Below are 71,171 nucleotides of genomic sequence, written 5' to 3' on the forward strand. Positions count from 1 at the left end.
TTAAAGTGTAAATTTCAGTGGCTTGGTGTATCAAATTGGTTATTTTTAAATTATGATAAAATACACAGAATGCAAAATTTGCCATTTTGACTATTATAAGTGTGCAATTCAGTAGCATTAATTACACTCACAATGTTGTGCAAACACCATCAGTATCTATTTCCAAACTTTTTCATCACCCCAAACAATAACTCTGTAGCCATTAAGCAACACCTCCCCACTCCCTCCTCCTCCCGAGCTCTGGCAACCTAGAGTCTAGTTTCTGTCGGTATGAACTTACTTATTCTAGATATTCCATATAAGGAGAACCGTATATTATTTTTGCTTTTGTGTGTGACTTATCTCACTTAACAGTATGTCTCCAAGATTCACCCAAGATTCATAATCAGAATGCGGTTCTGATATATGTTGTGAAATACGTTTTATGACTGAATCACATGCCATTGCATGCACAGATGACACTTGTTTGTAGTTCATCCATCTGTAGACACTTGGGTTGTCGCCACCATTTTGGACTCTTGTAAACAGTGTCGCAATGAACACTGGTGTGCAAGTGCCTGTTCAGGCTCCGGCTTTCAATTCCTGTGTGCCTATTCCTAGAAGTGAAGTTCACACACGACACGGTAATGCAGTATTCACCTGCGTGGAGAAATGCCAGACTCCACAGCGCGGGAGTCGTTTCACGGTCCCACTGGCAGCAAACCCTCATAGCCCGAGTCCTGGTTGTGAAATGGCCTCTCACTGTGGTTTGACTTGAATTTCCCCTACGCCTAGGGATGCTGCGTGTCTTTTTATGTACTCATTTGCCATTCGTATGTCTTTGGGAAAATGTCTGTTCAAGTTCTTTGTCCATTTTTAATCGGGTTGTTTGCCTTTTTGCAGTTGAGTTTTAGAAGTTCTTTATAAATTCTAATTAGTAATTCCTTATCAGATATATGATTCCCAAGTATTTGTCCCATCTTTTACGTTATCGTTTCATTCCTGAGAATGTTCTTTGACGTACAGAAGTTTTAAATTTTGCTGAAGTCCAATTTACCTACTTTTGCCTTTGGCTGCTTATACTTTTGGCGTCATATCTAAGATTCTGTTGTTAAATCCAAAGTCATGAAGATTTGCCCTTATGTTTTGTTCTGAGAGTTTTATGACTTGGGCTCATATTTAGAACACGGATGCATTTTTCATCAAGTTTTGTACATGGTGTGAGGTAGGGGTCTGGCTCCACTATTTTGCATGTGGCTATGCAGTTTTCTCAGCACCGTCTTTTGAAAAGAACACTCTTTTCCCTTTGAACAGACTTGGTACTCTTTTTAAAAATTAATTGACCATAGACGTGTCTGTTTATTTCTGAACTCTCAGTTCTATTCCACTGCTCTCTGTGTCTCTCTTCATGCCAATACCGCACTACTTGCATTACTATAGCTTTGCAGTAAATTTTAAAATCTGCCAGCTGTGCTTTTCCTTTTTAAGATGGTCTTGTCTATTCAGGGAACTCCTGCAAGTCCATAGTCATATGAGGATCAGCTTTTCCATTTCTGCAAAAAGGGCCATTGGAATTTTGAGACGGATTGGATTGAGTCTGTAAATCGCTTAGGTAGTATTGACATCTTAACAATATTGAGTCTTCTCATCCATGAGTACATTTATTAAGTCCTTTAAAATTTCTTTTTAAATTATTTTTATTGAAGTATAGTCAGTTTACAATGTTGTGTCCATTTCTGGTGCACAGCGTGATGCTTCAGTCATATAGGAACACACATATATTTGTTTTCACATTCTTTTTCACAGTAGATTACTACAAGATATTGAATAGAGTTCCCTGTGCTGTACAGTATGAACTTGTTGTTTATCTATTTTATGTATGTTAGCTAGTATCTGCAAATCTAGAACTCCCAATTTATCCCTTCCCACCCCCTTCCCACCCCACCGGGTAACCATAAGTTTGCTTTCTATGTCCATGAGTCTCTTTCTGTTTTGTAAATAAGTCGATTTGTCTTTTTTTAAAATTCCACATATGAGCGATCTCATATGGTATTTTTCTTTCTCTTTCTGGCTTACTTCACTTAGAATGACGATCTCCAGGTCCATCCATGTTGCTGCAAATGGCATTATTTTATTCTTTTTATGGCTGAGTAGTTTTTTTCATTGTGTGTGTGTGTATATACACCATAGCTTCTTCAAATTTCTAACAATTATTTCTAAGCACCTTCTATGCATTTAAAAATCAGAGAGAGTATTTTCTCTAATATAGAACTTAATTCCATTTTTTGTCTCCAGGATTTTTAAGCCTCTTACTTTAGATCAGTAGTCAGTGATCATTAAAGAGCAATGTATTGTGGTGTTAACGGTAAGAAGGTTTGTCTGGCATTGGGAGAGTTAAGTGGACATTGAGCCTAAAAGCAAGTTCTCTCATTATTGAAACCAGCTCCCCTAAGTGAAAGTAAACCAATGATGTTTTAAAATTAGACTGTGTGAAAAAATCTTCAATTCTGTGTAGGTAGACAAAGGTTTTAAAACATTGATCTGGAAAGAAGGATCTGACATAGTTGACAAGTAGGTGACTTTTTCCCAAAGGGTTTACGTGGATTCCAACGTCAAAGATGGACAATCACACAGGAAACGGAGCTGAGGCACTTCGCAAACGAGCTGTGACACTGGCTAGTGAACAAAGAGAGAGGTTCTGAAGCTCATCCATGAGTCAATACAGGCACAGCCTAACAGCCAAGTGCCGGTTTTACCTGTCAGGTGGGCCCTGATGTAAAAGTCGAGTGACTCTCTGTATGTGAGGGAGGCTGTAAACAGACTCATACCCTGATTATGGGAACGTAAGTTGGTGTGACTCTTTGGAGAGTGGGTTGCAACATCCGTGAAAGTTTTCAAAGAAAATGCCCTCGGCTATTTGCCCTGTTTGGCATTCTTCCTACAGGGACGCTCACAAAGACGATGCCTAGTCAGCCGTGGAGGGACAGTCTTGTCATCACTGCCTGTGAGAGCAAAGCCAAGTCAAAGCAGAGAGACGACCTGCACATCCGTCAGGCAGGGACCACTAACGGCCATGCTATCGAGTCCAAAAAATAGTCTGCATTTTATACGATAGCAAATCATACGCATATACATTTGTATATGGTAACAAGTCATATACGTTTATGAATGTGTTTATATCTATTAATATAATATTTACGATAATAATATTTACTTGTATAATATAGTCCATAAATATCATTTATTGGGCACTTTAGTTGATCTGTGTGTAAGAAAGTAGGTGGAGATGAAAGATACATTAAGTGACAGAAAAGCAGGGGCCTAAACTACGTGAATAACGGTAAAAAGCGATCCACTGTGTACAGATTTTAAAGGCATCTACGCGCAGGCACGTGCACAGGATTCCTCTGGAAGTTTCCACAGGACTCCGCTAAGCAGCGGTCCCCTCTGAGCGGCGGGACTGGAGCTCAGGGCGGAGGGGAGTGTGTGAGAGAGACTCAGACGGCTGCTTCGGTTGCCCCCGCGCTTTCTGGAGTTTTACGATACTCACCGTGATACTTTTACTAAATGAAACTCGGTTTTAAAAAAGTCAGGACTCTCACTTGAAATGAGTACTTTTTAAACTTTTTGCCAAATGAGTGTAAGTTTGGGTTAATTAGCTCACTTCTTTATACACAAAATGTCCTAACATGATTAATCCCTTTTAGTGTAAATTATTTCAGTTATTGAAAGACACATCAGAACATGCACACACACACACACACACAGCCTTATTATTCCCTGATTATGTTTGATCTGTGGCCATAAGAAGGCCGTGTGTGTGTGTGTGTGTGTGTGCGCGGGCGTGCGCGCGCATTGCTGTGCTTATGGCTGGGGATGAGCAGGGTCAAGTCAGGCCACTGGGGACAGACTGAGGGCGCCAGGTGGGGTTACTAGCAATCCGGAGACAAGGGCTCCCAGCAGAGTCGATCTGGATTTTCCCCAACACTCCTTCCAGCCTGGTCTGTTGTGAATGTGAGGTGGTGTCTATTGTCCCCCCAGACACGTTGCCCTGGGGTTGGGCACGACCTGGGCTTTGACACAATGGAGCTGGTGCCCTTTTACACCCGCCGTCTCCCCCGCCCCCCAGCCGTCCCAAATGCCACTGCTACAGACTCATTTTTAGGTTGCTAATATTTCCAGCTGGAAATTAGCAGACAACGTGAGACGGCAAGTTTTCTTTGACCTTCAAGGATCCGTGGAGACAGAGCCGCTGCCTCACTCTGTCACCTCCCCGCAGCTGAGAGTGGGGCGCAATTCATCCTAAAAGTGAAATTGTATTTCAGCTCAGCTGCTTGTTTAAGACTTTTCCCTCTTATAATTTCCAATCTAGTTGTGATTTGGGAAAAAAATCAGATCTAGACTGTTATCCAAGAAACATCTTCAGTTAAATTTGTGGCTTAGTCAATTAACTTGAAACGAAATATGACCATAGTAAAGGGTTCAAATAGATGTGAGGTGGGTCAGATCCTGGACATGTGAGGTGCTGGTGGACGCTGACGTCCAGTCCTGACTCTAGACATGCAGGTCTGGGGGCTCAGAGCACGTCCTTTAAATTTTGACACCTCGACAAAAGCCTTTAGTAACCCGGGATCTTCCAGAATCCAAAGCTTAATCCCGTTTCCCATCCTATGTTAGGCAGTAAGGGATGTTCTCTTGGAGGACCGTGTTGCACCCACATGCCACAGACAAATGGGGAATATTTGATTTAAAGATGACCTTCACTCCCTCTCTTTCCTCCTCTCTCCTCGGCATCCTCCGTGGGGACCAGTTTCAGACCAAAGTCAACCCGACCGGGTCCTGCATCTCCCCCTGCTGAGTGGCCCAGATGCGCCTTTGCCTCGGGATTGCAGAAAACACAGTAAAATCACCCTGCCCTTTCTAGAGCCATAGGCAGCTGGCCTTGAGGGACATCAGAGAATTGAAGCACCTGAGTGACACACACCCTGGTCACAAAGGTCAAGAGTGTTCATTTTTTTTTTGGCCCGTCCGCATCCATGCACAGATGGGCTGGGAGCTGTGCTGTGGCATCACAGATCTGCTTCATGGTCTCGGCTCAGTCTCCAGGTCCTCACGGTCCCTGACCCCAGGTCCAGGGTCCACTGTGTCCTGCACAGCCTCTGACCACAGCCCCTTGCGGAATGCTGCAGCAGGTACTCAGGGACCGGGGCCAGGCGTTGGTGTTGTTCAAGCGCCCCTCAAGTGACTCAAGTGGAAGCCGGATGTGAGAGCCAGCGCCCCAAGGGGACCCTTAGCATGCCCCCGTTTCATAGAGAGCCACTCAAGCATTATTGAAAATAATAGGAGTTTGGGGAACATCTCAAACCTCCCTCAACAGAGCAAACAAGGGGTAACGTTTGTATGGTTGCACGATAGAATGTTTGGATCAGTCCAGATAAAAAATCACGTGTCAACATGGATAAATCTCTAACGGGCTCTGCTCCGTGGAAACAGGAAGTCGAAGGATGATACATACACTCCAGTGCCATCCGTGTAACACGGACACCCCGTGCCACAGCGCTGCTGCCGTGCGAGGGCGCGGAGCCGCGGGGACCAGGCGGGGTCGTGCGCAGGGCCTACCAAGGAGCGGCAGCTCTGCCCGCCACGCTTCGCTGAGGCGGCCCACGCCGTCCATGCGGCGTGTGTCTGCTTCTGCTTTAAACTGGGCGCCGAACCCCACAGCTTGTGGCCTTCCTCTTACCTCCTGAAACAGCCTGCACTCGGTCTACAGAGTGTGCGTCTTTCTGAATAAATCCACCTTCACTCAACTGTGGCTCGCTCTTGAACTCTTTCCTGCGGAAAGCCAAGGACCCACACCTGGCGGGGCGCGTCCCAGGGACTCAACCAAGACCTGGGACCCCGCCCTCCTCTCGCCCCACGTCTTCCTGTATCAGATGCACATGTATCAGAGCTCACCAGATGGTCTACTTTGAGTATGTGTGACTGTTTTTATGTCAATGGTCTCTCTAAAAAGCTATTTGTAAAAAGAGACTGCAGGAGAGGTGTGTGAGTGGCTCGGGGGAGGGGGGCAGGGGGCACATTGGTTAAAGGGAGCCTCAAAACTCAGTCCCAGCTGACCGGTTACCACGTAAGAAGGTGGGCGTAGGGTTGCCAGCGGCTCCCGTTTTTCAAGAAAACATGGAATGGAGAAAAAAGTGTATATGCCTCTTTAAAATATAACTTATTTTTCCTTCCCAAAACACTTTAGGCTGAAGAAAAGAAAAAAAGGCAGCAGGCCGATAGCTTATGCCTGCTGATACACACATGAAAGCGTATAGAATACATTGATATTACAGATACTCCTGGTCAACCAGAGAGACCGCGCGCCTGTCAGGGAAGTGACCGCCTCCCGGACAACCTGCGGGGCGGGAGATTACAGCTCAGGCCAGAGAGCAGGCAGACAGGTGCTCAGCTCCCATTCGAATCCAGCTCTGGTTCTCAGCGGCTGTGCGGCCCTGAGCGAGTCACCTAAGCTGCCTGTTTCCTTTTCCTTGCCTGTGGAACAGGAGGCTCCCCCCACCCCGGGCGCTGCTCTCGGCTCAGAAGGCCTAGACACATCTCTGACTTGCAGGCCTCCTCGCCGTGGGCTGCTTTTGCTCCGTGACCTGTGACTGTGGTTACTGCTGGTATTGTCTGTTACTGTGGCTGCCGTCCGTTCTCCCGCCAGGCCTCACCCTTCTGTGTCTCTTCGAGAAGATCCTGTGCCCCCCGTCTCTCTGCTTCAACAGGAGGCAACGTCTTCAGGTATCTGGAATCTGAGGCGTTGCGCAAAGGATGCGACGCCAAAGGAACCGCAAAGGGCCTTTCTGGGAGGTGGAAGCCCCGTTTTCAGCCGAGTCTGTCGTTGGCAAGTGCGGGCCGGGAGTGCTTTGCATTTTGGTGGTGACTTCACATTTTGAGCCACTGTGGCAGGTTAAACCCCGGCAACACACCGGCCAGCCCCTGGGACAGACTCCGTCTCAAGTCTCCTTCCCGCGGCCCGGGCTACGGCCTGCCGGCTGGCACCCCCCCGTGCGCCCCAAAATCGGCTAAGACGTTGCCAAGGGCACATCGAGCGTCTGTCCCAGCTGCCAGCACCTGTCTCCAATTTGTCGGAGTTTCCGGGGCTCCTCCCCGCCTGTGACCATGGGGTAGAGGTGGCTCCCCCCTCACCTGCCCACGGTGTTCTGTCTGGAAAGGCGCCCACCTGACTCAGGTGGGCAGGCAGGTGAGCGACACCTCTCTGTCCGTTTGTTTCTGTCGGGGTGGGGAAGGGTACAGCTCAGGGGCAGAGTGCATCCTGGACGTGCACAAGGTCCTGCGTTCAATCCCCAGCGCCTCCATTAAATAAATAAGTAAGTGGACTAATGAATAAATCTAACCCCCCCCCAAAAGAAGACAATCTGTTTCTGTCTGGGTCAGTGCTCTCCAGCAGAGCTCTCTGTGAAGCTGGAAACATCCTGCATCGGTGACCGCCAGCACGGTAGCCACCAGCCACGTGTGTCTATTGAGCCTGGAGGAACTCAATTTTCAGGCTAAGTTTACTTTAACAAATTTAAATGCAATACAAGTGGCCACGTGTGGCCAGTGACTGCAGTGCTGGTCGGCACAGGTCTAGATGTGCGTGTGCGGGCAGCTCGCAGGGAGGGGGCGCTGCGGTGTCCAGGCACAGCCAGGTTGTGCGTGGGTCTCACTCAGTAAGTCACCACTGCTGAAGGCATCCGTAGGCACCACAGATGCCCCCGTGGGTGACAGATGTCTGCCCAAGCCTTTTCCGAGTCCTCCTTACCGTCCAGAGTGAGCCCAGCCACTTTCCCAGCATCACGCGGCTCATCAAGGTGGAGGGGGGACATGCCAGTCCGGCCAGCCCTGTCTCCTCACTGGAACCCCTGCTCTCTGCCGCCCATCTGGAGAGGAGCCGGCTCGCCCTCCGTTTTCTTTTCTGGGCATCTGCCCCCCATGCAAAGCTGCCTCTCTCTCCGAGCTGGCCTCCCCTGGGGATGGCCCAGGCTTATCTAGGCATCATTTGGATGCATCTTCTGCTTCTGCGGGTCCCTTTGTCCCCTTGGAAACCGTGGCTTCCTCCAAGACAGTCCCAGCAGAGTTTTTGGAAGGGCATGTGTTCAGCTCCGCCTCGGGGGTGTCCCTGGCCCTTGGAGAGACAGCCCAGCTGTGGCAGCCAGAAGTGTCTGGAAGCATCCTTTCTTCTATTGTTGGGAAAAGCAAAAAGGGAAGGTCTGCTGGGGCTGTGGGACGACCCGAAGGACTTCTCAAAAGAGCAGATGTCCCAACCAGCCCTCTTTGGCTTGGCACCTGTCTCTCACACGGGGGGAGGCTGGTGGCACGGTGATGCCCCTGGAGCAGATGGACCCGATTCAGGGCAGGCCCGCAACTGCACCGCGTGAGTAAGTGCACTGCTGTGCGCACCGCTCAGCGGCAGAGCGACGCAGCTGCGGGCCCAGGGCTGCCTGACTGGCGGCTGGGGACTGGTCACGACAGACCCCTGCTCACATAGATTAGCTTGAAAACCACTTCTGGAGCCAAGGTTTCTTTCTCCAGACAGTTTTGGCTTTGGACTGTGTGTTAGCATCTGCCTTCGTTTCCCTGCCTGCTTGTTGACACGTCTGAATTACACGCGCGTGTTCTAGACCTGGGAGACTAAGCTGATGGGGCGAAAACGGCTAATTCCCACCGGTGCCTGCGCTCTCCTTTCTTCCTGACACAAACCTGCGTGGTGTTCAGCAGCTTCCCTCGGCATCGCACGAGACCACGTGGCTGAATTCTGGCCAGTGGGGTGGAAGCAGAGGTGACGGTCCCCGCCTGCCCGCCTATGAAGTCGGCATGTGACCCCTGCTGTTTTCTCCCACCCGCCAGGTGGGTGGGGAAAATTCCAGGCACCAAGCTAGCAGGAGCCTGGATTCCTGAGTGACTGCGTGGAGCCGAGAATCCCCTCCGACCCCACACAGGACTGCGCCGTGGGTGAGAGGTACCTGGCATGGCGCCGAGCGCGTGCAGTTTGGCGCGGTCCGTTACAGCAGCTAGCCGCCGGCAGAGAAGAGCTCATCAGACAAGCAGGGTCAATGTCAGATCAATGTTGGCTAATCTTACTTTCCCTAAACAAAGTCTCTCTACACACGACCTTAACAGCCGCCAGAGTGTTAAAGAACTGTGAACACCTCAGTGGTAAATAACAGGGAAGCAGGTGGATCCCAGCCACAGCCGAGGAGAGACGGTGTCTTCCGGGGTTTTATCCGTCTTCCGCTCAATCTCTGGCAAAAGACCAAATGCCTTTCCGTCGACATGGCTTTAGGCAAACGCCATGCAAGGATATATATATGCTCCTGGGTTTGGATGGCCTTCCCCTTTATACGAGTGTCGTTAACATCCAGATGGACAGCGTGAGGAAGAACATTTCTGCACAGCAAATGCACGCAAGTCCTAAAGCAGAGAGGGCTTGGGGTCTTCCCACGCTCACAGAGGGGCAGGCTGGACCGTAGTAGACACAGGGGAAGGGGCTCTGATGTGGGGTGGGGGGCAGGTGGACGAGGTCATGCCAAGCCTCAGAGGTCCATCTTAGGAGTTCAGATGGTTCAGCCGAAGGGCGAGGAAAAACAGTGGGTTTTAAACATGATTGACTCATGGCTACAGAATCCACGTGGCGGCCCAGGAATAGAATAGGAAAGCGTCCTGTGTGAGCGGCGCCTGGACCTGGAGCAGCTGCAGAAGCCGTACGTTGGGGAAGGTTGTTATCTTTGGGGTGGGAGGTCCTGAAGTGCTTTTAAGACGCTGAGGATGATCCCATAGAGACAGACGGTCTGAAACGAGAGAGAAGGTAAGAAAAGATGGGACTCAGGCAGCGCACTGAGGAAATGCACTCTGGGGAGAGAGGGGAGCGTTAGCTGCCCCGGGAAGGGGAAAAGAGAAGGTGTGCGCAGAAGAACTAGACACTGAGGCTCTGGGCATGCAGAGGTGAAGGAACGGGATAGTGATGGACCAAAGGGGCAGCAGGTGAGGATGGGGAAGAAATACAGAATGACAAAATAGCCAAATACAAGACCAGGAAACCTGGCTTGCTCAGATAACTCCCCAGGCGGGCACCCAGGGTTGCTGTAATAGGTTGGTGGCCCCTTCCGTCCTTTACCGTGTTGGGCATCCTGGCTCCTGCTGTGGCCCCCAGCATCCCTCTGAGTCTCTGCTGGAGAGCTGCCGGCAGGCTTCGGGAGCCACTCTGCCCGCTCCTGAGAGCTGGAAGTGCCTGAGGAATTGCTTGGATCTCTCCCCACGCCAGTCCTCACCCCACCTCCTGCCCCACGATGGGACGACTGTCAGATGCTCTGGGAGAGCTCTCTCTGGGGCTTGCCGAGTCCCACAGCCCTACTGTCCTGGTCGCACTGTTTCACCTGTCTCACAGGTAAAATGGGAAGATGGATGAGTAAATATGGATGATTGCACAACTCTAACACAGGAACAGTAAAACACTGAAGTCTAAGTTTCTGTTGGCTTCAAACTCACTAGAAAGCAATTCAGCTGTGAGCTGGTGGACAGGAAAGGATTCAGGGGTGGAAATGATTTATATGGTCTATGACACTCCGAGGTTGTCCAGGCATTATTTTAGAGCTCTTTCAGGGAAAAGACAGTCTCCTTCAGGAGGTAATTTATCACTAAATACTTTCAAAGACATGCCGAGAAACCCAGAACACGTGCGATGAGCCTGGCCTTCCTGTACCTGCCAAGCTGTAGGAGCTGTGAATGAAAAATGTCACCTGACGTATCAGTAAGCAAAGGATGCTGCAGCCATCAAGTCTGCCTCCCCCCGACAGTGAGCGGAGGGAACTCAGGGTGCAGACGAGCAGGCAGCCTGGCCTCTGCAGCCGCCCCCAAGGGTGCCCCGGAGGGGACGCAGGATGGGAAGGAACAGGACACTGGCCCTAGAGGGCTACGGTGCATGTCAAAGGAATGATTTCAATGGGCCCAGACCTTTGCAACTTCCCGTATGTAAAAAAGTGCTAAATGCCTTCATTTGAGATGCCTGGTCTTCTTTAACAGTGACCTCCTGATGTTCCCGCTTGCTGGTCTTCGCTGCAAAAATGCCTGTGTATCCTGGCTCCTCCCTCGCCCCTCGGGAGCAGTCTCTTACAGCTAGCTATCTGAGAAGCTGCCTCCCAGGCTCGAGTCCTCAGAAATTTCACCCAATAAAACATCACTCTCAACTGTTAGGCTGTGCATTTTTTTTTTTTGCAGTAGACAGAATACGATCACTTTTTTGAAGCATCCTTGCATTCACAGCACGGAGTCCCCACGCCGGGGAGCAGGTCATCACCAGGAGTCAGCAGTCACAAAATCAGGGAGCTTCACGAAAGCAGGGAGAGCCTGGCTCCAAGTCTTTCAAATGGAAAAAAAAAAGTGTCTACACAACCACCTTCTATATATTAATTGTGCCTTGCACTCCGAGAGCACAGGAGCTTGTACACCCATTTTACAGACGCGCAGGGTAGGAGCGCTTTGTCAAAGTCCAGGCAGGACTCACTGGAGCAGCTTGGGGCAGAGCAATCATCAGGTACGCACGGCGGTCGACTGCCAATGAGTCTACCTCCCTCGCTAACCTGCCACCTTCTATCTGACCTTGTAGCCCAGGACCTAATCTGAAAAGCAGGAAGCCTCACTAGGAGTCCCTGAGGGGCCGTGTCCCTGCGTGGTGTGTGCCCCTCTGTCACACAGCCCTCCTGGACGCTCCATCCACCAGACGACTCCATCCAAACACACTCACGTATGTTTAATCATGAACAGTCCTGGAGTGGATGTCTTTGGATTTATCCTATTTGCCAAGTTTAGGAAGCTTCCAGCCATTCAAATACGTTTTTCCCTCTCACTCTCTCTCCCCTCCTGGGGCTCTGATGATACCAGTGTTAGGTTTTGTCTTCATGGCTCACTGGTCCCTGAGATGGTTCTGTCTTTTTCCCTCCCCTAGTTTATTTTCTCTCTGCTTGGGTCCAAACTGTCAGACTCTGTCAAGTTCAGCAATCTCGTCTTTGTCATCCTCCTTCTCCTGAGCCCATCCTGTAAGCTGCTCTTTGTTGGCTGGAGGTTTATTTTGGTTTGGGTTTATTTTGGGATGGTAATGTAGTTCTTTCTATACTTCTCATAGGATTCTTTTTTATGGCATCTATTTTTTTGCTGACAAAATATTTCAGTTTGTTTCAAGAGAATTCAGAGTTGCTGGCTGAAGCAGTTTGATCATAGCTGCTTTGAAATCCTTACCAGATGCTCTCAACATCCGCTTCATCTCGGTGCCGGTGTCTGCTGACGGTCGTTTCTCATTCAAGCTGTGGTTTTCCTTGCTCTTGGTGTGACAGGGGATTTTCAGTTGTGTTCTCTCAACGCCAAAGAGCCACTGAGCTTTTTCCCTCAATATAACAAAAATCAAAACCCTGTGTATACTGATTGCAAATGTGTAAATGGACAGACTTTATTTTTTATCTCCACTTCACATTTCATGTGAAAGTTGACAGATAACAGTTTTGACTTTGGTTTTTTCAGGGGGAAAAAGTTGCCCTGATGGCATATGATGACATCATGTTAATTGCTTTCAGGACAGTTACATGTCAGTATTGAAATTTAACGTTTAGCTGCCATCTCGTAGGTAGAAATGAATGCTCACCAATGCACATGTGTGCATATATTTTGTATTTTGTTGCATTGCCCACTGCAACTGATAAGCTAAGGAATCCACGTGCCAGGTTTGTGCTCTGCTTGCAGAAACCACAAACTGAAAATTATAAATCATTTATACAGTCATTTGCTAATTTCACTGCCCTTTTTGGTATGTGAATGTAGGAAAGTCATAGGGCTTATAAATTCAATTGGAGTAAATTTTAAAGCCACGTATTTTATGATAAAGGGTCTTTAAGTTCAGGTGGCCAAAACACTGGCAGTATATATTTGTTGTAAAGAGAATTACTCTGAGATTTACTTTTCTGATATTGAAAGTGACTTAATAAAGCACTGTTTCCATTAACTTGGAAAAAGTAAAACCTGGCCCCGGATATTTGAGGTTTCGTGCGACTCCGTATGTCTTTAATCATCTGTTAGCAGGTCACCCTCTGTTGAGGGGCATTGCAGGGACCAGCAGCAAGTCCAGATTCCCTCCGGACCTTCTCTTCACGCATGGGTAGGAGGGGAGAAACTCAGCTCCCTCCTCACCCTGCCGACAACTTCCCTGAGAAGGCACATGGGACTGTAGCTCAGCTCCCCGTGGGATGCGGCCGACACCGGGGGAGGGGGCCACAGGGCCAGTCAGTCCCACCCCTGCCCCCACCTGTTCTGGCCCAACAGCCATGCCAGGTGGGAGGAGGATCAGGTCCCTCTGGGGGACCAGCTGGTTTGAATCCAGCCTGGGACCTGCTCCTGTAAAACCACAGGCAATTTCCTTAAAGACCCAGTGGCTCAGTTGCCTTTTCTGAAAAAGAAAAGAAGGTAACAGTATGTAACCCCGAGTTCTGTTATGAGGGTTACACGAGTTAGATGTGGCCCGTGGATCCTGGGGGCTCGTTAGATACGCGGGCTCGCAGGCCGCTCCCCAGACCTGGGGAACAATCCTCTGCATTTTGACAAGATGCCCAGAGGACTGAAGTCAGAATGCCCTGATCTAAAGCATTTACAAAGGCAAGTTTTGAAAAGCAATGATCTAGGCTAAAACAAGCACAACTGTCTTGCTTTTTTCCTGCAAAAAAAAAACGCAAGAAACCCCCAGTTTCAGATATTTCCCTCGCCTAAAGAGATGCTGGATTCAGCTGAGGATGCTGGGAAGGCTGGCCTCCAATCTAAATGCCACTCACTGGGTATTACAGAGTCCTCTGTCCCCTCCCTGCCATTCTTCCAAATGACGGCATTTTTATTAAAGGTGACATTTCTTCAAGAACCCTTTCCGTGCGGTTAAGTTTTTACTTTTTGCATTAACCTCTCATCCAGTAATGAAGAAGTACTGGAACAAAATGAGTCAGAGTTTGTCAGACCCTGGAGCACAGATTAACACAGGCACCACCGTGAAGGCGTTCACGGCAGACCTTCCGTGTGCAGGTAGACCCGGAGTGGCGCGCGGTACCCGGTTCCTCCACGATCCTTGGGTTAAAGAGCCGTCAGGCGGCGTCCTTCCTGTCTGTTACACAAAGAAATCTGCTTCACGTTAAACACTCTTGGGAAAAGTGTTTTGAATGATCATAGAAACGCTTTGCGATGTGAACAGAGAAAGGATGGCAGAGAACGCCAGCAGTTCTGTTCTTGCCTACCTGGTTCCTCTCTGCCCTTGAGCGGGGAGAGCGTGGCAGCCGGGGGATTCAGGTCAGGAAAGTTCACACTTGGTAACCCCCAGGAGCCAATGCTCTTGACTCTCTCTTTCATGATCAAATGTTTGAAAGAGTGTTGGATAAACTTCAGAGCTCACAGAGCAAGAGTCCAACAGAGCCTTGGTTTCGGGGGCTGAGGCTTTGGGACTTGGCTGGTAGATCTGTTGGTACCACACTCTGGAACCTGTTTGTGGCTTCTCATCATGAAGAATCCTGCAGAAAGGGGATCTGAGCCGCAGAACCCATAGCAAACCCAACGTCTTAGCACACGTCGGGGCGAGTGGAGGTGTACACCCAGCTTTCTCCTGCAAGCACGTGGGGAGAGCCACGCGGGGGGCATCAGACACAAGGCTGAACCCAGAACAGCCAGAGGCCACTTGCTCTATGTCCTCTGCCCCCATCTAACAGGCGACCCGCTTGTCCACAAGCCTCCCCCAGCAAACCCTCGGCAGCCCCTCAAAAGCCTGTGCTCCGGGTCCCCCCAGCACCACACCCTAATCATCCTGCAGCAATCTAGGGCCTTTGCTCTTGTTCCTTCCTTCGTGGTGTCCAGCCTTACACCGCCCGCGGCGTGGAGATCTTTCACGCGCCTCTCTGCTTTCCAGCAGACGCAGAGAGCATCGCTTCTCTTCGTGTCCTGTTCGTTTTTGCGGGAAACAAGGACACGTGTCCTGTGTCTCTGCCCCGTCACCCGCCTCTGCTACCTGCTCTCTCTCGTAGGACATAAATGTGGTATTTTAGCTTTCAGGGTCTGATTCTCCACTTGTGACACGTCGTCTACGCTGTTGTATGGCTCTCCCGGAACTGGCCCACCTTTGCAAGCACAAACAGAAAACCAGCTCCGGGCGGCACGACCAGGGATGTGAGTGGGTGGAGGCGGGAGTTTCCTCCCAGAAGTGACTGAGGAATCTCATTTCATTAGGAAGAGGAAGGAGGAAAATGCAGCTAAGCGGGCCCCTGTGTGGTCCTGCTGTCTTGCCTGTGTGCAGCTGTGCGCTTCTCAGACGGCTTTCCCCGCCATGTGCACCCGCCGCCGCCGCCACCCAGCAGCACGACGTCTGCCTCTAGGAAGGACAAGGGCTGCGGCGGTGTCTGCCCGGCATCGCGCTTTGTTATCACAGGGGCGCCAGGAGGCAGGTAGCACCCGCTCCATTGCTGACAGCAAAAGGGAGGGGGCAACGGGACAGCCAGCCGTGTCAGCCTCTCTGCAGCGCGGGGAATGCGCGCCTGGGGGAGGAGGCAGGACCAGGCAGACCAGCGAGGCAGGAGAGAGGGCTGCTGCTCCAGCCCGAGTCAGACCTGCCCTGACCTTGGGGGGGACACGCTCTTGTGGGTTTCAAACCATGCCCTGCAGAGTGGGGTAGACCTGCCACCTGTGAGGGGGCCAGGGAGGGAGGCAAAGGCTCGGGACCCGCACCCCATCTTTCCATCCAAGCTGCTCGGCCCCTGTTTCACACATTGGACCTCTGCATGTGTCGTCATCTAAAACAAAGTTTCACTCGGTTGTTAAGCTATATTCAATGTCTTGTAGCAGCCTATAATGAAAAGAAGATGAAAAGGAATGTTTGTCGGTGGGTGACTGACATGTTGTGCTGTGCGCCAGAAACTGACGCAACGTCATAACCTGATGACACCTCAATTGAAAAAAAAGGAAAAAGAATTTAAGGCGTCTGGCCTGCAAGATAAACTCCAAAATCCCCGCCGAGCGTGCTGGGTGCCTGGGACCTGACCCTTCTCCTCCGTCCGGTCCTCTCGGTCCCACGCCTCCCCGTGGGCTGGTCCTCTCTCCCCAGCCCGGTGAGCTCCCCCTGCGAGGCTCTCTCTCCTGTAGGACGAGGTGCCACCTTCGTCCTCTGCCGTCCCGGCTTTGTGGCCTCCTCACCACGGTCACCCTGGCTTTGCAGGCTTCACCGTGCCATGAGGGCTCTTGGCTGTCTGGAGCACGCGCCTTCTGAATTCCCGCTCCCGGTATGTCCCAGGCTCTGGAGCAAAGCGACAGCCGATAGACGGCCACGTGTGGACGTGCAGACCTTTGCAGGGAGGGGTAGAGGCGCTCCCAAGGGAGGAGGTGGGCCTTCTGTTAGGAAACAGCAGAAATGGCCAAAACCTGCCTGTTCAGGACCAGGGCTCGGAAAAGAGGATGCCACCCTCCACAGGCTCGGGGTGACCTGCCGGTTTAATCTCACCTATGTTTTAACATTACTGCTTAACATAGTTGATTTATTCCCAAAAGGAGCTAAGATCATAGTGAGGAGCTTTCTGTCCATCATGATTTTAAAAGATGCAATACATAATATGCATTTGTAATTTTTTATCATTTGTTGTCTGAACGACTAATACCCAGATAACAGAAAGTGTTGTAAGAAGGGGTATCAGTTGGTGTCAGAAGCCAAATATTTTGAATACAGATCAAGAATTATAAAATAAACACTTGAAAATGTCCTTTGCTGAGTCTGTGAATGTCGTATTCCCAAAAGATGACCTGAAACACTCCAAAAAATGGAAAAGGTGAACTTCAGTTGCCTCTGAGGGGAAAAGTGGGGGGCGGGGGGCAAATTAAGGCCCACCGCCAGCCTGCCGGGTCTGACGCGCTGGGACGTGTGGGGAGGACAAAGCACGTGTGCATCCGGAGGGGATGCAGAGCCCTGGGCCCTGGCACCCAGGGGACGCCCTGGGGGTCAGGCCCCGACCCCCCACAGGTGAGGAAAGACGAAGTGCCCACCCCTCCCCGAGGGAAGAACACAGCCTGAGCCCCAGATGCCAAAGGGCGTCTCACCAGCTCACCCCGAGGGCCGGCAGTCAGGGAGGAAGCCCCGACCCTCCCAGCCTTCCCTCTGCAGCAAGTGCCCCCCGCAGCTGATCAGCAGGGAAAGCCGGACACTCAGTTTCGTCTGAAAAGACACCAGCACCGACTTGCGCGCCTCTCTCCGCGTGTGACGCTCAGGATGGAGCAGGGACAGGTGTGTGTGTGTCTGGGAGCAGACAAGCTGTCACAGAAGGTAAGGAGTTTCTTCCTGTCTCTCTTCAGTCGTCCAGCACCGAGGGGCCGCCTACTGCATGCCGGGCACTGTGACGAGCGCTGAGGACACGCTACTGACCAAGCCCCACCGCGTCCTGCCCCCCGGGGCTTACAGCCATTGCCGGGAAACAGCAATTCGCCAAGGGATTTATGCAAGCAAATGTGAAGCTGCATGGAAGACACGGGCCAGGAACAGGAGGAACAGCCTTTCTGAATTACCTGCGGTGGGCCAGCAGGGGTGCGCTCAGGTGGTTGGTGGCGAAAGGTGTGCCAACAACCAATGTGGCAGCCGGAATGTCCAGCCAGGCTGCAGGGCCATGGATGGTGGATACAGGGGTTCCCCCAGATCACCTGGGGAGAGTGAAAATGAGGCCACCCCCTGCCCGCACCCCCAGAAACCCTGATGTGGGGGGTGTGGGTGAGGCAGAGGCTCCCCAGATGATTGCAACGTGCAGCCAAGTTTGGGAAGCACCGCACTGGCTGGAGGAAGGGCATGAACACTGGGGTGGGCGAGGAGGAGGTGCAGGGCCTTGGGGAGCACGCACAGAGGGCCCCCTGTCCTCTCACTGGGGGCAGGGGGAGGGGACAGGATCTGAGCAGCAAAGTCCGCGCGACTGCAGCCCCGTCACCAGCAGGGGCACCAAGGACGTCCAGCTAGGTGGGGGCAGGGCCACGCCCCCCCAAGGGAGGATCCCCAGCTGCGACCACTTCCCTTTCCACTCCAGGCCCAGCGCTCTCGGCTGCGGACAGGAGTACACGAGAAAGTCCTGGGATTCCTCAGAGGACGGGGATGTTTGTTTTGCAAAGGAGGGTGGCCTGATTCAGGAGGTCATGGGGTGTGGACATAGGGGAATTCTACTGTTCAGTCCAGCAGGCGGCTGAAACTACGAAATGCCAGGAGCATTTATAGGGCCCTCCAGGCAGCTGCTGTCCTGTTTGGTCGCCCATTAGTCTCACTGGCCTCTTCTGACCGCTCCTGACTTGGCCTCTGGGCTCCTCCCCGCCACACACACGCTGAAGTCGACAGCCAGGCAGGCAAACAGTGGGCTCCTCCCAGAACAGCTGGGTTTTACTCCTACTGCTCAGAAATGTCTGCTGCATCCACATTGTCAAGAGGAAGATCCTGCCCCCCGATCTGCAGGACTTTCTGCAAAAAAGTCTGGCGGCTGAGCCTGGGAAAGGCTGGTTGCCCCCCACCCCCTGATGTTCCCGTCCCTCCTCCTTCCCAGCTTCCGTCTGCCCACAGCCAGCCCGACCGCCCTCCCCACTCTCAGAACCACCTGCCCGCATCCTCTGAGCGCTGCCACCGCCCACCAGTCTGCTGTCTTTCCTTCCTTTCCTGTCATCCCTCCCCGTGGCATCACTGGCTTCTGGACGTCCGCGCACCGTGGCTTGGTGTTTGCTGTCATCCCCTCCAAGGAGCGTGGGGATTTCCTACGTGATCAGCCGTATCCTGTTTTGTGTTTTCTCTAGCTTGCTGCCGGATGTGCCTCCTCCTTTCTCTGCGGTCAAATGCCTGTCTTGATTGTTCCTTTATTTTGAAGTTTCTGGCTTCTGAACCCCTGGGTTTGCTAGAAAGCTGACCTCCAGAGGGCTGGGGGAGGGGGACGATCACAGTATCTCAAATGTATCTGGCTTCTTTCTCTTAGAAGCTCACGTGCATTCCGTGCGTGTGATCTCATTAGCCTCCCAGATCTCTGCAAACCAGGAAAGTGACAGGTGTTTACAGGGAGGGCACCAGCCTTAAGGAATTTCTGCTCAATCATAGGGTGAGTCACAAGGACTTAAATAGAAAATGCTCGAGTTGCAGCTTGGTTCTTTTTCCACTCAGTTGATTGGCAGTTACAGCTTAAAAAAAAAAAAGAAAGAAAAGTAAACAACAATTGGATGCTTACACCACCCAGATAAGCAAGTTTTAAATTCGCTGGTGGCTCACCCACTGGGACCAGATGAAACCAGCATTCTCTTTGCTTGGCATAACAGGTTCCCCGTGTGGTAGCTGCCTCCTCCATCACAGGTCCACCCACTTTTACAAGGCCCCTCACCCTCCCTTGAACGGCATGTGATTCTCAAGTCTTGTTGCGGTACCTAGATGTGCTGCCCGGGGCTCAAGAGCGTGACAAAGCTCAGCCCACATGCTCAGTGTGACTTTTCTCTTCCAGGCTCGTTCTCCTTTGCTCCTTCTGTCTCTGTCTGTGAGCCCCAGAAAGTCATGATTATTTTGTTTGATTCTAATTCCTTCTTCCCATGGCTTTAGCTCCGAAGCTGAGAGCAGAAGACAACGCCTTTTTGTCTATAGTTCCAGCGTGAGTAGTTTTCAACTACAGCTGTGCGTCAGAGTCTTTACACACTTAAAGCCACCGTGATTTCTGAGTCAGGAGTTTGGAAAGAGAGGGTCTCTTGTGGGGTCAGGGTCCGACGTCATCTGAGGCTAACTGGGCTGGCCATTTGTGAAGGCTCATCCCACGGCTGGCAGGTGGTGGTGGCTGTTGGGGGACAGCTGAGCTGAGCTGTCAACTAAAGGGTGTCATGGCCTCTCTGACATGGTGGTCTTGGCAAATCAAACTTCCTGCATGGATCCTGGCTTCCTGTAGAGCTAGGGTCCCCAGAGAACCAGGCAGAAGGAGGCATGGCTTTGCTGGCCTCATACTGGAAGTCACATAACATTACTGCTACCATATTCTATTGGTCACAGGTGAGTCATGAGTTTAGCCCAGATCAAGGGAATTAGACTCAACCTCTGGACAGGGGAGTGTCAAGTTCACTTTGCAGAAGAGCACATGGGATGGGAGATACGGTTGCAGCCTTCTGCAGAAAACACAGCCTATGACAAGTGGCATGGCACCTGTGCTCAGGAGCCCTCCACAGATAATACTGAACAGCCAGATAATAGAAGCAAAAGCAAAAACAATCAAAAGGGACCTAATTAGACTTATAAGCTTTGGCATAAGCAAAATAAAAAGAAAACCTATGGAATGGGAGAAAATATTTGCAGAAGGTGAGACTGACAAGGGCTTAATTTCCAGAATATGTAAACAGCCCATGCAACATAATAATAAAAAAACAAACATCCAATCCAACACCGGGCAGAAGACCAAAACAAGGAACTCTCCAGAAAGACCTACAAATGGTCAACAGGAAGACATACACATGGCCAACAGGCACATGAAAAAATGCTCAATATCGCTAATTATCAGAGAAATGCAAATCAAAACTACCATGAGGTATCACCTCACACCAGCCAGAATGGCCATCATTCAAAAGTCCACAAACGAAAAATGCTGGAAAGGCTGTGGAGAAAAGGGAGCCCTCCTGCACTGCTGGTGGGGATGTACTTTGGTGCAGCCACTGTGGGAAACAGTATGGAGATTCCTCAAAAAACTAAAAATAGACTCCCCCTATGATCCAGCAATCCCATTCCTGGGCATATATCCAGAGGGAACTCTAATTTGAAAACATACATTCACCCCAATGTTCATAGCAGCACTATATACAACAGCCAAGACATGGAAACAGCCTAAATGTCCATCAACAGATGACTTTAGGATAAAGAAGATGTGGTATATTTATACAATGGAATACTACTCAGCCATAAAAAATCATAAAATAATGCCATTTGCAGCAACATAGCTGGACCTGGAGATTGTCATTCTAAGTGAAGTAACCCAGAAAGAGAAAGAAAAATACCATATGATATCACTCACATGTGGAATCTTTTAAAAAATACAAAAGGGAAATATAGCCACTATTTTATTACAATAAATATAAATGGAGTATAACCTTGAAAAATTGTGAATCACTATATTGTACACCTGTTACTTACATAATATTTTACATCAACTATACTTCAATTAAAAAATAAAAATTTCCATTTATCTCTAAGAAAATGAAAAGACAAATGGACCTACTTACAAAGCAGAAACAGACTCACAGACACAGAAAACAAATTTATGGTTACCAGGGGAAAAAATTAGGTGGGAAGAGATAAACTGAGATTTGTAGATATTAACTACTATCTATAAAGTAAATAAACAACAAATTTCTTCTGTAGAGCACAGGGAACTATATTCAATGTCTTTAGTCACCTACAACAAAAAAGAATATGAAAACGAACATATGTATGTATGCGCATGGCTGACCCGTTATGCTGTGCACCAGAAACTGACACAGCGTTGTAACCTAATGATACTTCAATTAAAAAAAAGAATTAAAAAAAATTCAGCAGCCACAAATGAAGCTGCTGTGCCCCCTTGGCACTCAGAATGGCATAACTGTGGTCACAGCAGTTGCAGAAGTCCACGGGACAGCGTTTCTCAGTGTTGCTCCTTGAACCTCCATCAGTTGCCCCAGGATGCTTATTAAAAAGGAAGATTTCAGAGCCCCCGCCCAACTGGCATCTCTGAGGACAGCGCCAAATGTGTGTGCTTTAAGCAAAGCCCCGCCCCAGGACAACTCTGAAGTGCTGTGCAGGAAGTTGGAGAAAAGAATCTGTAAGGGGCTCTAGTAATTACCCTGCATAAAGCGTTCCTCCGGAGCTCGGTGATTGAGAACAACAGCCATGTGTCCCCTCCCTGTGCCTGTGGCTCAGGATTCAGGGCTCGGCTTTGCGGGGTGTCTCTGACTCAGGGTCTCACACAGGTCGTAGTCAGGGTGTCGGCTGGGCCGCAGTGACCTCCAGGCTTGCTTTGGGAAGGACCAGCTTCTGAGATCACTCACGTGGCTGCTGGCAGGTCCAGTTGGCAAGCCGTGAAGACAGAGAGCACGCGCAAGATGTAAATCACTGACTTTTGTAACCTCATCTCGGAAGTGGCATCTCAACACTTCTGCCATGTTCTCCTTGTTAGAAGCAAGCCGGAGGTCCTGCCCACCACCCAGGGAAGGGGCTACGCGCAAGTGCGGAAACCAGAGGGTGAGGATCACTGGGCGAGCCTAGAGGCTGCCTGTCACAGGTGGCAGAAGTGGGGATTGAGTGCAGACCGGCAGGGAGCTGGTTGCTGGAAACTAGAGAGATGAGCAAGTAGCGCATTGCCGATGGGTTCTGATAACAAAGCACGAAGCATCTCAGAGACGGCCCCATCCGGGACACTCCTGTAGCTTCAGGTTACAGGAAGGGGTGAAGCTTTGCGTGGGCTAGAGGAGAGAGAACAAAAAGGTGGAGCCTCATTCATTTTATCAGCACTGCTTCCCAGATCATGAGTGGGGAGATCATTAAAATGGAAACATTGGGGTGACTTGTTAGAAATATGACGCAGCAGCTCCTTTGCCAGAAGTTCATCATACACTAAAATGTGTGCTCCAAGTCCTCCACCCTCCACATTCTAAAATAGAGCCCATGAGGAATTTGCTATTATGGGACAGGAGAGTTAAAATGAAGCCAATTTCGAGTTCAACCTGACCTCCTAACCTAGCACTATGAACACAAATGGCTGGAGAGAGACAGAGGGAGAGCAAAGAGAAATGTCTCTTTCCAGCCTTCCCAGCTTTGTTTTGTGACGTTCAATGCAATTCTCAACTTTTTCTCAACATCATGAAAACTATGATTATAATCCCCCACTGGAGAGAGAAGCAGCTCACACGTTTATTTATTCAAACTTTCTGCAGAAGAGGATGGAGAAACACAGAGGGAGAGAAAAATGCATGCATGCAAAAAAAAAAAAAAAGCCCAAATAATCTAATTTGGAAGACAGACTGGAGACAGGGTTGGCCCTGCATGCTCTGGACCACACAGAGCACATGTAGCTCTCAGTGTGAATTCAGGTAACACACACCTTGCACCAGGAATCTGCTCGCCATGGAGGTCACAGACCCAACACGGATCTGTGCTGACAGTAATAAAGTTCCACTTGACCTGCTCCCCCCGCAGAGCACGGAGCCAGAGCACAGCCTGGCTGGTACCTGCAGGCCACCTCCTTCCAAAGCTCATTCAAGAGAAGAAACTGCTCCGTGACAGCCCCCTTGCCAAGAGACGAGCCAGAAGCCGGAGCTCATCCTGGTGCTTCACATATGGATCCTCCTCAAAACTGGACCCCTTGGTCCTCCAGCCTCTGCACCTTGACCTCAGAAAGAGCCAGTAGGAAATACAAGGCATGGCATGGACCTCAGCGACCTTCCTAAACTAACTGATCATTCAGAGTGTCCAACCTTCATCAGGAAGGTAGACCCCTCCCCTCAATCTGCAGCCCCCACGATGCTCCCACCTCACTGAAAGATCTAGCCCAGATCGCAGGCTTCTCCAGCACTCTCAATCGAGATTCAGTATTAGGGTCATGCAGGCTCCCGAGTGCAGTCTCAGGACGTGCCTCGCTCGCAGCAGGCAGCCACCCCGAATGGACACAGCCGCACGCCGCCTTCCCTCGCCCCAGGTCGGGAGCAGCCTCTGTGGCAGATGTCAGAGGAGCAGAGAACGGCCCGGGCCCAGCTTCCTGGTTTTCCCTCTGAGGAGCAGGCACGCTCCTGGCTCCCTGCCCCTCTGCTGCCCTCCTCTGCCCTCCGAATCCAGGCCACCCGCTTTCGTAAGAGCCCGGAGGGGTCTTTCCGTGCCTTGGTCTGTTTCGTGCTAAACTGCACTCAAGTTCCCTTTGTCCTTTTCGTCACAGGACTTGACTTCCTCCAAATCAAGGACCGAAGGTCATTTCAGTTTTAGGCTGATGAAAAATTAGTGCCATACACGTTTATCCAACAAGCCACAAGCGAGGTTCAGGAGTAAAAGTTCCCTCCTCTGTGAGACCGGGCCACGTGAGATGATCGCTCGGCTCGGGGATGTGTCAGTTGACACCGGGGGCCTTTCTGTTGGCTTCAGAGGACCCGGTGTGGTCTCCAACGCCCGGGGACGGCCAGAGCGCCCGTTTCTCTCCTGCCCCACGTTCCCAGCACACACGTGCTCCAGGCAGGACCACTGTCGCCCTGGCACGGGTCTCCACGAGGCAGGAATGAAACAGAACAGGTTTCCACACATCTTAGGGGCCCGTCCCGTGTTCTGTTTCATCTCCAGTAAAGAACGAAGACACCTTAAAGCGCCTGAGCCACTCCAGAGACAAGTAGAGGGAAGCAAGGTGAACTGGGAGCCGGAGTGAGAATGTCTGCATTGACCTCGCTGTGACTGTTACTTTGAGGATCAAATGAGGCCACTGGGTGGACTTGCCAGGGAATGCAAAGCACCACGCAAATGCAAGTGAGTGTGGAAACACTGGCTGGGTTTCGAAAGAGCTGGGCTTGTTCCTGGATCTGTCGCGTCATGTGATCTTGGGCAAGCGAGGCACCGCCTCTAGGACCCCCAGCTTCCTCAACACATGGTTCTTCCGGCTGTGCGATGCCCACCACGCTGGCCTCGCGGGAGCGGGCTCTCCATGCGTCTCAGCTTTGGCACTTGGCTCTGAACTGCCCTCCACTTCCCAGCTGCAGATTTCACACAAGAAAAGGGTACTCAACAGAGGCCCCCTTGGGGTGCAAGAAAGCAAGCCGGGGGTGGGAGCAGGTGCAGCGTCCTCGACCATCTTTGCAAAGGTCACGAGAGGAGGCAATGTCAAAGAAAGGGTCCATTGAAAGAGTTGCTGCTACTGATCATTATGGGTCCTTTGGGGGCGAAGCAGGCTTTGAAAGCAGGGCGTCTGACCAGGCTTCCTGTTAATGCACGTTTCGCTCCAACCTGGCAGGTCTCTTGCCTGCTACAGCTCATTTCTCACTCTCCTGGGGAGCTGACAACTCTCAAAGCCAGGGCTCCCTGCCAGGAGTGATCACACACGGTCCATATTTATTTCAGCGAGAGATGGAGAAGGTGAAACACCCTCCTCCCACCGATTCCGACCACAGTGACCGGCACCTAAAGAATGAAGTCCTTGCGGCCAAGGGGGTCCAGTGGGGCATCGTGGCCAAAAGCGCAGCTGGGCCCAGGCATCCCCAGAGCCGACGGTGGACCCAGGAGGGCCGGGCAGGGATGACTCCACGATACGCAAGTTCAGGTTCATGGGTCCTAAAACCCTAGCTATGGTGACTTGGTGACGTGACCTTGAATCTGAGGTTTGAAAGGTGACACTCCTGTGATACCTCACAGAACAACACCTCCTCGTGTTCGCACCCCTCGGCCTCTCCCCTCCTTCCCTCCCTTCAGACGCTGCCTGTTTCTTGTGTGCTCTGGGCGTCAGGGCTCCCCTGCAATGTGGACAGCGGCCGGAACGAAAGACCGTGGGCATCTGAGTTGAGAGTGGAAACAGCCCAGCGCAGGGAGATGAGCTGGCAGGGGGTGTGATGCAACAGGCAATGCAGAGCGAAGCATTCGCACTTGACCCAGAACTTCTCCGGGGGTGGGGGTGGGGGCAGGTGACGTGGAGGAGGGTGCCTCGGGCAGAAGGACGCATTTCCGTGGATTTTTCAAGGTCTCACCCATCCGCCTTTCCCTGGGAATGATCGATTCTGCGTCTGTGTGTATAAAATGGAGCTCTGTGACTGCAGAAGGAGCGTCCATCACCAGCCACAAGCGTGTCTCACAACAGCCTCCCCCGCCCTCGGAGAAGATCGTGGAGGCGGCCGCGCCCGAAGCCCGTCAGCTCGCTGCACCGGGTAAGAGCGGAGCTGTTCGTTCTGATCTTACGGGAAAAGGACCTCCTTTCATCACACGTTTTAAAAAATAGTTCTCTGTACTTGGCCACTAGTCAGCAACCAGAAAGGGAGCTTTAATCTCAGACAGGAGGGTCCTATGCCCACCAGAGCCTTTTTATAGCTTGACAGTAACAAACAAAGGAAAACAAAGCGGCAAGGCTCATCAGTTACGCTGAGAGCAAACGGCCCCCGAGCCGGCACGAGGGGGAGCGTTTGCGGTCAGTGACCCGAGCTGCTGGTAAGAGGGAGAAATTTTGTAGCAGCACGTGCTGAGCTCAGCCCAGCTCAGCCCTCCCACCTGCTTTGAGGACAGTCTGGCCAGAGAGCGAACCCTCGTGCTCCGTGGGCTCCGTCTCCGGTGCTCAGTCGTGCTGGTTCTGCACCTTTTATAAAAGCCTGTTGTCTATGGCCTGACATAGACAGAGAGCCCATTCTCAAGGCTCTGCCCTGTAAGGGTGTAGCACTTCCCCAGTCATATAAAGACAAAAAGTTACAGCACAGAGACTAGCACTTGTTGCTGGAGGTTCACGGGGACACCATGACCCGACCCACGGGGACGGCTGCAAGAGCAAAGGACTCTGACACCAAGAATTGCGCAACAGCCAAACACACCCCCTTCCTTTTTCTAGTATAAAAGGAGCCTGAATTCTGACTTGGGTAAGATGGTCTCTAGGACATTAGTCCCCCATCTTCTCGGTCTGCTGGCTTTCCAAATAAAGCCATTGTTCCTTGCCCCAACACCGTACCTCCCAATTTACTGGCCTGTCGTGCGGCGAGCGGAACGAGTTTGGACTCGGTAACACTATGACTCCCGCTATTGATAGCAGAGTGGCTGGTTGTACGGAGTGATGATAACAAGGCTGCTCACCACTGCCCCGGAGCCGTGTCTGCTTAGGGAGAAGACGCCACTCCTTCCCTTGTTCCCAGTCGGTCTGGCCCACACGAGTCCTTGACCAAGACGAAGGTGGTGCAGGATGCCGTCGGGCATCCAATTCGCCCGAGCAGCACTTCAGGACAGCTCTGAGGCCAGCCCCCACCTCGGCACGGGGCCGATCACGCCACTGCCCTGGCCGCCTCCTGCTCCCAAACCAGAAAGTTGGACGCGCGCTCAATACCCACCCAGCAGAAGGATCGCCACCTCTCAGTGGATGAAATCAGCCCCATGTGAAGAGAAGGGAATTAGCGCGATGGGCTTGGATGAACTGGAACTGACTTCCTAGTCACGTTACTAGGTGAGCCAGTTCGGAGCCCTAATGGGAAAGGAGAGCGAGGAAACGGAGGTCAGGGAGCAAACTAAGGGCCTCCTCCATCTGAGCAGGAGACGCAACGTGCGTCGGAAAGGACCTGAGAAGTGTCCGTGTTGGATGGTTGGAGGGTGAGCCTGTGGGAAGGTTACGGTGCAGCCGGAGGGCAGGAGGACGAGCCGGGGAAGGGGTCACGGAGGCTGAGCGTGGAGCAGGTCGCGCTCGTTTGTGCAGGATGCTGCCGACAGGCCAGGCGACAGCGACGACGTGGAGGCCGTCGGGCCCCTCAGCCAGGGCTGCCGTGATGGCCTGGTAAGGGCGGAGCTGGATTAGAGAGGCCGAGGAGTGACGGGGAGGCAAAAATAGAGACAGAAACTCCGGGTGACTCTTGTGAGAATCCCCTGTAAATGCAACGTGGGAGGCCAGACCGCGCCTGCGGAGGATAGCATTTCCGCTCGTGTTTTTGTTCTGCAAGGGGAACTTGGCCTGGCTTACGCTTCACTGCAAGACTCCATCTGACAGAGCGAACGGAACAGGGACCCAGGGCGCTTGGAGGTGTTCGGCGGGGTGGAGCTGGGACCGGTTCTGGGAGGGAGCGGGCAGCTCTTCACGCGCTAACGTGGGACGGAGGGGACGCCGTGAAGCTTGCACAGGGATGTGCACTGGGCGTTGAGGGGAAGAAGGATTTACTATCTGGCGGCTTCTGTTTTTCTCTTTGAAGGGGGATATGCGTAATCAGCTGAGACCGGACACTGTTGGGTTCTGTCCTAAAGCTCCCAATAAATGCCGTTCACATTTCCCGCCATGAGCGCTGAGTCATCTAAGAAAGTCAGAGGACTCAGCATTTGGAGGCCAAAGCATCACAGGGATTGCTGATAAAGCTGACTCTGAGGAAGTGATGTAGGCCAGCCGTCCAGTGGGCCCACTCATTCTCAGCCCAGTAATTAGTTGACTTAAAGAGACAGTGTCGTGCTGGCCAGGGCAGACACACACCAAGACAGCGGACGCAGACAGGACGACCTGCAGTCACCAAAACGGACAGAGCAACCTCAGCAAATGACACAAACAGAAGAAAATCTCGGCCCCAACAAACTCTGAGATGGTTCTGAATTTGTTAATTAAATGATCTCCAAGATGACCCTGTGCCCAAGACAGAACATTTACTCTTGGACCTATTTTTCTTATACCCATTACGTTCACTTCCATCATTCCATACAGTTCAGCAGGGGTCCTTAATAAGATAAAACAGAAAACTTAACTGCCCAAATAATTTGAAAAAACTCTAGAGACGTCCCAAATTAAGGAAACATCTTTCTCCCATTGTCAAGTCCCCAAGGAGAAATTAAACCCTCTGGAAACTTCAAATCCAAAGACCAAAGGAAGTGAAGACCAAAAGCAAATTATCTCACCCTTGAAAGTTAAAAGTCTGAAGACACGAGCGCCCCCCTCAGTCCTCACTCGGCTTAGTATCAGCACCATGTCTCCTCGGCGCTGGGACAGCACTGGGCCTTCTGCGACCTGGGCCGTCTTTGGCAGGAATTGACGCAGAAGCTCCAAGACCTCAGAGTTTGAATCTCCCTAGTGCCAAACCTATGAGGTGGCTCTGCTGTTAAAGAGGACAAGAGGGAATGAGATGTACAAGATGATCAAGGACCTGGAGTCACACACCCCACACTCAGTAGTTCACCCAGCTGGCACCCCCCAGGCATGAAGATGGGGAGAAAGAGGACAGTGCCCCTCTCTTGCTCCCCCTCACCCCCGTTTTCCCCTGCTCGATCTCTGGGCATCCTGGGGCAGGTCCTGCACACGGACAGGCTGTCTGTGCGGAGCAGTGTGAGGCTGGGGTCTCTGCATTGTCGCAGATGACCTGCCTCACGCCTCGGCCTGGCTGCATGCGGAGTCAAGACAGGTACACTCCCCCGAAGCTGTCTCCGCCCTCCCACAAAGGAGACCGACAGTTTGGCATCTTTATCAGCCCTACTCAGTGGCTGCGCGTCGTGGATGATGCTTGATGGGGAAGCTGGCAGGTCATTCAGAGGAGCCATAGAGAAATGGCTCCCATCTTGCTCCTTCTAGGAGTGCTCAATCCCAGGAGAAGGAGCAGGGGAGCCCTTTCTCAGATGTGCTCTTTGAGTATCTTCCAAGAGTCAGCACACTGAACAGTGGCAGTGAGTGACACGGAGGTGAAGCGGGCCCAGTCTCAAACATCAGGCCCCCGTTCACCATCTGTGGGGCCGGGGACCACCCATGCTCTCCACGCCCTATTCTCTTCCCTGTGTCAGGGGAAGGGGGGCATTAACTCTGCAGAGTGATGAAAGTTTTGTGACAATTCAGTGAAATGAACAAGGTCTTCTGTGCACACGGATCATCCTGCTGCAGCTCCCTGTTCACGTACATGTGGTCTCTGCCCCCCCGGCTCTCAGCAGAGCTCTCCTCCCTGGTCACTCCAGCTATAAATTCTGAGCCCATGGTCACTCCAGCTGTAAATTCTCTAAGCAGCCTGGGAATTCTCCACACCCTGAGCCCACTGACCCCAGGACCACACGGAACTGACCACGTCTCCTGTAGACTCCTCGGGACCGACAGATTCTGTGCAGCGCCTTTGCAGGGCTGGATAGAGCGGCAAACAGGACAACCACTGTGACACTGTGGTTTCCAGCAAGGAATATATGCTCTTGTCTTCATCTCTGTTTCTGGCACAGAGCTTCTAGAACTCTTGGAATTTCCTAAGTGATGAAAGCATAGAAATGTCTTCTGTGTTACGTTAACGAGGTCATGTTTTGGACCGCAGCTCGGGGCTGGGACCATTCACCAGAAGAACCTGGTAAGAGGGCTGGGACTTTCAGTTCCACCCCTTGACCTCTGACCTCTGGGGAAGGGAGAGGGGCTGGAGGTCGGATCAACTGCCAATGGCCAATGGCTTAAACAATCACCCCATAAAACCCCAGAAGGAGCAGGTTTGGAGAGCTTCTGGGCTGGTGAACACATGGAGATTTGGGGAGTGCGGTGCCCTCAGAGGGAACACGGATGCTCCCTCGCCCTTTTCCCATTCCCCACCCTACCCCCTCTTCCCTCTGGTCATCCTTGAGTTGCATTCTTTTATAATAAAATCAGTAATCTAGTAAGTAGAATCTTTCCATGAGTAATTCTTGCAAATTAATTAAGCTCAAGGAGAGAGTGGTGGGAACCTCTGATTCATCGCCAGCCAATTAGAAGCCCAGGTGACAACATGGACTTACAATGGGTGTCTCAAGTTGGGGGGAGGGTTCGCTCATGGGGGATCAAGTTCTAAACCTGTGGGATCTGAGGCTGTCTCTGGGCAGACAGCGTCAGAACGGAGCTGAGCTGGAGGACAGCCGGCTGGTGTCGGAGAACTGCTTGGCGGTGCGATGGACCCACACCCACAGGGCAGAATGGGCTAGAGACTCTGCGCCACCATCCTGGGTTCATGTGACGGTGGAGGAGACAATGAATGATCAGAGGTACAGTTCAAGAGCAGGGAATAGTAAGAGCAAAGACATCCATGCCTCTGAGGACATGGCATTTGAGAGAACCTTCCAGAACGCTGAGGGAAGGGTATTCCCGCCTGAGAGCTGGGACACAAATGAGTCCATGATTAGATGAGGAGCAGGGAGGTGGGCATTCCTGAGACAGTGGTCAGTGGCTGAAGAATGAATCAGCCGGGCCAGACTTAAGACCTGGGATTTTATTTTAAGTGTGAGAGGGAACAGGGATGCCTTCAAGAAAGGAGAGGCCCCTTGGGCTATGGGGGTGGTGGTGGTGGTGGACGTGAACTCAGGAGGCGGGGAGGAGCTGCTGCAGGGGTGGGGGGGTCAGGAGAAAGATGTGATGCTAGGGTGAGCTGGGTCGTGCAGCAGTGACAGTCCCAATACCTCGACGGCAGAGCCAACAAGGTTTATTTGCCGTCTACACTGCATCTGTTGGGGTCAGGAGGGCACCGCCCTGTGTCCTCTGTTCTCTAGGACACAGTTGACAGCAGCTGGGATTTGGAACGTGCTCAGCGACCAAGTGAGGGGACCACTGCCCTTCCACTCCCAGGGCGCTGCCCGCAGTCGATGGCCCACCACCCGGAGGGGCAGGAGGAGCCCGGGAGCAGAACCAGATCCATGAAACCCCGTTCAGCCCGAGTCAGTGCTGACGCCAGAAGTGGGGAGAGCTGAGGTCTGCCGCGAAGGTGGTGGTGACAGGATCTTGCTGGAGCCTAGAGTCAAGCCCTGGACTCCTGGGCATAGGCGTGGGTGTCCGGGGTAGGGGGAGCCGCGCAGCCCCCCAGCCAGGCACCCCGCGCCTCGCATGCGGCCCCCCAGCCAGGCACCCCCCGCCTCGCATGCGGCCCCCCAGCCAGGCACCCCCCGCCTCGCATGCGGCCCCCCAGCCAGGCACCCCCCGCCTCGCATGCGGCCAGCACTGAGATGCACGAGGCGCGACTGCCGTGGGACGCGCGCTGCCTCCGGCATCACACGCTGGGAAAGGCGTCCTGGCGGCGCGGGGCGGGCGGGGGCCTCTGCGCATGCTCGTCCCCATCCACATGCGCCCCCTTCCGGCCTCGCGCAGGACCACGGCCACCTGGGCAGCTTCCCTGCGCTCCCTGGAGGAGCCCCTGACATGTGCCGCGGACACTCGGCTCTTCGGAGGCTTCAACCTGCCTAACAGTTTCCCTCTGAGGTCCCTCTTTGTACGCTGTCGTCAAATGATGCCCGGCCGTTCCGAGCCGCAGACCCCGCCCTCGCTGGATTCCCTGAGGACGCCTGCGGGCTGGGCGGCCAGAGGAGGAGACCCGGCCCGAGGACCCTGGCTTTCAGAAAGATGGTGACCTCCTGCGCCTGCTGGGAACCCGGCGGCCAGCGCGTCTGCGCGTCCGGCTCCGAGGCCTGAACCCGTGACCTGCGGATCCGGCTCCACAAGGGCCTCTCCTGTAAACACGCGGGGGCGGGGGCGGGGCTGGCCTCCCGGCTGGGGCAGGTCACCCCGCGGCCCCCACGGACCGTGTTCCGGCAGCTGTCGCCGCGCCGACAGCACGCGGGGGGGGCGGGGGGTCTGCGGGGACGGCTCAGAGTCGGCCTTTGGAAAAACGTGTTTGTTGCCGCTCTGTGTGTGTGTGTGTGTGTGTGTGTGTGTACGCATGCGAGGAGGGTGGGAGGAGGGGCGTGGCCTGATGACTTGTCACAAACTGGACGCACCTGTGAAACCAGCGCCAGATAAAGAAACGCAGCGCTCAGCGCCCCGCTTGCCCCTCCAGGCACCGGGCCCAGAACAGCCGCGCCCCGGACTCCCACCCGCGCGGATCAGCTTGGCCTGCTTTGTGCTTTATGTAAACAGACTCACACAGTATGTGCTCTTTCCCGGCTGGCTTCCAAGAACAAACTTCCAGTGCAATCCACGCCGTTCCCTTCTTAAAGCAGCGCACGTCCGGATTCGGGGGTGTCCGCAGGCGGGGCCTTGCTGCCCGGGTGTTCGGACCCAGGGGGCATGACCCGTAGCCCCCCAGTTGCATTCCCTCGCACCACTGCTGTTCCAAGACCCTCGGACTCTGCGGGAGTTGGAACCCAGAGAGAGAGAGAGAGTGAATGTAAAAGGACACTGCCCAGCCCCCATCACTCCCCTGTACCCCGCGGTTAGAGCAACCCGGAACCCCAAACAAAAAGATTCCCCTCTTTGCCTCCCTCCTTCCAGCCCAATCCAGGCCCCCCGTGCACTCAACGGGTCACACACTGGTTGTTCTGCCCCCGTCCCTCCGCACTTCCCTCCACCTCCCTCCAGCCCAGGTGGCCTCCCTCCTGGCGCAGCTGCCGGAAGCCCTACACACAGGCTGCCCCGCTCCAGGCTCGTCCACCCCTAGTCCGTCCTCCGCAGTGTGCCCGGGTGGATGTTTTAAGACTAAAATCTTAACTGTGCGCCGAGACCATTAAGTACTGTGAGAGTTCCCTCAGCCCTTAGTGGTGACCTCACTCACCGTCTTTAAGTGACTTAAAGGCGTCATCAAGGCTTCTGTGTACTTCCCCTGCCTCTTCCTCCCGGAGACCCCACCCTGCTCCGTGCTCAGCCACACTGGACTCTTTGGCCCTCACCTCGATGCCCTGGAGAGGCGTTTCCTCTGCCCAGCCACAGCCTCCCCTCCCTCAGCTCCTCCCTGGAAAGCTCTCTGGCCACCGCACCTGGCTCTGCATCCCAGGGTCCCCGAGCCCTACGCTCGTTGTGTGGGGTGAAACCTGCTAGTCCCGCGGACTGGCTGCCCTGGCAGCCCACACACTCTGTGAGGGCGGAGCTAGGCGCTGGGGTTCACTGCCTTTTCCTCCAAGAAATCTCCCAATGTCTGTGAGACAGGAAAGAAAACGAATTAACTGAATGAATAAATGCATAAATGAATGAATGAATGAATGAATGAACTACAACAACCCACAGTGGCAGGTCAGTGCCACTCTGTGCCCAGCCCAATCACACCTCACCCCACAGGCCCTCTGCCTGGAGAAAGACCCCATAATCTGCACCTAATTGCACCGAACATTATCAGAGTAAAATCAGGACCTTAGTCACAGAAAAACGAGGAGCCTTGACAGAGCTGATGATTTCCGAGAGGCAGAGAGGCCCCGGGCGATGATAACTGGACCGAGGTTTGTTTCATGATGGGCAGCTGGCTACGCAGTGTCTGTGGTCCCCTTCCCCGGCACCGGCACCACCGGCAGAGGCAGAAGGTAATCACACAGGATGCTGTCAGGGATCGGAAGTGGGTATAAAAATGTCTCCCCTGGGGGCAGCTGCCCCTGTACGGTGCCCCAGGTAAGGCATGAGTCCCAGAAAGGCTTCAGGGGAGAAACGGGGGAGAAAGCAGGCCTGCCTACAGTCACATGCCTGTGGCCCACCATCAATGTCCTCTTCCTAGGACTTCGTCTGATTTTCTCCAATTTTCTCCACTTTTAAGAAGCAGGACTTGCAACCAGAGGTGGTGGTACCAGCTTTTTTGGCCTCAAGGAGAAGCAGTGACTATTTCAGCAAATGAATTAACATCATCGTGCATGTTGCAGAGTCACAAGAGAATTCAGGGCTGACCTGTCTCGGAGGGAGCATTGCAGAAGATGCGCGGGGAGGGCTGAGCAGTGACTTATGGGCCAGTGCTGGCCTCCTCCCTTCGTCACCCCCTGCTCAGTTTGACCCCTGCCGGCCTCCAAGACCTGGGTGGGATGAGTCAATCGCTTTTGTAGACAACAATCGTGGAGGCTTTGCCTGTGATCAAAGCGCCTCTGACTCCCCAGCACAACAAATCACCAGGCGATCCGAAGCCTGGGGTTTATGGCGATCCCTGATCCCCTTTCCCCGGGCACTCCTCAATAAGCGGCGAGGCCCCCAGCCCCGTGCCCCCTGCCCCAGCCTCCTGCACAAACACTCCACAGCTGGTTCTGCCTTTCCTGGGAACCCTCGCCCCGCGTGTGACAAAGCCGGGAAATGCTCCACCGGGTCTAGCCTGTGTCGCTGGGGCACATTGCTCTCTTGGCTTGGGTTTGCATATGGAAGAACAATTTTTGGAGCCTTTGAGTCTTGGCCCTGTGACCCTCCAGTGTGGTGGTCACGCTGATATTGATGACCCCAGACGCGTCTATGCGGCCCAGCGGGGGCCCACTGGGGAAGAGCACGCACACTTTGGCCTCAATCTCTCCAGGGGCGGCCCCAACAGACACTCCGGAGCAGCAGGCCACGTGGTGCAGGGGTCAGGGGCAACTTCAGGGAGGTCGCAATTCTTTTTATTTAATAAAAATTTTAAAAAAAATTTATTGAAATATAGTCATTTACACTCTTGTGCCAGTTTCTAGTGTACAGCATCGTGATTCAGTTATACACATATATTCCTTTTCATTTTCTTTCTCATTACAGGCTATTACAAGACACTGAATATAATTCCCTGTGCCAAACAGTAGAAACTTGTTGTTTTATTATATAAAAACTATTTTATACACAGTAGTTAGTGTCTGCAAATCTCGAAATCCCATTTTATCCCTCCCCGACCGCGTTTCCCTCTGGTAACCACAAGTCTATTTTCTATGTCTGTGAGTCTGTTTCTGTTTTGTTAATAAGTTCATTTGTGTCCTTTTTTTTTTTTTTTTTAGATTCCACATGTAAGTGATCTCATGTGGTATTTTTCCTTTTCTTTCTGGCTTACTTCACTTAGAATGACAGTCTCCAGGTCCATCTATGTTGCTGCAAATGGCATTAGTGTGTTTTTTTTATAGCTGAGTGGAATACATGGGACTTCTGGGAGGCTGTAATTCTAACTTTCACCTCTGTTCACTGTGCAAGCAGGAACCCCCACTTGAGGACCAGGCAGGGAGGCCGCACGGCCATCTAGGGGAGACTGGTGCCAGGCCCTGCCCCCTACACCGAGCGCCGTGATGCTGCCCTGCTCTGTGCTCAGCTTGATCAGGCTGCAGGCTTCTGTTCCTGACTGCTCTTCCCCACGGGGTTCGGAGGCGAGCTGGCCACAAGCAGACCTTCACCTGAGACCTGGGAAGCCAAGGGCCACACACATCCCCGGTGGACAGACAGAGACGGTGCTTGCCCTCCTTGGCTCTGTGTCCAGCATCCCAGGGCTGCCACCAGACCTCCACCGCCCCACCATGGTAGCTTCACGGAGGCAGCTGCCACCGCTGTCTCCCCACCAGCACACTTCTGTGGACACGCCCGGAGTTCTCTGCAGGCTTAGAGTGGCCCCCCAGGCCGGCAGCTGGAGGAGTCTAACTGGTGATCTCCCAACTGTCCATCTTGCCAGTTTCTTCCCCATTGTGAGTCCAGAGCCCATCAGCGTCCTTCGTGCATGGTCACGTGGTTCCTTCTCCAGAGTGCGCTCCGGGATCTGCGCGAATGCTTTGTGCGTGGTTCTTTCTTCCACAGCGTGAGCTCCAGGCACCGTAGCATCCTTCGAGCACAGTGCCTTTTTCCACAGCGTGGGCTCCAGTTCTGTAAGCTCCCTTCAAGCATGGTTTCCTTCTCCCTCGTGTGCGGTCCAAGTCCCATAAGCAACCTCTGTGCGTGGTTTGCTTGGAGCTTGGCCTCCATAGCCCACCCTGGTGAAGCTGGTCCTCACCCGTCCCTGGAGTTGGACGCGTGGGGACTCTGGGGGCTTGTCCGGATGATCTGGAATCCATCCTGCAGGATGGGCACCCTCCACCACCTTTGCCTGCTCACTCTGCTCCACTTCTCCCAAAGCTTCCTTCCAAAACCTCAGGCTCTTCACAGCAGTGCTTCCCGGGTCCTGGGCTTCTCTGGGCCAGGTACTTGTATGGCCCACCCTCCCACGTGGCCAAGTCTCTGCTCAAACACAGCTGACTAGAGCTGGACCAGAGCTATCGTCTCTTCACCAAGGCTGCAGGTCAGGGGCGGTCCGGGGCGGCACAGGGCTGCCCATAGCACTGTCAGCCGGGAGGCCCGGGGACTCGAACCCGCCCACAGGCAGTGCCCACGCCCTCTGCCAGCTCCCTTCCTGGGCCCCTGGGCCCCTGGCCCCGACCCCACCTGCTGGAGCCACCAGCCTCCACAGCTCCTTGAAGCCTTTAAGAATGTTTTACGTTACTATTTTTGTTCTTCAAAATAGGCTTGAATTTGGGAACGTTGGGTGTTCCAAGGGCCTGCGGGCTTACTTCAGTGCAGGGCGCCAGTCTACATGCAGGCGCTCCGACAGGGCGTTCAAGGAAGCTGTCCCCTTCCCTGAGTGTCGTTCTAAGGCTCTTAGCCTTCCTGTCACAACCCGCAGAGTCACCCAGGGGAGAAGGAAGTCTGTCCCCTGTTAGCTGTGTCTGAAAAGGAGGAGAGGTGGCCCGGGCCCAGGATCCCCGAGCCCGGAAGGCGGCAGAACACAGAAGCGGCGTGAGGGCACCCACGGCTGATGGAAGAGGTGGCGGGTTTCCTCCCTGCGCCCCTCGCCTGGTTGGCGGCAGTGACTGCTGTGGATTCCTCCGTCCTGGGCGCGAGTCTCCGGTCTTGGTACCCCAACCACCAGGCATCAGCGTTCGTTCACCTTCCATCTCCTCTTTCTCCCCAGAGAGGTCCCCATGTGCACCCCTGTTCCTAAGGTGAGTCCGGGGGCAGCAGCTGGGGGGCCAGCGGCTGGAGGCTCAGTGCTCCTGCACATGTCCCTCTGCCGCCACTGGCATCGTGACTCCTCTGATGGGAAGGGAGTCGGAGGACGTCATGACTGCGAATTCCAAAGGGAGGACTCCTCGAGAGCCATCCCGGGAAGCCCCAAAGGTGAGCAAAGTGTGGGATGCTCACTTGCAAATGCGCAAACGAGGAGGCGAGGGGGAAAAGTGGTGAAAGCAGGACACTCTCAACAGATACAGAGAATAATGGTCAGCTGCCTGCTAGCCCCAGGGCTGGGCTTTCCAGCGGCCGGCTATCTACTTCCAATTAAGCTGCTCCGTGGAGCAGGGCAGCTTTATCAGAACCGACGGGGAACCGGTGCTTCCTTTCTCCCCCCCCGACAAGGGCTCCCTGACCTTCTGAGCTGCCCACCCCTGCAGGGAGCAGCCGGCTCGTCAGTCCCCTCGGGGGTGAGCGAGGCCAGGCATTGGGACTGTGAGCATCCTGTCACGAAAGCATTTTCGAAGGAAGGGTGACAGATGGGGCGCACGGCCCCGAGGAATGAGAAGGACTTCCTCCCCGCTCTGGCAGCACGAATACAAAACTCTGTCGGCCTGGCTCGCTCATCAACAGTCAACACAAAACCCTGCCAGAAACTGTGCGTTTTTCTAAGCCTCGGGGAGCTGTGTGTACCCGTGCTTTTACTTGCCTTTCTGCCATAAAATTCGGTTTCTATTTTTAGCAAAGTACATTCACGTAATGAAATCAAAGAGTTCTAAGTAGCGTATATTTTTTAAGTGTTGGACCCAGTGCTCAGACCTCTACCAAGTCTTAGAGGAAGTTGTTTTCAACTTGTGAAGACTTCTTCTGATATTTATTCCTGCATTTCCATATAACATACAATCCTGCTGTTTCTTGATTAATCAATATTCCTGAGCATTGTATTAACTATCAAGGAAGGTGAGAGGTCATTCTGTCCATCGTACCCCTTTCCCACCTCCCCGCGTCCCCCCGCCCACCAGACAGAGCGTGTTACTCACACAGGGACATACTGACCCCCATGCATGGAGCGACCATGTTTCCACTCTCACACAACTTTTATGGGGTTTTTTCCCAGAAGTTAAAAATTGCCTTATGGTTTCACTTGCTCAATGTTCCATGTACTTCTTGATAAAAAAAATTTTTAAAGTTTTAACAAATGTGTTAAATACCTCAAGACTTTACCATGTATTCCAAGTGCTTTTTTTTTCTCTTAGAGACTTTGAAGCCTTCCCCACTGCTCTCCTGTGCCGGGTCCTCTGTTTCCAGAACTCCATCTCATCCAGTTTTACTCCTTATTTGACTGAAATGTATTATATATACAGTAGTTGTCACACACACACACAAAGAGTTCAGAGGAAAGATAGATGGATAGCTAGCTAGATGATAGAGGAACAGACTACATAGATAGATAAGTAGATGTTAGGTAGATAGATAGATAGACAGATAGAAAGAAGATAGATAGATAATGGCTGGCTGGCTGGCTGCCTGGCTCAATGGATAGATGGATGATTGCATGGATTGGTAGACAGATGGATTGTTAGATGTATGAATGGATAAATGGGTGGATGGATGGATGGATAAATGGGTGGATAAATGGATGGATGGATGGATGGATGGATAAATGGATGGATGGATGGATGGATAGACATTGGATAATTAGATGGATGGATGGATGGATGGATAAATGGGTGGATGGATGGATGGATGGATAGATGAATGGATAATGGACAGATGGATGATGGATAAGTGGGTGGATGGATGGATAAATGGATGGATGGATGGATGGATGGATGGATAGACATTGGATAATTAGATGGATGGATGGATGGATGGATGGATGGATAAATGGATGGATGGATGGATGAATAAATGGATGGATAAGACTGATCAATCAATTGATCAGTAGATGACAGAAGGATGTGCAGATAGATGTATCTTACTTTCATGTCTAAAGTATCTATATTCAACCTTCCCTCTTGACCAATAGTAATTCTTTTTTCATAGCATAATGTTCTTTACCTGTGAATGCAATCCCATCTTTGATCTCTAAGAACATTAACTCTTATTTTTCAGTTCTCTTCTAGCTTCCTAGTAATTGTTGCTTCTGCATATTTATTTTCTGGTTTTTCTCCTCTGAGTCTCAGTCTTCCATGTAAACACTTTCTCTCCAGTGTCTGTGATCCTTGACTGTCCTTGACTTGGATGTCTTAAAGTGCTGGATTCAATTCATGCAGAGGGGAGCTGGGGAGGACCAGGAGACCTCCTGCTCACTCAGTGAGGGGTGCCTCTTCACACCCCCTCATCACCACCCCTGTATTCAGGGAAGGAATATATCACTTACAAAACCCTCAGACCCCTTGCACCATGCCAAGTAGCCCCCCAGCCTCCTTGTCCTGGACACCCCACCCTGTCTCCCCTGACGGGGCCCTCCCTGCACCCCACTGCCCTCCGCAGGGACAATCACGGGCTGGTGTTCCTTCCAGCACCGGCTCTCCCCACGCGGCCCCTCCCCCAGACCCTCCCTGGGTCTTGCTCCTTCCTGTGTCCGTGGCTGTGTTCTCACCACCCGTCCCACCCAGACCCCAAGCCCCAGGAGAACAGGGCTGTGCCCACCTTCTCACCATCCCCCCCACCCCCCGCCACCTTGCAGGACTCGGAAGAGCTCCCGGGCATCACAGACGCCAGAAGTGCGGGGAGTGACAACTGGCCAGAAAAAGAGCCTGACAGGCTCCCCCGTTCTCCATCTGCCCAGGAAGGAGCCCATCCTGGGGGGGGAGACTCGCAGGCTCTGCCACAGGAATTGCTTTGACGGTCGGGGTCGGGGAAGCTGCGATGAAACAGTGGGCAGATTGCAGGTGCGGGAGGCGCGGGGTATGTGCTAGGGGAGGGTTGGGTGTGTGTGTGCGCGTGTAAGGGGGAGGGTAAACGTGGGGGTAAATGGGGTGAAAGCTGGGGGCAGTGACCCCCAGTGTGGTTCCCTGGGGTCTCCCAGGGACTCAGTCATGGAAGAATTCATCAGAAATTCAAGGAGGCCGCACCTCCCCCAAAACCTGCACGGCACAGGCCAGCCTCGCCCTGATGTCGGGTGAGCTCTGGCCCTGCAAACCTTTCCATCCTCCACTGCCAGCCGGACTTGGGGTCACCCACCACAGCCAGAGGCCGAGCACGCAGGCTTTGCCTGAAGCGAGGGGCCTGAGGGGATAAACAGCGCGGCCAGCTGCCCGATCTGCACTCAAAGCCCATCCCGTCAGGAGGGGAACAAGCCAGGAACATGCAGACACTAAAGCATCCTCGGGCCCCTGCTGGAACTGCATCCCGCATCCTGCAGACTGGCTTTGCGGAACGGTCTGGAGAGCGGCCACTTGGACTAATCACAAGAGAATGCAGCCACCTAGTGTGTCGGCCACACGTTACTCATTTATTTTACTAAGCTGTCAGTAAAATATAATGCCGCTTACGTGGAGCGCTGCCTTGATGGTGACTGAATCCTGTGTTCCCCTCCTGTGGTGCTTAAAGTGCGTTATTATGAATGTCCCGCCCGAGGCCTGGCAACAGTTCCTGGACACATGAGACGGCAACGAGTTAAATTAAAGTACCAATTTGCAAAGCAGGCTTTAAAGCGAAGTTAAATCCTTGCAGAGAAAATACTGCTTGGATGTTGCCCCCTTTTGAAGCCCAATTCTCGAGGAAGAAATATTAATTTTTCCATTTTAAAGGCAGAATCCAAAACAAAAAGGAAGAAGGGAGAGTTTCCACACTTGAAAGCTTTTGCATCTGATCAGAAATAAATATATGTCTGCACCTCCCGCTTCACCTGAAGCACCTTTTTTGAAAAGAGTGTGAAGGGATGCGCAGAGGGCGCAGCTCTGAGGGACCCGCCCTCTCACCTGTGCGCGTGGCTGTGACCCTGGGCCCTGCCCGATCGATCGGGCAGACTCAGCCCGGCTTGCAGGGTCTGTCAGTCGTCCCGAGGTGCCCCTCCCCGCGGCATTCCTTTTGGTGATGGGCCTCTGTCGACACTCTGAAGGGAACGGGAGATCCGAGGACAAGGGCTGCAAAGGAGGAGACAGGCGTGCTCAGACCTCGGGTGTGGCTTCTCAGAGGGAGTCAGACGCGTCCCCGCAGCCCTCCGCCTGTGAAACAGGCAGCGCCCCCTGCGCGCCGGCCCTGCCTTCCGCAGCCGTGACCTCGGATGCCCACGGGGCCCGCGTTTCCACAGGCCAGGCTCGGCGCTGAAGACACGCTGTCCTTCCGTTTCCCTCCTGCTCTGGAAGGACGGGGCACGCTCCATCCCCGGGCGAGGCGGCGCCGGCCCTCACAGGTAGGGCCCGTCCCTGGGGCAGCGCGGCCGCCCGCGGGGACGGCTTCGGGGCTGCAGCCCGGGTTCGCGCTCGCTGCTCGTCTCTCGCCAGCTCATGAAAGATGTTTCTTGAATGAACGTTGGGACCGTGGAAGTTCAAACAGGAGCTCTAAGCCCCTCTGTCCCAGTGACACTTCCCACCGTTCCGGAATTCTGCTCGGACGCCAGGACGAAATACCGCAAACAGCAGGGCTGAAGTCACAGAAATTTACTTCTCATGGTTCTGGAGGCTGGAGGTCCCAGACCAAGGCGTCCCCGGGGCCGGTGACAGCGCTCCTCCCGGCTTGCAGACAGGCCGCCTTCTGGCTGTGTGCTCACGTGGCGGAGGGCGAGCTTTGATGTCCTTCCTGTTCCTGAAGGTCGCCAGTCCTAGCGAATGGGGACCCCCGCCCTCAGGACCTCATGAAAGTCTTGTCTTCGGGTACAGCCACACTGGACATTCAGCTTCGACATGTGAAGCAGAGGGACACGCCCAGTCCATCGCCGTGGTCCGTGACCTGCTCCACTTGACACCATCAACTGCACCCCTCTCTCCACGCGCCCCCGTGGGCTTGTCAGGCCGCACTCTCCCCAGTCCTTCCTGCCTCTCCAGCCGCTCCTCCGTTTCCTTGCTGGGGGCTGGCCGTCCGACCTGCCCTCCATCCCCAGCTGTCTCCTCGTCCCACTCTCCCTCCACCTCATCCTCACGCGCGGCTTCACTGACGGCTGCTCCCCGGCGCCAGGAGGAAAGGATGAGCTTGGAGCCAGAAACGGCGGCGCGAATCCCAGATCTGCCAGTTTCCAACTCCGCGGTCCTGGCACGTCACACCCCGACCCCCAGTGCCTGTGCCAGTGAGGTGGTAGCTTATCCCCCCCATCATGCCTGTAAGTGTATATGGTTTACTTCTGCATACTTTTGAACTTGCAAAAAGACGGTGTTACCGAGCACACGCTCTCCTGGGACACCGCAGGGCTGGAGTAGATGGATGGGGCGTCCTTTCAGGAATGGGATTGGAGGGGAAGGATGTGCACTGAAGTAGGTGGGCGGGGAGGCAGGGTCCCCGTGAGAGCCAGGGAGAGTGGGAGGTGAGGGGCCGAAGTGGGCTGGGCTGGATTTCCACTAACTGGAAGCCGCAAGACCCTAAGGGAGGCGTGGAACAACCATGTTTGTACTTTAGGAGCTCCCCTCTGCACCCCAGCTTCCGTATGGGGCGTAGGCTTGGTGGGGGAGGGGTGCAGGAGGAGGCCCTCCCTCCCTCCTCAGCAGAACCCTGGCCCTGACCCCCCACTTGCTGCTGGCCGAGCTCCTCCCATGTGCGGGCCACACACTCACATTGGTCAGCTGTCCCAGTCCCCTTGGGAAGCCCTCATCTTAAGCACAGACCTCCTCCTCTCCCCACTTTAAAGCCGGGGGGGGCTGAGTCTGAGAGCTGGTCTGTCTCTAGCCCACAACCATACCTGGCACGCGGGGGTCTAGGAACTGGTTTAAAAGCTTGACCTCTGAACCTCCCTTGAATGCGTGTGTCTGGGAAAGGGGGGCAGACTTACGAGATACAAGGGGCTGACACAGATGCGGACCTGCAGCTGATAAAGAAGGGAGAGGAGGGGTCCCTCAGGCCTCATGCGGCTGACAGTGATTCATCAGGAGGGAAGGGGGTGGTCAAAGAACAAAAAGATGAATTTGAGGGGCCTGAGAACTTCATTAAAGTATCTTTCAAGGGACAGAAATATTGTTTTAGACTCTTCAAAATAAGAATTTGGACCTGGGACCTGTGCCCTCGGTCGCCTCCCCCTCCCCCATCACTCCGCCGTGCTTGGATGCAGGCCCTGCGGGGGGTGCTGGACTCCTCACGGGCGTCACCTCACTGAACCCCACAGTTAGATGTTACCCCCATTCCTTCATTCATGCCACAATGTGTGTTGGCCTCCCGCCACGTGCCAGGCAGCTCGGTGGCGGTCGGTGAGGCAGGCGGGACCAGAACTCCGGGCTGTCACAGGTGTGAGGGTCCTGCTGTGAAATTACAGGCTTCACTGTGGGGTCACCTCTAAAGACCGGTGTGTCACTGTAGACCACGTGACAGCTATTTATTCTCACTTAAAAAACTGAATTATTGACCACCATGTTTTTTCTAAGCCTAAAATAGTGGAGAACGGTGCAGGCTTCCCACCTCCACATGTTACCCTTAGAGGAGAACACAAAACCCCTGCTCTGGCCAAGTCACCTTTGAAGATGGGAGCAGGTCCCGCGGCGGGGCGCAGGCCCACTGTCCTACGACCTGGGAGAGTGGACGTGGCGGGGCCGCTGGGAGCCCCTCCCTTGGCTCAGGCCACTTGGGAGAGGGTGCAGGGGGACTCAGACCTGAATTCACGCTATCACCAAACTCCACCCTTCTACAGAATAAAAGAAAAAACTTGAAAGAAGGAATTTGCCCATGATGTGAGAACCTCGCCTAGGTTGATAATTCTGCCACTTTTTCTTCCTTATTTAGAAAGAAACAAAACACTTTCCCCTCAAAAGTTCATGAACTTTCCAAAGAGCCTTAGAACAGGAACCTGTTCCGTTAATTATTTTATTTGTGCAAAGCCTGGAAGAATTTAGCAGCGGAAGGAGCAGCCACACCCAGTGACTTGGTGCTACGGAAAGAAAATTCAAAAGGAATGAGGTCACACCCTGATTTGGCTGTGCTGCAGAGAACGGCCATCTAGGTGTCCGCCGCCCACCGCCTTTGTGAGCTGCATTGTCCTCGTGTAGATCACGAGGATGCTACCGAGAAACTGCGGCACTGGATGCCTGGATCCCAGCGTAAACACGGACACAGCCCTCGGGCGCTGCAAGCTAAGATCAAAAAAGAAACGGTGGGAGAGCCTTCCTAAACACAACAGGGAACCCAGGCGCCATGAAGGAGGAAAATCGAGAATTTGTGTCATTTAAAATTCTAATAGTTAAAATAATCTAGCATTTTAATAATTTTTACACCTCCCCCCCCCCAAAAAAAACACAACAAAGAAAATATTTTTTTAAAAGCTGGACTGAAAACTCGTCTTGCACACTGAGCAGAGGGCTGGTGGTGTAATCACTCACTCCTACAATCAATAAGAAAACTGGGCAAGGGCGAGCAGTCTGCAGAGTCACAGAAGGGATGCAAATGATCCGTTAACTACATTAACCATCGCCGGCCAGGATCATTCACCTTGCAGTGCCCATGGATGTTCATATTGAAACAGTAAGGAGCCCTCATTTTTCGTTAATCGAATTGTCAAAATATTTCAGTGCTGTAACCACCTACGTTGGTGAGAGTGTGGATCTGAGAGGCTGTGTCCTGGCTCAAGTCCTCAGAAATGTCCACTGAATAAAATGAAACTCTCCACGTTTAGATTATGCGTGTATTTTCGGTCGACAATGACATGAGTGAGGAGATCAATTATTGCAGCTTCCCAGGCAAATTGGCAAAATTTGCTAAAATCCTCTGCCCCAGCATTCCTACTCCTGGAAAGGCTTTTTAGGAATAAAAGTGGCTGTTTCGTAGATGGTCACCACTGTGACGGAGGGCCCATCACGACCGCGGCAAATCCCTCCACGTTTCCCCCAGACTGCACCCTGTCCCTTCCAACATGGAGTTTCCTTCAGGGGATTTGCTGGGTGTTATGCCGACGTGCTGGATTCAGATGATCCATTATGGCCAGTAAGAAGTGGGGTGGCGGCAGGGGACTCGACTGGGATTTCAGAAATGATTCTGACTGTAGAACCAGAGGAAGCCAACTCAGCCCCTCCGGGGAGGTGGCCTCAGGCTCTTCGGCAGCCATGTGACCACTGACGGCTACAGAATGAAGGAATGTGGTGGCAAGATGGGCTAAATTGAGACCATTCTGGTATAATTACACAGGAACACAGGGGAAATTGGAAAAGAAGCAAGAAAAATTCTCGCCAAACAACGAACGAACATGACAACAAACCCTGTAGCACACAAGATTAAGAAACAGCCAAACAGCCCAGCTGCCCTGGAACCCCCGCCTTCCATGAGCACGGGTCCTTTCGGGAGGTGGGAAGTCAGGGCAGGGCAGTGGTCCTCCTCTCTCAGGGACACAGGGACGGGCTCCGGCAAGGACACGGAGCCCATGGCAGGGCGGTCATGTCTTCCTCTGTTTTCCATCTGGTAGCTCCAAGAGGGGGGAGTTGGCCCCTCTGTCCTTGCTCCCTGGTGCCCTCAGCAACCTGCCGGGGAGCCCTCCTGACTCCCAGCCGTGACTCTCTCTCCCTTCCCAGCAGAATGTAAAGTGAGAGTCAGTGAGCTGAGAAGAGTCCTTGTTTCCAGAGCTGGACAAGGCAAAGGTAAAATATAAGAGCAAGAACAAACAGAGTTCCCCAAGTGACCCGCAACAGGAAGAGGTGTTAGATGGACAGAAGAGGAGCAAACACCAGGAAGGGGGCTGTGGCCTGCTGTGACCTGTCACCTGTGACCTGGCTGTTGCTGATCCAAGCAAGTCACAGGGGAGGTGGGGCCGTGTGCCCAGGGGGAGGTCTGCCGCAGTGGCCGGTGCTCGCAGGTGTGTGGGTGAAGCTTCCTAAAGGGCACAGGTTACCTGGGCACATGTGACTTGGAGAACTCCCGCCGGGCACCACGGTCCACTGATGGTCACAGCCCCGAGGGAGGAATGACCGAGCGTTCTGTGGTTGTGGGCTGCGAGGTCCAGTCCATAGCAGCAGACGGAAGTGGTGAGAAGCAGCTTCAGTTTGTGTCAAAGCAATAATCTCGAGCAACTGCAGAGTCGGTCTCTTCCCTCTGGGTCCTGTCCAGTCTGCCCCTCCCCACTTCCCCAGGGGGCAAGCCGACTCAAGGAAAGGCTTCCCCATCACTTAGCTAACACTTACTTTAATTTCCCCTACCCGCCACGGCTCTTGGGGAAACGGTGAGGAAAACATCCACAGAGCAGCAGGAAGGGTTTTTCTCTGGAGCCCACTCTGGGCTACCTGGGTGTCAACCAAGGGTGACAGGGCTGCCAGCTCGGCTCAGGCCAACCCTCCACTCTCACAGTTCTCCCCCGGAGCCCCCCACCCAGAGCACCAGCATCCAGCTCAGCTTCACGTTGGGAAACAACGTCAGAGTCAACATTCACTGTTCGTTTATCAAGAATGTTTGCCAGTGTTTCCAAGGACGTGTCTTTCTACCATCAGACTGAAAGTCCCAGGCAGACACTGAAATGGATGAGACAGATGTGCTTGAACTGACTAGAAAGATATTCAAGGTCCGTTGTTTTTGACAAAAGAGGTTTGTAAGGCACCGCGGGTAGTGCCATTTCATTTGAGGACAGACAGACAGACAGATGATAGGCGGATGGACTGATAAATAAGTGATAGACTGATGATGATGATAGATGATCAGTCAGTCAATCAACAGTCTTTAATGTGCGGGAAAAAAAGATGCGGAAGGAAAACGTATCATGCTTTTCATGGCAGGCAGCTGGTAAGACATTGGTTCTGGAGTGAAACATCTCTTATTTTAATCACTTCCATATACTTTATATTTTTTTCTACTGTATTTGCTATCACAGCTTTTAAAAGCAGTAAATACTGGTTGTCAAAAATTCAAAAGGTACAGACGATTATAAAGTGAAAGATTAAATTCTCCTTTCCACCTAGGTGCCAGCACCCTTAACATTTCCTTGTGTGTCTTTTGTAAAACACACAGCACGCAGCCCTTACATACACACATCCTTTATAAACTGTAGCACTTGCTTATATATGATCCATGCTGTTCGACTTTCTATTTTCATTAATAATATAATAATATATCTTAAGTATTTTCCAAATCAACACAAAAAGATCTACACATCTCCTTTTTGAAGTTGCTAATAGTTCATTTTATTTAATCATTCCTTTACACATGGACATTTTGACGGTTTGCAGAATCTACTTTTTCAAAAATTTACTGGAAGAACATCTCCACACTTAAACATATGGTTTCAGGAGGAGAAGGATTTGTACCAGTCAAATAGATTTCAAATGTATTTTAACTCACAGAATCTGCAAGATTGAAGTATAATGTGTTCTTAATCAAAACTACAATGAGCTATCACCTCACACCAGTCAGAATGGCCATCATTCAAAAGTCTACAAATGACAAATGCTGGAGAGGCTGTGAAGAAAAGGGAACCCTCCTGCACTGCTGATGGGAATGCAGTTTGGTGCAGCCACTGTGGAAAACAGTATGGAGATTCCTCAAAAGACTAGGAATAGACTTACCGTATGACCCAGGAATCCCGCTCCTGGGTATATATCCAGAAGGAACCCTACTTCAAAATGACACCTGCACCCCAGTGTTCACAGCAGCACTATTTACAATAGCCAAGACATGGAAACAGCCTAAATGTCCATCCACAGATGACTGAATAAAAAAGATGTGGTATATTTATACAATGGAATACTACTCAGCCATAAAAAAGACAACATAATGCCATTTGCAGCAACATGGGTGTTCCTGGAGAATGTCAATCTAAGTGAAGTAAGCCAGAAAGAGAAAGAAAAATACCATATGAGGCCATTCATATGTGGACGAAAGAAAGAAAGAAAGAAAGAAAGAAAGAAAGAAAGAAAGAAAGAAAGAAAGAAAGAAAAGAAAGAAAGAAAGAAAGAAAGAAAGAAAGAAAGAAAGAAAGAAAGAAAGAAAGGAAGGAAGGAAGGAAGGAAGGAAGGAAGGAAGGAAGGAAGGAAGGAAGGAAGGAAGAAAGAAAGAAAGAAGGAAAGAAGGAAGAAAGAAAAGAAGGAAGGAAGGAAGGAAGGAAGGAAGGAAGGAAGGAAGGAAGGAAGGAAGGAAGGAAGGAACATAAAGACAACAGAGAAACAGACTCATAGACATAGAATACAAACTTGTGGTTGCCAAAGGGGACAGGAAGTGGGAAGGGAAAGACTGGGAGTTCAAAATTTGTAGATCCTGACAGGCACATGTAGAATAGATAAACAAGATTATACTGTGTAGCACAGGGAAATATATACAAGATCTTGTGATAGCTCACAGCAAAAAAGAATGTGACAATGAATATATGTATGTTCATGTATAACTGAAAAATTGTGCTCTACATTGGAAATTGACACAACATTGTAAACTGACTATAACTCAATAAAAAAGTATATATGTATAAATAAAAAATTTTTTTCAAAGTAGAATGCATTCTTAAATTTGATAGCTATTGAAGAATGCTCTTCCGAAAATGTTACACTGAATTACATCCCACCCATATCGCGTCACATGTCTTTGATTTCCGGTTATTTAGATTTAAATGTAGATCTGTGTCTCTTTAGATATTCAATGGCTAAATGCACTTCTTTTTCAGTGATATCTTCACACCCTAAAAGAAAATCTGGGTGAGATATAATTCAGTATTGTCCAATGTCCAAGCATGCCTGTGTGTGTCTGACAGTTTCCTCAAGTTTTACAGATAGTGTTACTCTTGTTTGGGGTCACATTTATAATTTTAAATAATCTACTTCAAACTCTTTCCTGATTTGTAAAATGTAAGTGGACAGGCTCTCACCAAAGGACTTCAGTGCCTTCTGCAGGTCACCTGGGTGCTTGGGGTGACACACAGTGAAAGAGAGCCACAGGTGTCCCTTTTTCTTGGGTGGGTCCCAGTTGGCTCTTAGGGGTCCCTGAGTTTCCCTTCACGGGTTCTGGTGTGTCTTCTTCTCCATCCAACCATGTTTGAAGCTATTCTTTCAAAAGACCTGCAGTGACTTCAGGCCAGCCACTGGCCTGAGGCACAGAGGTGACATGGAAACACAGGCTTCTTTCTCGTGGTCCCTGTCTCATTTTCTGGGCCCTCCTAGATTGTTGTTATTTCCCCAGCATCTCCTACAACTGTGTAAGGTCCAGTGCCCCCCAACCACCCACTACCCGCCCACACACACACACACACAGTCTCGCTCCTTGTTCTGTAACACTCCATGCAGTTCCTGCTTCCCTGATCAAACCTAACTAATAGAGATTATCTATTATCGATCACAAAACGTATTCCATTAAATCACAAAGCTCTGCCTATCCTCTCTCTCATGTGTCTTCCCACTCATGTTGTGAACAGAGGACACGCTCATATTTACAACAGCCATAGAAACCCCAATTTCCTTCGTCACTGTGCTGTGAAGTTGGGTGACTCCACACTTCGAGGGCCCCCCTGATGCCTCCCAAAGGGATGAGCGAGTGGGGAGGGATGAGTCACCCTCCTGTGCTCTCTCTGCATCCTTTCCGGCTCCCCCTCTCCTCCCACCACTGCTCTCAGTGGGAAGCCGCCCTTTGCCTCCCCTCCTGCTCCTCCACGTCACCTGGGACCAGACAAGAGCTCTTCATCCCCGGATAGGCAGGAAAAACATAAAAGTCAGCCCTGCTCTAAAGAGGATCTGGCCCAGGTGCTGATAGAACAGCCTGATTCTTTCTGGGCAACACCAGTTTCTACTCTATGCTCATGTTTCTTTCTGTCCTTTATTTTTCAGCCTATAAACATTGAGTGAGGAAGTAAAAGTGAAAAAGGAAGGGTGAGCAGAGGGAGAGAGAGCCATATCAGAGTGATTGCGGGTCAGCGATCCTCAGTCACATGCCACCCTCCCCTGCAGACCTCAGCCTGTTTCCAAGGCAGTTCTCTCAGGGTGTCAGTTTCCTCGAATTGTAACTTTGGTCACATGACCTTGATATTCACGTAGCACCATATCCCTCCCAGGTAGGAAATGGCACCACATCTCATAAAGTATGTAAGGGATCAGGGCCAGCATGGGGCACCCCAGGATGGGGCAGGGGGAGGTGGGGGTGGGGGAGAACCAATTCTGAGTTTCTGCTTCCTAAGCTTCGTGAAGGACAAGGACCCCATTAGGTAGTATTTTATGGAGAAATGTTTCACAACGTAGGGAAACACACGCTGTATATTAAGTTTTCAAAACACAACAAAAGTATTATATTACAAAAATTGTAAGTAAAGGGCACAACGTGTATGTGATTTTAAGACTTCAGATGTTCCTCTTCATTATTTCTGGGTAGTCAGATTTGAGTCGTATTTTTCTTCTTTGGATTTTCCAAATATTTTATGATAACTAGGTATTATTTCTACGATTAGAAAAAGTAGTAAGTGCTCCTTTGTAACAGAGAGAGAGAAATGTTTCACTTGGTTAAAATAAGACCTCACCCTAGCTTGGGCTCAGTACCACGGTCATGTACCATTCCCAAAAGTGCCAGAGCTCAGCCCGCTCAAAGGCAGACCCACGCTGCTCCCCCGAACTTGGCCCTCTCTGGTCCATTTCTGTTTCAGTGATTGGCCTTCTACCTACTGAGTTAAACCAAACCGCCATCCTCTCCCTAAGGCCCTCAGCCAACGCAGCATCACCCTGAGAGCGGACATCCTCAAGTCTCTCTCAACTCAACCCTCGTCTCTGCTCACCTCCAGCCAGCACATTCCTCCACCGCCTGCTCCAAGTCCAACCCACATCATTCCTGTATCCTCGGCCACTTCAAGAGCTTAAGATCTGCTTTCTCGACTTTCCTGTGCTCAGTTTCACCCCCAAACCACGCCGAGGCCAGTACTGACAGCCCTTCTGCCCCGTTTATCCATTTCTAACAGGCATGTCGATCCTAACACCATTGAAACTCTGGGTTTCCACCCACTAAATCTGTTACTTCCTGGCTTCCACCGTCTTAGGAAGTAATAACATCGTTCAGTGAGCTCGTCCCCAAACCCTGGAGGCGTCCGTCGCATTCATCGGTGGAACATCTCATCAACCACAGCTCCAACATGTACCTTGAAATCTTCCATTTCTTTCCCCTACGTTGCTACAACCAGAGCCCCAGCCAACCTCATCTCTTGTGTATAGCACAGCAACCACCTCCTAACTGCTCGCCCTCCTTTTGTCCTTCACCCTGCAATCTATCATCTAACCCAGAGAGATCGTAAAATCAAGGCCGAACAAAAACCTGGTTGGATCCGTCTGGTGGATTTACACTGCACGTGGAAACAAGGTGGATGGACGCCTCCTGCACAGCTCATGGCTGCCCACGTCTTAGGGCTCATCTCTTACGCAGCCTCCGGCTCACCAGGTTCCTAACACACTGGCCCCTTTTATTGCTCAAAGAGACCTAGGGTGATCCCAGCCCGGGAACTTGGTGTTTGCTCTTTCCACTGCCGGGAACGTTTCCGTCTGGCTTCTTTATGGCCTGTCCCTCCTTATCTTGCAGAGCTCGGAGCACAGATGACTTTCCAAGAGAGGTTTTCCTGGCTACCAGTATAGACGAAGTAACCAGCAACTTCGATCCTGTCTTCTTCGAACTCAGAAACCCAACTTCAGTCTTGTTTTATTGCCTGCTTTGCATTTATCTGAAACAGCCATCTTTACTGATGGCTGCTGCTGTTACTTATCAACCTCCCTGCACTAGAAGGTAAACCCCATTGTCTACCTTTTTTTTTTTTAACTGCTGTTTCCCAGTGTCTAAGAAAGTGCCTGTGACTGTTAACTTTTTGTTGAATGGATGCATGAATGAACCTCCAGGACTTTGTCATGGTTTTTACATCAGTATATCTCACGGTCTCTGCGTGATTATTAAGTCCCTGCCATAATCTTAGATGTCATGGTTCAGACTTAAACTGACTTCAGGTAAGGTGATCACCTGGCCAAGTCTGCTGGAAATGAAGCTGCGCCACTGCCGTGGGAGCGTGCGGAGGCGCTAAGAGCGTGGTGGTACCCCAGGAACACGGGCTCAGGCTTCCGGAGAGCACCCGAGCTGGGGAGTCCCTGCTCCGAGGGGCCTGGGGACGCCGCTGGCCGCTCCCTGGCATCCATGGCAGGTGCTGCGGGAAGCGAGCAGCTGCTACAGGGTCGATCAGGATGCAGAGGAAAGGCCTCCCTTTCTGCCAGCGTGCCTCTGTCCTGATCTGGGGCAGACTCCGTCCCTCAGAGAAGACAAGGTCAAAGGCATTCAGAAGGAGGAGGGGAAGTATAGGCAAGTAGGTGTCAGGACAGAACTGCGTTGCTTCTTTTCTGTCTGATCCATCTTCATGCTCCGATCACCAGCGTGTTCGTGTTGGCGTTGGCTCTGTGCACCCAGCAAACGGCCCTGGGCTCCCCCAGGCTCTGCTTGGACAAGCTGTGTGTGACCGGAGCTCAGGGAAGCTGACCTGCCCTGTCCTGTCTGTCCTCAGGGAGCAGCCCGTAGAGAGGCACCCTTGGCGGCAATGACCGCTGCTCGGCTGCAGCAGACCGGGCCCCCGTGACCAGTCACGATTCAAACAGCCCAGACGAGCAAAGCCTGTTTGTCCTAATCATCATTCTCCTCCAATGTCTTACCGTACAGTTTGGAGCCCCAGGCGTCCTGGGCTCTCTCTGTGTCCGTCTCTGAGGGACAGCGAGGGGTAACGACTGTGAAAAACTGTGAGAAAGTCCAGGGGATTTAGAAGGCGGCAGGGCCTGGTCTGTGAGAACAGAACATCCATGGCAGAGAACCAGGCACTCAGGTCAGAGTCTAATCTGGGTGACAGATTTGCCCCGCGGTCCAGCGTGAGCCAGACCTTGCCTCACTGTGAGTCACGTGAATAGCTCTACTTGCACACCGCTGGGGGGTGGGAGCTAACATGGAGGCAGCACCCGACGCTGTGGAGTGAAGGGCTTACGGCGTTAAGTACAGGTACATCAGATGGCCCATGGGGACCACAGGGAAGGCATTAAGAGGGAGCAAAAAGGTGAAAATCTTAGTGAAAAGGAAAAAAAATCTATAGTAGAAACATTATGGGGATATTTAACACTATCAGAGACAAAGAAAAATCTCCCAAACATTCAGTGAGTAAGGGTAGATAATTTCAAAGGAAGAAAAACAGAATCTGAGTGTCATCAGTCTTTTCACAATAACACAGAGAATAAGAAGACCAGAGAGTGACACTCAGATAACTGAAGAAAAAACTTCAAAACTAGAATTCTACGTTCAGCTGCGTTACAGTTAAATGAAGAGTGAAGCCAGGAGGACACAAGGTGATAAAGTAACACTGAGTAAAAAGCAATGAAATTGTTGTTTTCTGATTAAAAAAAAAGATTACCTCTAATATTCCGAAACTAAAATTGAGAGACACTTGATGCACTCCGGAGCGTTCCTGTGGCTGCAGGAGGCTGCGCTGGTCGCTGGCCGTCCGCCTGGCCTCACTTCCATCTCACGGGGACACAGGGCAGCAGCCCACTCTCCAGCAGAAGCCTCTGTAGGGAGTGGTGAATCACAGTGCCTTAACCTACAAATAAAGAGGGAAAAAAACGAGACTGTCACTTCCACTGCATCCTCTTTTTTAAACCATGAGCATGCATTACTTTGGTAAAAATAGACGAGAGAAGAAACGGAGACTGGTAAATGCACACAAGCTTATGCAAAGCTGCTCACGGTCTCAGGACGAGCTTCTGCCTCGGCTTCCCCTCTGCTCTCAGGCCCCCCCCCATCACATGTTCTTTTTCTTTTTGAACTGAAGTATAATCAGTTTACGATACATCCATTTCTGGTGCACAGCGCAATGCTTCAGTCATCCACACACACACATACATGCCTTTTCATATTCTTTCTCGTGATAGATGACTACAAGGCATTGAAGACAGTCCCCTGTGCTGCGAAGTAGGACCTTGTGTTTATCTATTTTATATACAGCAGTTAGTATCTGCACATCTTAAACTCCCAATTTATCCCTTCCCACCCTTTTTCTTCCCTGGTAACCATAAGTTTTTTTCCTATGTCTGGAAGTCTGTTTCTCTTTTGTAAATAAGTTCATTTATGTTTTTTTTTTAGATCCCAGATATAAGTAATATCATATGGTATTTTTCTTTCTCTTTCTAGCTTACTTCACTTAGAATGACAATCTCCAGGTCCATCCATGTTTCTATAAATGGCATTACTTTATTCTTTTTTATGGCTGAGTAGTATTCCATTATATAAATATACCACATCTTCTACATCCAGTCAGCTGTTGATGGACATTTAGGCTGTTTCCATGTCTTGGCTATTGAAAACAGTGCTGCTGTGAACATTGGGGTGCAGGTGTCTTTTTGAATTAGAGTTCCTTCTGGATACATGTCCAGCCACCTCCCTGGGATCAAGATTCAGGCATCACCCGCTCTTCCCAGACTGCTCCTTCCACTGGGCATTTCCAGTCTGGTCCCCAACGCTGTTTCCTCTCCGAGATTTCTGTCAGGGAGAGAAAGGCTAAGATGCTGAGTGGTATCTAACCCCGCAACGCCGCCTCTTTCCCGGTGCTGCTCATTCTCCTGGGCTCAAAGGATGGGCTCACTCCAGAGAAGGGAGCCAGGTGGCCAGGGTCAGGGGGTTGGGGGGCAGACCAGCTGTGGACTTGAGAGAAGGAACTAGCTTTCCCCTCCCAGCTGACAGGGTGCTGGACAGACAGTCCTGCTGTGGAGCCTGGGAGTGTGGGTGCATCTGCCCGGGGATGGGGGGCCCTTGCTGAAGCCAAGCTGCCTGGGAACCCCATGGTGTTTCCCAGGAAAATGCAACCATTGTTCCTATACAAGGCCCGCCTCTGTCCCTGGCCAGGCCTGTCTGTGGAAAGTTATTTCCACAAAACCCTGAAGGAAAAGGCTGCAAAAATGTGCTCCGGCTTAGTCTCCCGGTGCAAAGCTCTCAGCCGAGCAGTGAGGCACGCTTAGCATGGCGGCTAAAGGGCCTCAGGGGGACCACCGGACAGGCCGGCACAAGCTGCCCGCGGCATTCTGGCCCTCGGCTCTCCAGCCATGCCTTGCCCCAGACCCACCCGCAGCCTTGGCCGCCACTGTCCCCTGACCTTACTTTTCCCCAAGAGCCGGACGATCATCATCCAACCTTTGGGTCCCGGGCGTGCCCTCCCCAACCGCAGGCTTCTCCAAATATTTCCAAGGCCCTTGAGTCTCCACTCAGCCCCTTGTCCCCAGCCCTCCCTCCCGCCGACTGGACAGACCACAGCCTCCACCAAGCCTCCGGAGAGGCCGGAACCGTGCCTGCCTCCGGCTGGCCAGCCAGGCGTGGGTGAGAGGCTTGGGGCAACGCTTCTCGGCCGCGGCCAGGCCTGCAGGCTCCCTCCGCTCCCCCTCCCCATCCCCGCGGGCCCCCAGCCAAGCGGAGCCCTGGGAGACCCAACGCTGAACCTCGCCTGCTGCCACGAGGAGTCAAAGAAATCAAACTGTTATGGAGTCCCACGAATAATGTTTACTTAAAATGCTAAATCTTACATTAGGAAAGTTTGCACTTCAGCTTGGAGTGAGACATTCTAACAGCATTTGGGCAAGGGCCTTGGTGTTCGGCGGTCACTCCCTCCCCTCACAGCCACCAAGGCCGCTGTTCACTGTGTAGGTCATGCCCCGAACAGGTCTTCCACCGTGACTGTGAACGCCACTCCCCAATACATGGGTGCAGCAGCAAGCTGGGGGGCCCACAGGCCCCCAGACGCCCAGGCACAGAATGACCCTGGAGCCATGTGGCCTGGGGGCCTCGGGACGTGTGACATCACCCAGGTGGTACCAGTTTGCAGGCAATCAAGGGTGGCCCACTTATCCTGCCCCATCCCATGGTCAGCTGGGAGGGGCACTCGTGCCATCCCGCCGGGACAGCGCCAGCAGCCTGTTCTGGGCCTACGTGGGGGTCAGGCGTCCGGGAGGCCCACACTGTGGCTGGCAGGTCTCCTCGTCGCCTGGCGAGCAGCGGGCCCCCGGGTCTGGGCTCAGTAGGGCCCTTGGGTGTTGGCATGGGGCCTCTTGATTCTCTGCTTGTGAGAGCAGCTTGTAAGGATGGTCCTCAAACCTCATAAGCCTGGAAGCGCGGATGGGCGTATTTGTCCTCGAACAGGCCGCGCCGCTCTCATGAACGAATGCCTGGGTGGGAACCCGCACAGCAGGAACCTCAGCGGCCGGCTGTTTGCTTTTCTAACGGCTCCAGAGTTTGGGCAATCGGATCCTCTGATGCCAAGACCCAGCTCCGCGCTCCGTCCGCGGGACGCGGCTGCCGCAGCCGATGACCGAGGCTCTCACCCAGCCCAGGGCGTCCGTTCCCTGAGACAGCGGCGCCAGCAAAACTTGCGAGTGTTTTGTTTTGTCCGGTGGTTTTAATGCATTAACCTCGTGGAGGCTGGGAGGGGTATTTTCCTCTCGGCATCCTCTCCACCAACTTTCTCTCTAAGTTGCTTCTCCTCACTACGCGTGCGTCACTCCCCCAGAAGGAGCTGAGAAGTCGGCTGGGCAGCTGCACATCCAGGGCCCCACTGGTGATGAGCACCCGTCCCTTCCTCCGCCTGCCCGTTTGGAGCTGCCTACACTGGGGACAGGGCGGGTCTGCTGGTCTGTTGGGGCTGCCATGACAATGTCGCAGGCTGGGTGACTTAAACAGCACCCACCTATTTGGTCACAGTCCTGGAGGCTGGAGGTCCAACATCAAGGTGTGGGTTAGCAGGGCTGGTTCCTTCTGAGGCCTCCCTCCCCGGCTTGTAGATGGCCATCTCCTCCCTCTGTCCTTGTGCGGTCTTGCCCCAAGCCTGTCTGTGCCCTAATCCCTTCTTCTCACAAGGACACCAGTCACACTGGATTTGGGTCCGTCCCAGTGGCCTCATTTTACTTTAATCACTACTTTAAGGGCCCTGTCTCCCAGTATGATCACATGCTGAGGTGCTGGGGCTCAGGACGTCAACGTATGAATCCAGGGGGACGCATCCCAGCCCATAACAGAGGGTGTCTTCCAGAGCACACCCTGCTGGCCTGACCCCTCCCGCGAGGGGACGAGGTGACAAGGGCTGGGGCGGGATGCTCTAAAATCAGCTCAAAAATGGGTACATCTTGCAAAGGCATTAAGGGAAAAGGAACTTGGCAGAACTTGACCCTAGAGAGTCTTTTTCTTTCTTTTGAAAAGTAACAATAAACTTTAATAAGTAAAAATGACAGAATATTAAAAAGTAGACATAGATAATTAGAAAGTACACAAAGGATGATAAAATACACCAAGATATATCTGTGTTCAAAATACTGATTATTGGCCTAAATTGTCACCTAAATTAGAGGTTAATTTGATGAAAATGTTAATATATGTTATAAAGAAATACTCTTAAAAACATAAGAGTACAGGAAGTTTAAATAAGAGAAAATGAGAATGGATATATCTGGAAAATACCACAAAAATAAATCTGGTCTTTCTCTCTGAATAATTTATATTTTATGTAATAATAAACACCAAATTTAGGATGGTGATCAGGTCAAGTGGCAAAGAAGAGTAACGTAATCACGAGGTTTTTGCAGGGCTCTCCAGCTGATTGCCAATGTTTTAATTTCAACTTTGAGCAAAGATCTCACTTTATAATACAAGGAATACAAACTATGAAGGGTCACTACCAATCTTTTACCTGATTGGCAAAGAACAACATGTTAATGGCTTACTGCTTTGCTCTCCCATACATTACTGGTTACAGTAAAATCTGGCATCATTCTTATTAATGATGCAAAATCTACAAAAGTTAAAAACACACATGCATTTATGTCAGATATCTGATGCCATCATAGCTGTGTAACAAATAGCCCCAAACTCAACGGTTGAACACATTGGCTTTGAACTCTCCCAAAACCATGAATCAGTGACTTAGGTAGGTTAGTTGACTCCAGTGAGTCTTTTGTCATCTCATCCACTAGAGCAGAGATCAACAGACTTCTACCCGGGCCGCATCCCAGGGACCAGCTGGCCACCTGATTTTGTGGAAGAATCTGTCCTGGGGTGTGGCCACCCTGCTGCATGAGAATGCCTTTGTAGGACTGAGTAGCTAAAACAGAGACCACACGGCCCCAAAGCCTGAAATGTTTATGGAACACATGTGCCAGCCCCACACCAGAGGTCAGCTCCCTCCAGCAGGGATTCTTGTCTTCTGCTCAGAGCTGTGTCCCCAGCACGGACAACTCTGCCTGGCACCCAGGAGGGCTCAAACAATACTTGATGGATGAGTGAGTGAGCCTGTGCTCAAGGATCTGCAGGTGGTGAAGTCAAGCCCTTGAAATGCCCTTGAATGATCCAATGAAACGCAGGAGGCTAATGTTCATCCCTTGTGCCCAGCCAGACCACAGCAAGGATGTCGGGAAGGGCCTGGCCATTTCCTCCTTTTCCCAGGTGCCCTGCCGGGACTTTGTCCACAGGCTCTGTTGCTGAAACTCTCTGTCCCATTCGGTACAGAGGACCCACCACCTCCACGATCATCAGCACTGTCCACTGCCTTTCCGGCCTCTGAAACCCAGTGATGTTGGCTGAGCTCTATATGTTCTAAGACTCCATTTAGAACCCAAATCAAAGTGTGAAAGGTGTTGGCCAAGTCATCGACTTGATCAAGCACTTGCAGCAAGGGGCCTGATCGGCCATCTTCCCACTGAGGAGTAAGACCCACCCCCTGCTTTGTCCCAGTCTCACAGTGTCCCTAGGACTTGTCATCACCCCGAAGAAAACCAGGGTCTGGGAGACACAGTGCTCTTCCCTCCCTGACCCACAGCTGTCATCAGTTTTGAGTGGTCCTGACCCTCCCTGACCCCAAGTGGGCTCAGAGTTCCTAACGATGCCCATCCACTTCTAGGGAGCATCAGACACCCCACTGCAACCCCGGCAGCCTCCCCACATGCCCATCCCCTGGCACAGATGTGCACTGCACGTGCATTCCCAGGGAGAGTCCCGGTCACCCCGTAATTCCCCAGGGTGCAACTGCAAAATAGCCTCTGATGTGCTGTGGTTCCAGGAGCCTTCAAGTACACTCGCAAGAGACACGAAGAGGAGGGAGTGGGCAGAAGGAGTGGTTCTCCTGGCTGGTGTCCACAGTCAGCCTCCTGGAAGTGGGACATGGCGGTGGTCCAGACGGGCTTCCCATCACTTCACTACAAGTTCCTGCAGAAGTGAGGCTGCAAGCAGGCCTGCCAACGTCAGAGACCTGAATGGGAACACCGGTTCTCATTCTTCCCAGGCAAGGAACCACCGGAAAGCCTCACTGCCCACGTTTGTAAGAAGAACTCAATAATACCGCCTTCATAGGCCTTCTGAGAGAATTAGAGCAATAAACCATGTAAGCACTTAGCACGGGTGCCTGGCACGTAGGATCAATCGATACCAAGCATACGTGAAACCTGGAGAACAGGACGAGAGGGGCAGACAGGCAAAAGCACTGGACAGTAAAGGGACGGGAAAGCAGTGTGTTTTCTAAGTGTCCTGGGAGTATTTTTTTTTAAATTCTTGCAAGACAAAGTAGAAGCAAAGAGTTGAGTTTTGTTCCCCAGGCTGACGCTCACACACACAGAAATATGCATACACCTCCGGGGGTGGACGATCATTCCCATGGTAACAGGATGCAGACAACATTCTTGTGGAGATGCGTTCTACCTCTGCCATAACGTCCGTCCGCCACACACATCCAAGAGATCAACCTAAGAAATGTGTTCTGTCTCAACTGCTCCGAGTGACCCCGTCTTAGCTTAGAGAACCACGCAGCAAGCTTATTTTAAGCCACTTGATGATGAGAGGGACCAAATGTTCCTGCCAAGAGTGCCAGGAGTGTGCTGGGGCATATCTAACGCATTCCTCAGATACCTGTGTTTCTGCCCAGCTCCCTCCCAGGTAAAACACCTCGTCTTCGGAGACTAAGCCATGACCGCATAGTTAAGTTTAGCCCGAATGTGTGAATGCAAAGTGCTTCTATTATTAAGCTATCGCAAGAGAGAGAAATATTTCTCCGGTGACATCTAGCAGCTCCTGGCATCCAGGGACTCCTTTCCCAAAATCCTCTCCAAATAGGGAACTAGCAGCCCTCTAACCCTGAACCAAGGGGACCCCGAAGAATTTGTGGATTTGAAAATATTCAGCGCATACTCGAAATGCCTTCTGCCTTCGGTATTCAGGAGGAGCCGTGCACTCTGAAATGTGATGCTCTCATGACCGCGGAAAGCAGAAGTGCCAGCTGCACTGAGCTCCCTCTCAGGCTCCCGGCCGCCTGTGCTTTTGGAAACAGCAGGAACATTTCCCATCAACTCGTGGATTCTCAGGACACTTACATTTTCAGTTTTGGCTTTTAAAATAAACATGATTCCATCTCAGAAACTCTCACTCATTGGGGAACACGGGATATATTTCTTTCCCAGGAAGTCATATTTTATTTTATTTTTTTAACAAAAGAAACTTTATTATAAAGATTTCAAAACTAGTCAAAACACAGACAATTTTATAATTATGTACCAGGTCTCATCACCCATGCTTAACAAAAATGGGTGTTTTGTCATAGTTGCTACAGATACATTATTTATTTTAAAAGAAATAGCTAAACCTCATGAACATTCTTTCACTCTCTCACCTTCCAGGAAGTCTTATTTTAACATTTGAAAAGTAATGAATGGCTTGAAAATGTAGAGAAAGTTAAACAGTATAAACCCTGGCATTTACCGAGTGCTAACTATGTTCTGGGCATCAGGCTTGGATTTTTTTATTTGATCTCACCACAGCTCAGTGACAGAAGGACGATTATCATTCATTTTTCACTTATTCCTTCAAAAACAACAAACATTTCTTGAGCATCTACTGTGTCCCGGGCATCGTTCGCTGCTAGGCAGACGGCAGGGACCCAGGCAATGTCTCTGCCCAGATGGAGCTGATGATCTAACGACAGAGACAGAACCACAGCAAAAATCACAGCGCTATAAAATCACATCGGGCCATGCTGAGTATCTTAAAGAAAAGTGAGGCAGGCTTAATGGTCCAGATGAAGAGAGCGGGATCAGGAGTGACGTCTAAGAGGAGCTGACATCTGGGCACCAGTCTGAGTGGAGGGAGCGGGTGGCCAGTGGAAACTGGAGGAAAAGCCCTTCATGCATAGGAAACAGAGCAAGAGGGTCCCCGGGGGTGGAGGGCAGGGAGCAAGGGGGCAGGGCTATTGGCATCAGAGAGGCGGGCAGGGCCTGAGCATAGCACCTCGTGGGGATGCGTGACACCCTGGGTTCAAAGTTGGATGGGAAACGAAGGCTTTAGTGTCTTCTAATATCTCCTGTCCTGCCATATTTCACATTTTTCAAAAATGCTAACCACACTTCTCTAAATCGATTTCACAGCCCATTGGTGCAGGCAGAAGCACACAATTTGAAAGCCACACTCTGGTGGGGACCCCCTGGTTCTGAATTATCCTTACCAAAATACAGACATTGAAAAAGACACCTAGTCTCACAAGGGAAAAAAAAATTTAACCACATATGGTGGTGGCTGTTACTAGTTTTATTGTGATGATCATTTCACACTGTATACATATACCGAATCATTGTTATATGCCTGAAACTAATACCATATTATATGTCATGTATTTCTCAATGTAAAAAGCAACCCCCCCCAAAAAAAGGGAAAAAAAGAGATTTGGCAATTTTGATTGTACCACTTACAGGATCAGAAGAATGAACTGCAAAGAGGTTTTGTAAATGGAATCAAATAACAACTTGTCTGCGTGTTACCTTTCACGTGTGTGACCTTATAACTAAGGGAGCAGAAATGTCCATGAAGGGTGAAGTAGGGCTGCCCGGTTCCCCAGGAAGCCGGGAGCTGCCAGGTCGCCAGCCCTGACCCCGCAGGCAGCTGACGGCGGGACCGCCGCCACCCGGGCTCCAGCCCACGTGCAGGGCCGGGCACGCGCTGGCACTGGCAGCAGGCCGGAGGAATTCGGAGCCGCCCTCCCCGATGGCGAAGCGGCCCCCTGGAGCCCTGCATCTCCAATTCTGGTTGGGTTCGTGGCAGTCTCCTTATCTCCAGCTGGCATTCCTGTCTGTGCCTTCTAATCGCAGAATTCCTGCATATGAGCAGCGCGTGAGAAGTCACGTCCTGGGTCCCCACACCGCTGTGAGGGCAGTGCCTCAGCCCCCAGAGCCGCCAGACAGACGGCGTCTCCAGGCGGGTCACAGCACCCATCGAGACCCAGGTCCGGTGTCTTGCCACCCTCTTGTCAAATCTTTTCTAGAAACAGTAGCTGGTTCTGCCATTTCCCCACAAGTGCATTCCTCCTTCTGAGAGCAGGCGGTCACAGCCCCCACCCTCCCTCTTCCGAAACAACAGGGTCCTCACTCCGCCTCACCGTAACATGCAGGGCTCGGGTTTAGGCCCCAAAGACCTGCAGGTTCCAGCGCCCAGGCTCACCTGGACCCGTAGAGCCCCCAGCAGGCCCTCAAGGGGCCTGGGACCTGAGGTGTCGGCTTCTGGCTGTCATCGAGCATCCCTCCTTGTCCGGGCAGGGGCGGTGGCGGTGGGGGGAGCAGTGCTGGGGAGAGCCAGGAGCTCTGCTGCTGCTGGCAGGACAGTCTCTTCTCCAGATTCCTCAGCCGTTACTGCATCCGGCTGCGGCCAGGCAGCCCTGGGAACACACTGTCCACTCCAGTGCTCCCAGACGCCACTTCCACCCTCAGCCTTTATCCACCCTCGCTGTTACACCTCCTGCGGGTGTAGACCCGCTTCCTCAGTCAGCCGGTGCCTGGAACACAGCGGGGTTCCGGGCTGCTGCCCCGCTCGGCCCCCCGTGAGAGTCTGTGTCTTGCTAATTCACGAGGAACCGGATGTCCTGGCTGTGTCTTGGCCCCTCCAGACCCCCCGCCTCTGCACCCGGCTGCCAGGAGGAGTCGGGGCGCTGTTCCCACCGCGGCTGTGGCCCCGCTCTGTCACACTGTCCCTGCAGCCCCACCGCAGCCTCTCTGTGTGTGAGGACGCAGAGACAACAAAATAAAGTGCAACACGCCATCAGCGAAGATCCCGAGTGAAGGGGCAGGAGCTCACGCTGCCCACCCGTCCCCGGGGCGGGAGGAGCCCGCCCGCAGCGCACGGGGCCGTGGGGGAGGCTGTCCTCTTCGTCCACAGGGCTTTGCACCTGCTTTCTGTGGGTGGCGGGTTCCGGGCCTCCAGGGTGATTTTTAAGAAATTTGGGGGGATCTTTCTCTGCTTAGGAAGTTGACCCATTGTAGTTACTCAGCCATGAGGAGCTTCTCAGCGGGAGACCAAGGTGTCCATGTGACACAGGTGGTTGAACCGAATCTCCAAGGGTCTGTGTGCATATATATTACAAATGGGGGGTGCACAGCCGCGGGGCCAATGGTGTCCCTTGGTGTGCTTTTTTAACACCTACACGCACGTATGCACATGAAATGCAGGGCAGAGTCTACGAGATGCCCTATCTCCTCTCGTGTTCGAATGAAACCTCCCTGTGAGCCTGTGCGGAGGTGTGTGTGCGCGTGTTTGTGTTGGTGAAAACATTACGAAGCCTCTTTTCTGAACACACTGCATCAGGCAGGCGGTCCTTGGGTTAGAAAAAGCAAATTCAAGAGCTGGAGCTACAGAAGTGCTTCCTTTTCCATCCTCAGAAGAGTCTCCGTTATCCGTCCGAGACAGAACCTTCTGGCAGGCACAGACCGGGCCCCCTACCTTGCGTCCCTGTCACTCTTGTGACAGCTGCCCTCACCGACCTCTTCGGTCCCTCCCTTCAAACCCTCGGCTTTATCTCCTCATGGTCAAGAATGTGGAATGTTGATCAAAACTTCAAAAAACGTTCTACTGGAAGACAGATTACTACCTCTCTCCAGATGGTACCTTGGTCTCATACTTGAAACTCTCTCTTCTGCCCCCGCCACAGCACCGGCATAAACTGTCCACATAAATTGTAGTGTGTCTGTGTGCGGATGACTGAAACGTTGTGCTGAACCCCGGTAACTGGCACGTTGTAACTGACTATACTTCAATTAAAAAATAAATAAACTATATACACAGACGCATGGTTACATGTGTACAAGCCCCCCCTACACACACACACACCACAAGCCCATCTCAGGGTACAAACGCCTGCAATGTGTCCAGTGCCTGAATGCCTGAGCAATCTGGACCCTTCCCAGACAAACCGGTTTCTGAACACGTCTCTGACTGCCCACGTCCTTATGAAAAAAAGGGGGAGATTTGGTCCCAGAGACAGACGTGCCCAGAGGGAAGACGGTGAGAAGACGTAGTTCGGAGGTGGCCCCGTGACGGGGGTGATGTGCCCACAGGCCAAGGAGCACCGAGCTTGGCCGGCAGCCCCAGAAGCTGGGAGAGGCCAGGAAGGATTTTCCCGCAGAAGCATCAGAGGGAGCGCGGCCCTGCTGACACCTTGATTCATGGTGTCGGGCCTCCTGAACGGGGCAAGGACCCGCATCTGCTGCTTTGGGCCGCTCTGTTTGTGGAGCGTGTTACACCAGCCCGAGGCCAGCCCACGTGCGTGGGCCCTTCTGCCTTCTCTCCGGCTCTGCTCTGCGCCACAACGGCGGTTCTGGAAGGTGGACCAGCCCCATCAACACCGCCTGGGACTCTCTGTTCGCAAAACGACATGCAGGTCTCACCCAAACCGGCTAAACTGGAAATCGGGTGGCTGGGACCAGGATGTGTCTTTTAATCTTTTAAGCAAGTTTCTGGGGATTCTGACGCCTGCCCCCTCTGGCGCATCCCTGGGGGAGGACGAATGTCAAAGTACAGGGCACCTGCGGGCCAGAGGATGGGCCACGAGGGGGCCAGCATCCCCAGGCAGCCTTGGTGGGCTGTTGGCAAACACGTGGTGGGAGGTCTCAAGGTGGGTGTGTGCACGCCCCCACGGCGTGTCTTTGGACCCCGAAAGCTGGGGGACCCCAGGATTGCAGAACTCCTGTGCTCCGCCTTGTGAGCACTGGAGAATGATCACTGCCCACGGCTGCTTTGCAGGGAAGACGAAGCGGCTTTGCAGCCAAGGATCGTCCTCGCTCTTCCCGGATGGTCCCCAAAGTTGCGACAGCCCCAGGAGCACACCGGGGCAGGCATTGCATCAGCTGGCTCCCAGGCCCCGTGCCTCTGCACCCGCTGTCCCTCCACTGGGCTACTGACTCACCCTGTACAACCGCGCTCCCATGCCGCCCCCCAGCCCTCTCCACTGTCTACGCCCACTGCCCTGGGTCCTCACTCGGACAGCCTCCAACACGTGGCCCTTAACTGGCCATTGACACCCCGGCCTCCTGCCCAGACCGTGACCCTCCCGCCTTCCCCCAGCTGTGTTCCTCTCAGAGCCCCGGTCCCCTCCCGAATCGCAGCTTCTGCTCCATGGACGGTTGACTCACTGGACACTCAGGGCAGCTGTCGGTCCGAATGCGCAGCCGAAAGGGAAAATAGTTCTCCTTCTTGGACTCCGGGGCCGGCCTTTCCACAGTGGTTAACTCTCCAAACACTTCCTCAGGCCCTGGGTCCGCATCTGCTGCAGGGGCACGAGCGCGGGGATGCTGTTCCCTTCCGGTCCGTCCTTCCGACAGCCACCACTTAGCTTCTTTTCCCTCCTTCGGTTCTCTGGGGCGTGACACACACCCGCCCCCGTGGGACGCAGGACACAGTCTGTAGTGACCTCAGGATGCAAAGAGGCCGAGAGTCCTGCTCCACACAGCGACGGCGGGGCCGCAGCCGCCCAGGCAGCGCGGTGCTGTGTCTCCGTGTCCCGCGCAAGGGCGCCTGAAACCTGCCGGGCGGAGCTGCGAAGCAACCCTGATGCTCACACCGCCTCATGGGTCCCCTCCCTGTGCAAACCGATTCCCCGGCTGCAGACACTGCGGGCGTGTGGGGCACTTGGCAGAGGTCACGTGCTAGAACTCCAGAGCAGGAGACAAGGGGCTGCAGGCCTCAGCTCAGTGTTTCCAGGTGTGGCCCTAGTGAAGGTCTTTGAAGTCTGGGGAACACAGGGTTAAGTAAAGTGAACACCTTTCTTCACTGCAGGATGGCTGGGAACACTGATGCAGGAAGGGGCGGCCCGGGCTGGCTGCCCAGAGCTGTTTGAGCAGGTACCCACCTTCGCAGAGAGCCCTGCCTGGGTTAACGTCCCCAGACCGCCCCCCTCCCCAGACAACTGCGGACCCAGTCTCACCCCTCCGCTCTCTTCACATAACCGCTTTCTCAAGACGTAATTCACATACCATTCAACTCACCTTCACAAAGTGTGCCATGCTGTGGTTTCCAGTACATTCACAGGGACGCGAAGCCCCCTTTTAGAACATTTTAGAATTTTCTTAGAAGTTTTCATTGCCCGTACCTCTTAGCCATCATTCTTAATGCCCCCAGCCACCCCCCACCCACCTCCCAGCCCCAGGCAACCATGACTCTGCCTCCTGCTTTTGTGGGATTCCCTACCCTGCACATTCCCGTAAGCAGAATTGCGTGATGGGCATCCCTGTGTGCCTGGCTTCTGGCGCTCGGCACGGTGCTTTCAGGTTCCTTCCGTGTGGCAGCCTGCGTCAGCGCTTCGCGGCTAAATGCCTCTGCCCTTTCTACTGTGTGCATAAACCACACCTGTCCACCCGTTGGTCTGTAAGCGGACATTAAAGGTGTTCCCGCTTTCAGGCTGTCGTGCACAGCACTCCTGTGGGCAAGGCCGTGCACGGCTGTCACGAAGAGTCAGACCCCTGTTTACTTTTAATTTTTGTTGTTGAGATGTGGTTGATTTACGACAGTGTGTTAATTTCTGGCGTACACATAGAGATCCATTTATGCACACACACACATATATATTCCTTTTCATATCCTTTCCCTTCTAGACCATTGCAAGATACTGAATATAGTTCTCTGTGCTCTGCAGTCCACCTACTTTGTATATAATAGTATCTTCAAATCCCAACATCCAGTTTACCCCTCCCCACCCCCCTCCTCCCAGTAACCGTAAGTTTGTTTCCTGTCTGTGAGTCTGTGTCTGTTTTATAAGTAAGTTCATCTGTGTCCTTTGTTTTTAGGTTCCACCTTTATATGGACTATAATTTACATGGACATGTGGGACCTCACGCGGCATTTTTCTTTCTCTTTCTGGCTCACTTCACTTAGTATGACAATCTGATGTTTGCTCGCTGTCAGCTTTTAAGCCCACCCCAAATCCCTGCTCCTGAGTAGTAAGCACCCGGTTTTTGAACCCATTCTGTGTTCAAAACTGCATCCAGCCCCTCACCATCCATGTAGCTGTCTTCTCTGTCATAACTGACATTTCATCGCATGTGCCATTTTCTCCTCTCTCTGTTACTTGCTGGAAGAAAAGGCACTTGTGAGAAAGGCTCTCCAAAAACAGAGACGACCCCACCAACCGGCCGGGTTCAAGGCTGTGAAAGGCCATCGCCCCTGGGAGTCCAGGGTGGGCACGTTCCCCACAGCTCCCCGGCGACCATCGCTCGGGGCGCAGGCGGCGGGCACGAGGCCTCCAGCCCGTGCACCGGGCTGCGGGGAGGAGGGTGTGGGTGACGAAAGTCACACCAGGTGCCCTCTGGTTTCCTTCCCACTTTGGACTGAAGAGTCTGAAAAGACTACACGGAGTCTGAGTTTTTACCAAAAATAATCTTTTCATTGTGAAGACCTCCCTCTGTGTGAAGAGACACACCCAGGAGGGCCATCCCAGGGGACAGTAAAGCCCCTGGGTGAGCGATGGGGGAAGAAGGTGGCGGCAAATGGCCCGCAAGTCCTCCTGTAGGAGCCTGGAGGGGTCGCACCCCCGCCGTGGGCACCGCCATCAACAGTTGGGGGCAGAGCCGAGTCTATGGGCCCTGGGGCCCGCTGGACCCTGTCAGGACCAAGCCATCAATTCACCAAATGCTGATGGCATCCCGGGAGCTAGCTACCATGTGTGCCTCCATTTTAAAGGTGGGGAAACTGAGGCAGAAAAGTCCGACCCAGCTAGAGACGGGAGCTGATAGTCCCCCTTAGAGGTGACTGCAGCCGGGCAGGGAGGGGCCCTCCTGACAAGGGGACTTCAGCCCCCAGCCAATCACGCGTGCTCCCCCGGAGGGCATGGCCCAGACCCTGGATCCAAGAGGGAGAAGGAGAGCTTGCTCCCGGGGCTTGCCTTTCCTTTGGAGGAAACTTGTGGTTTTCTCTTTGTTTTTTAACTTACGGTTTTTATTTTATTTTATTTTATTTCATTTTATTTTATTTTTCAATCTTTTATCTCATTACTGCTTCCCTCCGGTTACTGTTGTGTTCATACTTAGGGGCCCAGCTGGCTCTCTGGTCGGTTGGTCAGAGAGCCTTTGTTCCTCACTGGTCCCAGTTAGGGCTGCTGGGCTGTGTCCGGGACCACGGTTCTGCTGTCCCTCCAAACCCATCGGAGCAGCCTGGATGCACAGCAGCCCAGGCCTGAACCTTCAAGAACTCACTTCTCTACCCTAACACGCCCCCTGCTCCTGTCCAAAGCAAAGGAGGTGTCCCTCTCCTTGAGGTGACCCCTGCTGCCAAGTTGGGTGAACCCCCCCACAAACAGAGGCCACAAAGCATTAGGATGGGAGGCCCCCAGCCTCCCTTCACAGAAGCAGCGACTATGAGACTGCTCCGGGGGACCCTGGGCTGGATTTCCTTGTTCGCCATCAGCATGGACACGGCACACGGAGAGTCCAGCTGGTTGAGGTTCTTAACGAAAATCTTCGGTCTCCCGAAGGTAGGAGGACTTTGCAAGCAGCCTGACCCTCAGGGATGCTGACTGCTTCTCAGTGGGAAAAGATAAAAGAAACAAAAGGACTGGGGCCCAGAAAAAGATCTGTGGCGAAGCCACTGGGCAGTATTTCTCGATGTTTGCAGAACACAGGAGAGGAACGAGTTTCTATTAGAAGCGGGATTTCAGGCACAGGGAAAAACTCCTTGGTTGCCATGGATACACTCCCTGGGCAGACAGCGGGTGGGAGCTGGGCGCAGCGGCCAGGACCGGCTGCCGGGATGCCCGGGGCTGGGAGCTGGCCCGCCCACTTCCCTCTAGACACGAGTGGCTCCCGGAGGCCCCTGCTGGCAATGCTCCCGGGACTCCAACCACAAAGTGAACCCAAACAAGCCAGGGGTTGAGAGAGGTCGCATCCAGCCCTAACAGAAACTTGGCAGTCAGAAGTCAGGAGGCCGAGTCCTGGGAACTCAGACCCCAGGATTTACACAACAAACGGGACCTGCCCAGACCTGGCCTCCCGGTGTGTCCTTTCTGGTGTCGAACTCAGACCTCAGCCCGGAGGGCTGCAAACCCCCGTCTCTGGGCTGGCTCACTCCGGGAAGGAGGCACCCTTCCCTCCCAGCTTCCTCTCTCCCCACGCGGACGCCGGGAGCCTGCAGTGTTCTGCCCCGTGTTTTCACTAGGTCTGCCCGGAGGTGGATGCCCCCGGGTACAGCTTTCCCGTCCCGCCTTGCTGCTCGGATTCCTCTGCCAGCGGCTTCCCGGCGGGGAGGGCAGGAGAGGGTTCCGGGAAAGCCCTCCACAGGAGGCAGGGCTGGGTAGGAGGTGTGCACCTTGCCCACGTGCGGCCTCTGTCCCTCGTGCACCTGGTGAATTACAGCCGTTCACGGAGTGGACGCTGTCAGGGGCTGCAGGGGACGCACCAGGCGGGAGATGCAGTCCCAGGCCCTCCCGCTGTTTACACAGGAAGGGGAGAAGGTGGGACCCAGTGCCGGGCCGGAAATGCCTAGTTCCAGAGAACGGGGGTGTGAGCACCGCAGGGAGGCCCGAGGAGGCCAGGAAAACCTAAGCCACCCAGTGCCAAGGCAAACACAAGTAGTTCTTCTGAACTGGCACCTCCAAGTCAGCGTTCAGGCCATTGAATTCTGCAGAACTCATTCCCAGAGGGCTGGAGAGCTCTCAGCAGGACTGCAGTGTCCCGGGTTCACCTGGCTTGGCAGAGCCGTGACGAGGCATCAGCACATGGGGTCTTGTGAGCCCTCACGGGGGTGGTGCCGTGAGAACCCACCCAGCCCACCCGGTTTTCACTCACTTACCACCTCATGGAGCCTCTGCGCAGCGCTATGAGCACCAAGGAGAGATAGTTTCCCATTTCACAGACAGAAACTCAGGCTCAGAGTGGTCCAGGCAGAGCTCAAGGGTCCACAGCCAAAGGGCTCGCAGCCAGTGCCCATGACGGCTGTGCCCCACAGGCCACTCTCAGCTGACACTGGGGTCCAGGTGGGACTCCCAGGAACACCCTGGGGGGTCCTCGGGTCCCCACGTGGCCACACCCTTCAGAGGTAAGAAATGTTAACCCATTTTACAGATTGGAAAACAGCGGTTTAGTGGAATCAAGTGACCTACTGTGATGACACCCAGAAAAGGTGGAGACTGGAGCCCAGGCACCTCGGGGACACATTCTGCCCTCTCAGAAGACACAGATGTGACCCTCAGCTGCCGGGAGATCTGGCATTTCCCCAGGGACTCTGACGCCCTGCGGCACAGGCCAGAGCCTGGCCTCCAGACCTGCCGCATCAGGTGAGACACATAAATCCCAGCCTCTGCCCCAAATCTCCTCCGTCTGAGACTCCAGTGGGGTGGGGGGCAGGGGTCTGTGTGGTGGTCACAGCCCTCCCGGGGCTGTAACACGCCTCCAGGTGAGAAGGGCCGGAGATCCGGAGGGGCAGCCGCTCGGCGGGCGGGTGCAGAGCCTTCCTGAAAGGGGCCGCGCGCAGACCCCTCCATCAGCCTCGCCCTGGGCTGCAGAGAGGACGGGGCGGGGTCCGCGTGGGCCTCGGGGACGCGTG

At 52.7% G+C, this 71,171-nt stretch overlaps 1 long non-coding RNA gene across 8 annotated transcripts; it reads right to left on the reverse strand.

The window, feature by feature from the left end:
• Positions 1–8,984: 8,984 nt before the first annotated feature.
• Positions 8,985–33,432, reverse strand: LOC140690580 (uncharacterized). 8 transcript variants are annotated; one of them, XR_012065896.1, is made up of 6 exons: positions 33,172–33,432; positions 32,544–32,748; positions 29,752–29,923; positions 28,607–28,800; positions 19,447–22,488; positions 16,643–19,206 (listed from the first exon to the last, which is right to left on the reverse strand). It is a non-coding gene; the product is annotated as an uncharacterized lncRNA (long non-coding RNA). The 8 variants fall into 8 exon arrangements; XR_012065890.1 differs by having other exon boundaries at positions 21,870–22,488; positions 28,607–28,803; XR_012065889.1 differs by having other exon boundaries at positions 28,607–28,803.
• Between the last annotated feature and the right edge of the window lie 37,739 nt (positions 33,433–71,171).

The sequence above is a fragment of the Vicugna pacos genome, chromosome 31 (assembly GCF_048564905.1).
Source record: "Vicugna pacos chromosome 31, VicPac4, whole genome shotgun sequence".
NCBI classification, from domain to species: Eukaryota; Metazoa; Chordata; class Mammalia; order Artiodactyla; family Camelidae; genus Vicugna; species Vicugna pacos.